Source organism: Bidens hawaiensis, unplaced genomic scaffold (genome assembly GCF_021521415.1).
Source record: "Bidens hawaiensis isolate Kalapana, Puna unplaced genomic scaffold, B.hawaiensis_p1.1 tig00013805_1, whole genome shotgun sequence".
NCBI lineage: Eukaryota > Viridiplantae > Streptophyta > Magnoliopsida > Asterales > Asteraceae > Bidens > Bidens hawaiensis.
Genome location: NW_027492179.1, coordinates 445,556 through 515,991, shown reverse-complemented (window position 1 = coordinate 515,991; position 70,436 = coordinate 445,556). Strand labels below are relative to the sequence as shown.

General features: G+C 36.8%; 8 protein-coding genes across 9 annotated transcripts; 7 read left to right on the top strand and 1 right to left on the bottom strand.

The window, feature by feature from the left end:
• Window positions 1-488: 488 nt before the first annotated feature.
• Window positions 489-2,201, top strand: LOC143544945 (uncharacterized). The gene is made up of 4 exons (XM_077036916.1): window positions 489-601; window positions 699-998; window positions 1,115-1,469; window positions 1,548-2,201. Exons 1-4 carry the CDS (start codon window positions 551-553, stop codon window positions 1,685-1,687), a joined length of 846 nt encoding a protein of 281 aa, XP_076893031.1. The 5' UTR covers window positions 489-550; the 3' UTR covers window positions 1,688-2,201.
• A 17,720-nt stretch (window positions 2,202-19,921) lies between these two features.
• LOC143544991 (uncharacterized) lies at window positions 19,922-23,455 on the top strand. Its single transcript, XM_077036955.1, has 5 exons — window positions 19,922-19,985; window positions 20,140-21,354; window positions 21,447-21,860; window positions 22,017-22,979; window positions 23,430-23,455. Exons 1-5 carry the CDS (start codon window positions 19,922-19,924, stop codon window positions 23,453-23,455), a joined length of 2,682 nt encoding a protein of 893 aa, XP_076893070.1.
• A 9,053-nt stretch (window positions 23,456-32,508) lies between these two features.
• On the top strand, window positions 32,509-33,628 carry LOC143544944 (uncharacterized). The gene has a single exon (XM_077036915.1). The coding sequence runs from the start codon at window positions 32,641-32,643 to the stop codon at window positions 33,598-33,600; it is 960 nt and encodes a 319-aa protein (XP_076893030.1). The 5' UTR covers window positions 32,509-32,640; the 3' UTR covers window positions 33,601-33,628.
• Window positions 33,629-34,761: 1,133 nt separating this feature from the next.
• On the bottom strand, window positions 34,762-37,856 carry LOC143544978 (F-box protein SKIP14-like). 2 transcript variants are annotated; one of them, XR_013137348.1, is made up of 3 exons: window positions 36,484-37,856; window positions 35,330-35,921; window positions 34,763-35,195 (listed from the first exon to the last, which is right to left on the bottom strand). XR_013137348.1 is itself a non-coding variant. In XM_077036946.1 (2 exons), exons 1-2 carry the CDS (start codon window positions 37,249-37,251, stop codon window positions 35,454-35,456), a joined length of 1,236 nt encoding a protein of 411 aa, XP_076893061.1. In that variant the 5' UTR covers window positions 37,252-37,856; the 3' UTR covers window positions 34,762-35,453. The 2 variants fall into 2 exon arrangements, 1 of the variants encoding a protein (XP_076893061.1); XM_077036946.1 differs by having other exon boundaries at window positions 34,762-35,921.
• Window positions 37,857-41,572: 3,716 nt separating this feature from the next.
• Window positions 41,573-45,824, top strand: LOC143544943 (putative thimet oligopeptidase). Its single transcript, XM_077036914.1, has 10 exons — window positions 41,573-41,785; window positions 41,906-41,975; window positions 42,589-42,696; window positions 42,870-42,958; window positions 43,324-43,369; window positions 43,478-43,574; window positions 43,825-43,898; window positions 44,079-44,183; window positions 44,381-44,461; window positions 45,211-45,824. Exons 1-10 carry the CDS (start codon window positions 41,775-41,777, stop codon window positions 45,334-45,336), a joined length of 807 nt encoding a protein of 268 aa, XP_076893029.1. The 5' UTR covers window positions 41,573-41,774; the 3' UTR covers window positions 45,337-45,824.
• Window positions 45,825-47,607: 1,783 nt separating this feature from the next.
• On the top strand, window positions 47,608-51,061 carry LOC143544977 (serine/threonine protein phosphatase 2A 59 kDa regulatory subunit B' eta isoform-like). Its single transcript, XM_077036945.1, has 2 exons — window positions 47,608-49,449; window positions 50,487-51,061. Exons 1-2 carry the CDS (start codon window positions 48,292-48,294, stop codon window positions 50,814-50,816), a joined length of 1,488 nt encoding a protein of 495 aa, XP_076893060.1. The 5' UTR covers window positions 47,608-48,291; the 3' UTR covers window positions 50,817-51,061.
• A 3,590-nt stretch (window positions 51,062-54,651) lies between these two features.
• LOC143544976 (E3 ubiquitin-protein ligase AIRP2-like) lies at window positions 54,652-57,965 on the top strand. The gene is made up of 5 exons (XM_077036944.1): window positions 54,652-54,914; window positions 56,477-56,639; window positions 56,744-56,816; window positions 57,028-57,265; window positions 57,484-57,965. Exons 1-5 carry the CDS (start codon window positions 54,826-54,828, stop codon window positions 57,692-57,694), a joined length of 774 nt encoding a protein of 257 aa, XP_076893059.1. The 5' UTR covers window positions 54,652-54,825; the 3' UTR covers window positions 57,695-57,965.
• A 3,590-nt stretch (window positions 57,966-61,555) lies between these two features.
• On the top strand, window positions 61,556-69,959 carry LOC143544975 (trans-Golgi network-localized SYP41-interacting protein 1-like). Its single transcript, XM_077036943.1, has 9 exons — window positions 61,556-61,749; window positions 61,847-61,968; window positions 63,221-63,478; window positions 63,551-66,262; window positions 66,351-67,470; window positions 67,554-68,134; window positions 68,486-68,633; window positions 68,724-68,805; window positions 69,440-69,959. The coding sequence occupies exons 2-9, from the start codon at window positions 61,849-61,851 to the stop codon at window positions 69,540-69,542; spliced, it is 5,124 nt and encodes a 1,707-aa protein (XP_076893058.1). The 5' UTR covers window positions 61,556-61,749; window positions 61,847-61,848; the 3' UTR covers window positions 69,543-69,959.
• The last annotated feature ends 477 nt before the right edge of the window (window positions 69,960-70,436 follow it).

The following is a 70,436-nucleotide window of genomic DNA, read 5'->3' as shown; positions in this document are numbered from 1 at the left end:
CTTCTTCTTCGAACTTCCAAACACTAAACAGGTAATTAACTCTTCCAAATCATGGAGATCCTTTTTTAATAATGTTTTACAATTGTTATCGTTTCCTCTTCTTTAATAATATCAACATTATTTCTGTTTTAATTATTTATAAATTAAGGTAATTTTTCAACCGGTTTGTGTTAATCCAAAAACATTAAATTTCATTTAATAGTTAGTTAGTTTTTTGTTTTCATGATATAATCTTCTTTGCTTAAGCTAACCCATAAAAATTAATTGTCATTAATCAATGTGTGTGAAACATCAGTACATATTATAATTTAAACGATTACATACCTGTTTCCCGGTAAAGTAGAGCTGTAATAACACTTTCTAGACACATTGTTCGTAACTAGGTGTTTTTGAGTTATTTAGTGTGTTAATAAAAGAAAACCACTAACACACCATAGAACACGCCTCGTGATTTGATTTTTGTTAACATGTATTTGTCATATTTGTATTTGAAGTTGCTCTATATGTTATAACAATTTGTACTAAATGTTAGTATCTTCAGATAGTGATAATGGTGTTACCCGCGGTTATTGTGTTTTACGATCCTTCGAAACCGCAGATGGTATGTATTACTAATTATAAATACATTTGGTTATTTATTAATAACAATTTTTTAGGCATATACGATTTTTATGAATTAACGATTGTTTACCATTTAGGTTATTCCTGCTGAGATATGTGAACACTTACTTCAACTTGAACCCGATGAACGTTTTATTAATTTGTTTCACAATAACGACAATGGGCAGTTTATAAATATTGACTTCATCAACAATGAATATGTTTTAGCGTTTGGATGGAATCAGTTTGTTCAGAGAAATCGATTTGATTTTGGAGATCATTTTGTTTTCGAACCTCTTAACGACCTTGAATGGCGTTTCTTTTGCATCCCTGATCACCCGACTTTTGGTTTAAAGAATTTGGAGGCTGCTGTCAAATTTCCTACTCTAAGTTATCTGGTATAACATTCATTTTAAATCATCAATTATCTTACATTAAAATATAATAATAATTTTATTATGTCATGTTTGTTCATAGTAACAAATTATATATACTGATTTACACTGTCTACTAGCCATTGCGGACTGATCAGGTTTTCCGGTTCTTTCATAACCCTGCCCATGAAGTAATCGTGCATGTTCTTACTGTTGATGGAGCCTCATGGGATTTACCGATATTTAATCTGAACAACGGTGCATCAACTTTTGGTCTTGGCGCTGCTTGGATCGAAGTTGCTAAACACGTGAATCTTATGCAAAATGACCATATTGTTCTAAGACATCTTAATGATAACACATTCAGATGTTATGTTTTTGACATAAAAGGCATTGAACGTATCAACTTTGATCCACTTCTTGTCTATTACGGTCCACCCCTGAGTGATCAAATTGATTTTATGGACATACTTTTTGGAGACGACGAACCTGAAGGTTTGAATTCAACTTATTTTTTTGTTTTTTGACACTATGCATGTATTCAACATAATATAATAATCCTATGTACATTAGTTTTTCCAGCACCTGATGAACCAGTTCAAGTTGTAGATGACGATGTTGAAGACATGGATCAAGATGAATTGGATGATGAACAAAACAACTTTCTCGAAGTCGTGGTTTCTAATAGATTGGTAAGTGATATTACCGTGTAAAATATTTAATTATTTAAACATTGGTTTTGCTTCTGGATGATTATTAATATGGTGATTGATAATTTTTCAATATGTTAATTTTTGGCGTTTGCCCGCTGACTTTGCGCGTGACAATGACTTGGATGTTGAAACACCGTTGATGCTAATCAATCCCGAGGGCATAGACGTTCCTACAGAGATACGCTTGGAGTTAAATCAGGGGACATACAGGTCGCGTGTCCATGATTGGCAACTGTTTATTGACCTCAATGGTATTGAGAATGGAGATGTGTGTGTTTTCTAGTACCACCGAAACACACATTCACTTATACTTTTGGAAATCAACTGATTCCTGTAAGCCAAATCCATATCATTTTGTCTCCGTGGGTGTTATTTAGTTTTCTTTGTTTTCTTTTGCGTATGTCGACACTTTTGGTTATGGTTTTCGATGTTTTCGTAATGACTCGGTTGAAGACTATTTAAAATGTTTAGATAATATCGTATGCTGAAGTTTGTATGTTTTATCTTTTTGATGATTGCGACATCTAATTTTCGTCATTTTGTTTACCTTACGTTAATATTCGTTTATAATTATAATTATTAAAACATATAAACTGACATAGTATTATGTAACACTAACGTATGTAATTAACTTATTCAATTTTTTTAAAAACTATTAATTAATATATATATACATATGTTAAGTAAATCAAATTTGTATACTAACCTTCTTGCTTTTTGTCTAAATTTGTTATTAATGGAATTGATATACTTTGCTTTACACATCTTAATGATCACACATTTGGCTATATGTTTTTTGACATAAAACGCATTCAACGTATAAAGTTTGATCCAGTTCTTGTCTATTAATTAATAATTTTAACCAAATTTAATCTTTCCATTTTTACATTAAATAGTTAGTTATCGTTTAGTCCCTTATAACAGGAATAAATTCATCAATGTATGTAAATTGTTATTAACTTTTTTATGTTCATATCTAATTACTTAAAATTGTACCAAACGGAATCAATAAATGAAATTTGATTAAAGTTTTTCATTCAAATGTTATACAAAGATTATGGTAATTAGATTTTTGTTATTTATTATCAAATATTTTGTGCTGAATAAATGTAATTATTAACAACATTCTCGGTCCTTCATTTTAATTGGTAATAAAGATATTTGAAATATGGCATGTATAATTATTTTTTCAAATCAATTACACAATCATAGTGATTGTTTCAAAAAAGACAAGTTAATTAACGCCAAATTATAAACAAAAACACTTTTCAAAATTTTTTCAATTAATTTTTACTTATATAGAAATAACATAATTTATTCCAACCATATATACTTTGTCTTCACTTAAAATAAGGTTACCATAAACAGTCACACCTTTACCTGAAGCCTATATATTGAATAGGTTAGCTTATAAAACATGTCACTCTAAAATTGTCACTACTAACACCTGCTCGGTTATTAACTCTGGCATTCATTCATTCGGAAGTTTTGATAGCATTTTAAGTTGAGTATTATTATAAGTTTGAAGGTATGTAAGATTTACTTTTGGAGAATACGCTATTTTACATAATCGCAATTCTTATAATTACAGCCTATGTAATTATTGTTCTCTACATCATATTAGATTTATAAATTTCACATGTTAATCATATTTTTTTAATTTTATATTTAGATGTCTTCAAGATCAAGGAGACCCACATATTCTCAATCATCCTCTTCCAATAAGAGGAATAATACAAATGGTTAGTGACTTTCACAATTTAAGGTTACTATGTAAATACTATGTTATAATAATATTAATTTTGTTTCAAATACATGCAGTGTCATCGTCTAGACAACCATTGAGTATCAAATCAAACGGTAATAATTTTTTTAGAATTCATTAATTGATTTTAATTTTTTATATTTGATGACCGTCTTTTTTTATTAGATCTTATATTTTATATGACATACGGCAACTAAAATTTTTGCTATTCGTCGTGTATTTGAGTATATTTTACAACGTAACTTACTTCGTTATTAAAACTAATTTAAAGTATCATATTTTACTTAAAAGATACATATAATAAAATGATTTTATTAATTTTTACCTATTGAAGATCAATTTTATATATGTTTTTATTATAAAAACGAAATATAAATTATATTTTTACATATATCTACCGCCATTTTTTACATAACACAGGAGTATTAATTGATACCTTCTTTACGTCAAACTAATATAGATCTCCAAAATCATTTTTTACGTTCTACAATTTAAAAATCAAAAAGGAATCAATATTCATTTGTGTTTTTAATATTTTGTTTTTTTATATAAATTACAAAGAAAATCAAAACTAATTACAATAGCGTATTACTTAACCGAGCTTTAACGTATTTAGCAAATATAACAAAACTTTTGTGTACAGACTAATTTGTCTTTCTTAGTACTTATGGTTTATTATATTCTATTTATTATGTTATTCTAACGACAAAACCAATTTAGCGTCTCATCCATTGACATCATCTAATGTTACGCGATTCTACAATGGACAAGAAAATCACCCTCCAACAACTAACGAAGGTTATATCTCCACAAGCTCCAGTAACACAGGTACATTATTTACTTTTATTTTCTTTTTCGATATATTCAAAATATATGTATTCACTACATATATTTCTTATATCCGTGCTTTTAATTAACCAAATTTTAATTTTAAAATATAATAGTTGTCACGATGAATACCAAAGAATCTATTGCTAAGGATAAGCGAAGACATAGAAAGATGGTTCTTGACGGAAGGAGAAGTAAAATATTAAACAACAATATAAACAACACATCAACCGGTAAACTTTGGTTTCTAATAATTTTGTTATAAACCACTAAATTAAATTGATCATGATGATTACTTGTATTTGTAGTTAATTGTGGTAGTAGACTGAATACAATCATTCAATCAACTAATTCCAGTACTTCAACAATGGGCCAACAACATCAGACATCACGTCCTTTATTATCAATTAACGGTACCGGTGAAACTTCCATAGGTTAGTTAATATGTATTTTTTTTATTATTATGTTTTTGTTATTTCTTTTATCTATATTAATTTTTTCTTTATTGTTTTTATTAACTGACATTGTAATTATTAATAATTATGTAGTTTCACCAACAAACACATTAAAAGATTGCTTAATGGAAAACCAAATAAATCAGAGATTGTTTTTAAACCGAAGACTCAACATTATTAGTCCTCAAACTACAAATCCGCAACAACAGTTGTTATCACCAGGTAAACCAAGTACAAATTATGTTTTTTTAACACATGTTATTTATGAATTTAAATATTTATATATGATGTTGTAGTTTCTTTGTATATTAACAACCAATTTTATATTTTAGGTGTGAATGTGACATCTACTTATCGTTTGACACCACTGTCTAATATTACCAACCACCATTTTACTTCTTCATCTAATATATTAAGGCCTGGATGTTCTTCCTCATCTACAATGTTGTTTGGTCAATCCTCATCAACGCATCGTGCGTCTCGCAGAAGCTTTAATGTTGATCATCCCATACCCATGCCAAACTTAGATCAATTTGATACGCTTAACGGTGAAAACGAGTCTATCAATCCTTGCAAATCGATATCTTCAGGTACGTGAATTCAATTACATTTGGTTTTGTTAGCTACTATATTTATAATTTAACTTTTGTAACATATTTCATTGAATTTATAATTTAACTGGAGATCATATTTCATTGAATTATATGTATTCGTGTTGTACTTTTTTGGATTCATTCTGTTATTCCCTACTGTTTAAAGTTAATGTTTTTGGAAACTATTCATATATATATATATTCATATGTTAAATAAGACATAGTGTTATTTAACAAGAACCAATCAAAATAACGTTTTCAATTTTTTGGTAAACTATTAATATATATACATATGTGAAGTAAAGAAAACATATGATATGAATAGTTTATTGGTTACTGTATAATTTTTTTATTAATGTAATTTATATACTTTGCTTTAGACTTTTATACATTATTAATAAATAATTTCAGCCATTATTAACTTTTTCATTTATATATTAAATAATTTCAACCATGTATGCGTAACTATTGATTTCTTAGGAAGGTATTTTTTTATAAGTGATGGTTTAACTAACAAAATATCTCCAACTACGTTATTCATAGTTAATATATATATATAATTCATCAAAGTTGTTTTTTATTCACGTCATATTCTATTTTCAACAGATTATTTAGATCATGGAGATCAAAATGTCATGTGTGGAGATTGCAAAGCATTATTATGGGATTTAGAGACCAACAAAGGAAAAACAAACAACGGTGTCACAAGTTACTCACTCTGTTGTAGTACCGGTGATGTGCAACTTCCGGACATCAAGCCTCCACCAATGAGTTATATGAATTTGTTCCTTGGTCATGATAGTACCAGCAAGTATTTTCTTCAAAACATTAGACAATATAATTCTATGTTTTCTTTTACGTCTCTTGGTGGGAAGATTGATAATTCTATTAATCGAGGAAACTGAAGAGGTATGTACCCGCCTCAACACCGAGCAAGGCGGGTCAACCCACAAGATAAAGACATTATGAAGGCACAAAGCCAAAACCTATGCGCATGGCGCATACAAAACATGCTCAGGCATCATATGCCCAGGCACACATATGCTCGCGCATCGCATATGCGCGCGGCGCATCAGCGCGCGGCGCATATCACATGCCCGTGCATATCACATCTGCCCAGGCACACATATGCTCGCGCATCACATATGCGCGCAACGCATCAGCGCGCGGCGCATATCACATGCTCGTGCATATCACATCTGCGCATGAAATATCTGCGCGTGAGAATAAAGAGAAGACCTCGCGCATCCTCAGGGTGGGCGCATATCATACGTGCACATAATCAACCTCGTCCTTATCCAAATCAGGATTAGGGCAACCTTGATTGTGCACATCAGACAACCTTCCAGAAGGCATCTTTTTAAGGAGAAAGAATATGCTGATGTTGACAGCTGCCAAATGAAAGGTCGACAACTCAGCATGACACATGTGTTACCACGTGATTACAACCAACGAGAAAGCGCCAGGTGTCCCAGAGGACACGTGGCGCAGTGCGATTGGAGGAGGCCAACGAGGTTGAGCCCGATCAGTGGAAACCCTAGCACTATAAATACAGCATCAACTCCACTTTGATGACACATTCATACTCAATCATTGACAATTACAAGCAGTGATATCACATTCAATCATATTGAATTATATTCACTCACAGTCAGTTACATACAAACATACAGTCTCACAATCAGAGGGTATTCAGCTATTCAGCAATACTCTAGAGATTCTCTTAAACACATTATCATCTTCTCCACAATATACTGATTCTCACGCCGGAGGGTTACCCCAAAGAGGACCCCTCTGTCCCTTTCTGAGGGGTAAGTAACGGCGCTGTTCATTTTGTAGGTGGAAGAACACAGATCCAGAAGAACCATCGGTGAAATAGTATAATCACACCCGAGGAAAGTAGATCTGCTACCAGTGAGTAGATCCACGTTTCTTCATTGGCGCCATCCGCTATTACAACAAACGGCAATCAGATCTCATCAGATCTATAAAAAAAATCAATCACCATGGTTTCTGGCGTTCGTAACGTTGATCAAGCTCTGGAGGATATTGAACGTGAGGGTGTTAACGACGGACAGCAGGTTCTGAGGGTTCCGCGTGATTCTACGCGTACCACCAGCAATCGTCCCTTCGTCACAACCCCTCACGGCCAGACTGAAACTCCTCCAGACGATCTCACGTTACAAAATATGGCCGGCGCGAAACTGAAAGGACCAATGGGTCCAGAAGAAGAAACAAATGATCCGAATGAATGGCTCATAAGCGAGCAGCGGCGTCTGATGGAAAAGTACAATGAAATGGTCAAGCAGAAGAAGCTAGCCGACCAAACACAAAGGCAAGCTTTTGATAAGCAGACTACAAAAAGGCCGCGCGCGCCGGAAGAAGGACATTCTGTCCACACTGCACACACTGAGTTCAGTGATGAAGAAGTGCATAGCATGAGGAAGACACGGGATACTCATGCAGGAGGCTCACAGCTCCGCGCGCCTGTGAACATGGCGCCTGGAGCCAGAGCAGATCTGGATCTGTACATGCCGTACAGCCCACCGGTTAGAGGGCAAGTGGACGTAACCACGCCCTACAGACCAGCCATCCTGGTAAAACACTCGAAGTTTACTGCGCGCATCGCGCAGGCTCCTATCCAGCACAAGACCAAGATGCCAAGTGGTCTGGGCAAATATGATGGCACAACAGATCCAGATGACTTTTTGCAAGGTTTCTATAACACGGGAAACCTAGAGAGCTGGACGATGCCAACATGGTGTCATATGTTTGCTCGCTGCCTCACGGGCGCAGCGCGGGTATGGTTCGAGAGCTTGCCGACAGGGCAAATTGATGGGTTCGAGGAACTATTAGAAAAGTTCCAAGCCCACTTCGTACAGCAGCGCAGGCACACGCGCGATCCTGATGACATCATGCACTGCATACGCAGGAATGATGAAACGATTGAAGATTACATCACTCGTTTCAATCAGGAATCCCTGGCAATCGGGGGTATAACTGAGCAGCTCCTGCGCGTGGCCTTTATACAAGGCGCGCGCAGTGATCAACTCCGCCGGGCTCTCGTAAGCAAAGATGGTATGCCCACCACGTGGGCCAAGTTAATGGAGGCATCGCGAGTTTTCGCGAGAAATGAGAAACAGATTGCCCAAGATAGGGCAAGAGAAAGAGCGCATCAGGCAGAATCACCGCGCAGCAAAGAGAAGAGGGCCAAACAGAACTCTGTATGGTCCAGGTTGCAGCCAACAAGTTTTTCTTCCGCGGAAAAACAAGCGCAACCAAGCTCACCCCAGCCCCAAAAAGAAGTTCGTAATCGCGGGGAGGGTGACAAGAGGGAGGGCGGCAGAGATCCTAGCAGACCTCTGCCAAGAATATGGACACCCCTCACTAAAACACCTTCACAGGTGTTAAGTACTGAGAATGTCCAATTCAAGCCCCCCAAGCAACTACACTATAAGGGACCGCAAAACAGTGGCAAATATTGTGAATTTCACAGGTCCCCGGGCCACAACACCGACGCATGCCATCATTTAAAGGATGCGATCGAGAAGGATGTAAAGTCAGGCAGGCTGGCTCACTTGGTGAAAAACCAAAGAATAGAAGATGAGCAACCGGAAGGAGCCTCTGCCAGCAAGAAATACAAAAGAATCTGTGTGGCTGAGGAGGGACGACAAGGGCAGACGTCAAAAAAGAGAAGCGCGCAAATCCACGGGGATTGGCGCGAGCAGCAAGTCATCTTCCCAAGAATCAGGGGAGGCCCTTCAATAAGCAGTCCTCTCGTCATCACCACACACATTGCTCATTACGAAGTGTCAAAAGTCCTGGTGGACACTGGAAGCGAATCTGACATTATGTATGAGCAATGTTTCAGAAAGTTAGACCCGGCAGACCAAGCGCGGCTCGAAATTGTGAACGCACCAATCTGTGGTGTTTCAAATGAAATCATCCATCCCCTAGGCCAGATTCAGTTTGAACTAACTATGGGGGATGATGAGCATAAGCGAGCAGAAGTTGTTAACTTCTTGGTCTTGCCCACCACGTCATGCCACAATATGATCCTGGGTAGGGGAACGATTGCCCAATTTAATGCTGTACCGTCGCCAGCGCACGGCGCATTGGGGTTCCCTACACCAACAGGTGTAACATTTGTTTACCGCGATCATTTGTGCGCAGTGACAAGCACGCCGCGGGAAGGGATAATGAAACTTCCAATGGCGGACAATGCGCCAGAGAAGTGGATTTTAAACCCAAAATTCCCAGAGCAAACGGTCACAATTGGCGCTACCATTTCAGACGAAACGAGATTGAGAATGAAAAGGTTGCTCATAAAATACGCGTCGGTTTTCGCGTGGCAACACTCCGATATGACGGGGGTCCCGCGAGACTTGGCGCAACATTCTCATAACACGTTTAAGTCGGTGGAGCCAATTGCTCAGAAAAAGAGAATCATGGGGGATGAAAAGGCGAAGGCCATGAATGAGCAAGTGGAGGACCTGTTGCTCGCAAACATCATCCGCCCGATCCGATACCAGACGTGGGTAGCCAATCCTGTGATGGTAAAGAAAAGCAACGGGTCATGGAGGATGTGTATTGACTTCAAGGACCTCAACAAAGCATGTCCGAAAGACTGTTACCCCCTCCCAAACATCGACGCAAAGGTGGACTCCGTGGCGCCATTCAAGCTCAAATGTTTCCTGGATGCCTACAAAGGCTATCACCAGATTCAAATGGCACCACAGGACGAAGACAAGACTGCCTTCAGAACCGACAAGGGTGTTTTTTGTTACACAAAAATGCCCTTTGGTTTAAAGAATGCAGGCGCAACCTATCAGAGACTTATGGATTCGGTTTTCAGTGAACAAATCGGAAGAAATCTAGAAGTCTACGTTGATGATTTGGTGATCAAGAGCAGGGAGGAGAGACAAATGCTCAAAGACATCGAGGAAACTCTTCAGCGCCTAACGGAAGTTAACATGAAGCTCAACCCGAGCAAATGTACTTTTGGCGCGGAAGAGGGGAAATTTCTTGGTGTAATGGTCACTAAGGATGGTTTCAAGGTGAACCCTGAAAAGGTGGAAGCCATCCTCGACATGCCTTCACCATCCACCATGAAAGAGGTTCAGAAGCTGAATGGTAGACTGGTGTCAATCAACAGGTTCCTAGCGAACCACGCCAGCAAATCTACTCCATTCGTTAACACTTTGAGGAACTGCTTGAAGAAGAGCCAATTCAAGTGGACGCCTGAGGCTGAGCAAGCTTTCACTGAGATAAAAGAATGTCTCATAAAGCTGCCCGCGCTCACAGCTCCACTTCCTGGCGAAACCCTTACATTGTACTTGTCAGCTGGAGATCGCGCCATCGGCGCAGTATTATTGGTGGATCGCAAGGGGATCCAAACGCCAATATACTATGTGAGTCGGGTGCTCACAGACCCTGAGACGCGCTATTCCGTCATGGAAAAGTTAGTTTTGTCACTAACACACGCGTCGCGCAAGCTCCATAGATACTTCAATGGTCATCCTATTGAAGTTCTGACTGGTTACAACATCCAGCAAGTCTTGCGACGCCCTGCGCTATCCGGAAGGCTGACAAAGTGGGCGCTGGAATTAGGTGAACACACGATCACTTATAAGCCCCGTCCAGCAATAAAGGGTCAAGTTTTGGCGGATTTCATCACGGAAATCCCAGAGGGAAAGATTGAAGAAGCTCAGCGCGAGGTAGACCCTCCGCGAGCAAATGATGAAGAAGATGTTTGGAGGCTATTCACTGATGGAGCCTCCAACAGCGAAGGGTCCGGCGCAGGCCTCAAACTGGTGGACCCTGATAATCATGAATATACTTATGCTATTAGATTGGACTTCAAGAGTACCAACAATGAGGCTGAGTATGAAGCCCTGCTGGCTGGTCTGCGCATTGCGCGCAAGTTTGGAGTTAAAAGGCTAGAGGCCCATGTTGATTCTTACTTGGTAGCTGCTCAGGTCAACGGCCTATATGACGCCAAGGAGAACACAATGCCTCTATATCTAGAGCAGGCAAAAAAGCTCGTTGAGCAGTTTGACTTCTTCAGAATCATACACATCTCGCGTAGCGAAAACAAGTCCGCTGACGCGTTGAGTAAAATGGCGTCAACTAATTTTGATCACTTTGGCAAAGATGTCAGGGTGGAAGTAATTAGCAGCCCATCAGTGCAAACGCAATCGGTCCTTGTAATTCATACAACCCCTTCATCCTGGATAACTCCAATAATGGAATTCCTGAAGGAGGGGAAGTTACCGGACGATCGCGCGCAGGCGAGGAAGATAAGACACAAGGCGCAGAACTATGAACTACTTGAGGGTACATTATATCGACGCTCTTATCTTGGACCGCTCATGAAATGCCTGGATGCTGAAGACGCAAGCTATGTGATTAGGGAGATTCACGAAGGAATCTGTGGAATACACGCTGGCCCGCGCATCGTGGTTGCCAAAGCAATGAGCGCAGGCTACTATTGGCCAGGCATGTACTTGGATGTGCTAAAAGAAATCCAAAAATGCAAGGCATGTCAGAGCCACGCGCCAAACACCATGCGGCCAAAGAACAACTTGATTCCAGTGACCTCCGCATGGCCTTTCCACAAATGGGCCATTGATATTGTGGGGCCCCTGCCGCAAGCGCAAGGGCGAGTGAAATTTTTAGTAGTGGCAGTAGACTATTTCACAAAATGGGTTGAAGCCAAGCCACTAGCAAAAATCACAGCTGAGGCGATGAAGCAATTTATCTGGAGCCACATCATTTGCCGTTTTGGCCTTCCTATGGAAATTGTGAGCGACAATGGCAAACAATTCACTGACAGGAAGATATCCAGCTGGCTCAAAGAATTGCACATCAACCAAATCTTCACTTCGGTCTACCACCCTCAGGGGAATGGCCAAGTGGAGCGCGCGAATCAAAGTTTGTTAAATGGGCTGAAGAAAAGGTTGGAGGGAGAATCCCATTCTTGGGTCGAAGAGTTACCTAATGTCCTGTGGGCGCACAGGACATTAAGCAAAACTAGCAATGGCGAATCTCCATTCAGCCTAACCTATGGGACAGAGGCTATGATCCCAGCAGAAATTGGATGCCCATCCCATAGGGTACTCATGATGAGCAAGACTGATAACGAGCGCGAAAGAAGATTGGACCTCAACTTGCTTGAAGGGCGCAGAGAAGCGGCTATCATTAATGAAGCCAAATACAAGAAAAAGCTGGAAAAATATTATAATCAGCGCGTTAAAGAATGCCACTTCAAGAAAAATGATTTTGTCCTTCGAAACAATGAAGCTAGCCGCGCGATACCCCCAGGAAAAATGTCCCCCAATTGGGAGGGACCTTATCAAATTTCAGAAGATTTGGGGAAAGGCGCGTACACTTTAAAAGATTTGAATGGAAAAAAGATACCGCGCGCGTGGAACGCGGCACAGCTTAGAAAATGCTTCATGTAAAAGTTCAAATATGTAATCAAGGCTTTTAAGCCATCATGAATGATGATTCGCGGTACCTTTCAATATTTGTTCTATTAACTTCGCATACATGTTTCACACTTCCTTTATTAATTTGGAGCAATATGACAACACTATATTGACTTCAAAACAAAATAAAACGAAGTAAAACATACATGCGCGAGCCTTAGCTCAAACGCGTTAACGAGTCTTAACTCTAAAACGTCAGGGCCTTAGCCCAAACCTACGAGCCTTAGCTCAAACACGTTAATGAGTCTTAACTCTAAAACGTCAGGGCCTTAGCCCAAAACAAAGAGCCTTAGCTCAAAACACTCACAAACATCCATCTTACATCCCGCGCAGCCTGATCATAAAAATCCTTAAACACAACTAAGGCAAAGTACATGCCATATCATGTTAAGGTCTCAGGTCGAGGTCGCGCGCGGAATCATAGTGGATATCTGAGTAACACACGCTGACATGTAATGGCTAAAACTCATACTTCCATATAAAGACCGCGCGACAATGACGCGCAAAAAAGGAATAGTGAAAAGTTAGTGCGCATGTCAGCATAAACAAGATACTGCGAAACCACAAACAAAATAGAACAGAGGTTAAGCGAATAATTTCCTTACAACCTTATTCTTATTTTAACGTGCAAGCATATCTTATATCTATACAAGCAAACATGAAGAGATGAATGGAAATGCGCAAGATGTGAAAAAGAGAAAACAAGTTTCATTCCATTGCATTGAAATTTACAAGTATGATGAGTTACAAATTACAAGTATAAAAAAAAATATATATATAAAATTTGGTGAAGGGCTTCTCAAGTCTCCACGTCGACGTCAGCCACTTCATCACCCTCATCATCTCCCGCAGCATCTGACGCGGCCTGCTCCTCATCTCCGAACTGACCATAGTCAAGTTCTTCCTCCTCATTGGAGTCTTCTATCACGACGGTGTCAGGAGCAGATTTTTTCGCAGCGCCAGAGCCGCTGGCAGGGGCAACATCCCCCGCGCCACCATCATCGCTACCAGCCCTCTCGCATTCATCGAGCAACTTCTTTAGCGCGCCGAGGTCGGGCTGGTCAGCAAGCGCAGCTATCTGCAAAATCAATAGAAAAGTATTGAGTACAAAACACTTGGAAAATTAATCAAGTAAAACTCATTAAGGTCAAGGTACCTGCATAAGGATGGGGATGGGAGTATTCATGTACTTCTCCCCCACCGCGGCCATGTCCGCGCAGGCCGCGTCGCTCTTGTAAGGGTACTCGGATGGGTTCTTCTTCAGCATGCCATATTCATACCCATCCGTAAACCCTTCAGCGCGACCCACCAAGCGCGCGGCAGCATTGCAGTCCATCACAAGGGCCTGAAACTCGGCGGAATATTTCATCGCCAAAGCGCAACGAGTCATGCCCTGTGACACCAGCCATTGGCGATCCTGCGCGAGGCCAGCAACAGACGTCTCGAGGGCAGGAACCTGGGAGTTTAATAACTCAACAGTTTCCTTGGTCTTTTTTAGCTCCTCCTTATCAGACGCTGCTGCCGCCAAAATTTTTTCTTTCTCCGCCTGCGCAGCACCAAGTGCTTCCTGGCTGGACGCTGCCGTCGCCAAGGCCTTATCTCTATCGGCCTGCGCGGCCGCCAACTCCCTCTTCAGGCGCGCAACCTCGCTCTCCAGTGATGATTTCTCAGTGATACTCTGGACGATAGCTTGGTCACGCGCCTCAGCCTGCTGTTCCAAGACACGCACTCTACGCGCGTACTTGGCAACTTCGGCCTCCGCCACCTGCTGCTTCTCCCGCGCAGCTTGGAGCTCATGCCCGCGCTTAATATAGGCGGTGTTGGCACTTGCTCGATTTTCGCTGAGCTCCGCCTGGAGTTTCTCAGCTCGTGCGCGAGCATCAGAAAGGTTCCAGGCAGCCACCTTAGCCTCTTGCTGGGCTGCCACAAGAGCATCGCGTACTTTAATATAATCGCGATGAAGCTCTTGGGAGGTAGCAAAGAAAGCTGACCCAGCGAAAATATGATCGTTGAGCAAGTCAGCGCGGGTGCGCTCCTCCTGATACCTCCTTTCAGTAGGAGGCACGGCATGAGCCCAGAAGTCCTCGCATACGCCCATGGATTGGAAGGAACTGTCTTCATTAATATTCCATCTCGGGCGATAAACGTGGTCACCTTCCTACAAAAAACAAGAAATGTTCTAAGTCATAAACATACTTATATGGAGGTACGCGCAGCGGAGCAACAAATTAAAACATACCTGCGGGGATGAAGCAGAAAAGTCAGCGCCAGCCCCACCAGAAGTATGCGCTGCGAAGACTTGTGGCATCGCAGGGCTGGCGCGGTCTCCCAAGGAGTCCTCAGCTTGAGCCCCCTCATCCTCCTCATCTTCTTGAATAGGCCTCTTCTCCTGCGACCTGGGGGGCTCCAAACCAGCCTCGCGGAGAGGGCTGCGCGTAGGAGGAGGCGAGGGAGGTCTCGACGCCGCCAGTTCGGCGCGCAATACGGCTTCCTGCTCCTTTGTAACCCCAATAAGGGGAGAATCAGCACTAGCAGGAGCAGGACCAAAACCAGCGGCGCCGCCAACGGTGCCAGGAGTGTCACCGGCAACTTGTACGCCAGCTACAACTCCTATGAACAAATCAACAAGGAAAAATGGTTTATGACTGAATCCAAAAGAAAAATTCAGAGGACAAGTGTGCAAAACATACCTTGGCGCAATTCTGTTCGCGCGGCGAACATCGCCATAAAGTTCATTCTACCCTTTTCAGAGGGTAGAACAGGGGACTCCGAAGCAGCCCCCGGCGCAGCCTCAGCACCTTGTGGCGCCTGCGGCTGATCTGCTACCGTCGCCGGTCCTGCAAACATTCAAAGGAGCAAAGGTTTAATAACAATTCAACCAGATGAAGACTAACAAAGTATACCTGTTGCAGGCGCGGCACTGCTTCTCTCTTCAGCCGCGCGAACGGAGGAGGTGACGCCACCATACCTCAAGTGGACAGGAGGTCTGCCCACTCTCACAGGCAGGGAAGCTAAAGAAACCTTGGTGGTAAACACCTGGGTTTCCTTAGGTCCCTTCGTTTGAGCATGGGGATGAGCAACAGGGGTGTCATTTTTCTTCTGTTTCTTACTGGCCCCTGCGCCAGATTTCCCCTTAGCTTTGCGCTTTAGTAGGGGCGCCTCCTCTTCCTCCTCCTCCTCTTCCGCGAGCTCCAGCTCGTAGTTTTCAAGCGCATCTGCAAAAACAACCAACAGAACTGTTAATAAACTTGGGTATTCAAAAGGAATGAGCATAAGAGCGAAGGCTTACCAGGCGCGTCACTGTCAAAGTCAAATTCCAGATCCACTGGGATGAACATGTCATCGAAGCGATCTGGGAAACCAACCTCCCCAGCGCCAAGCGCGACGGAGCCACCCTCCACTTGTTCATCATAAGCGGCAAGGACATAATCCTTGGTGACTGCGCAAAAACAAGTCAAGTGATATCAGCAAAAGAATTATGTCCGCGCAGAAAAAGAAATAAAGCAATGAAATAAACTTACACAAACCGTCGACTTGGATAACGGGCTCAAGCGCGCTGTCGGCCCATAGCTTACTCATGCCGACCCCCACCAGCGCCTCCTCGCGAATTTTCTTCGCGGGGGATGGTTCGGCGGTCAGTTTCTTAACCCAGGCGCCAGTTGGGTTCTTGAGGACACCCTCATCCGCAGGCGCAGAGGAGATAGAGCGCATGGTCATGCGGATGGGGATCACACCAGCCCTTATGTAAAAGAACCTCTCAGACCAGTCATGAAGGCTCTTGAATGAAACAGTGGAGCACTTCACCTTCTGACTGCGAGGAATAAAAGAGATCCAATTGTCTTGGATCTTGGGCTTGTAAAAATACTGAAAGCGCCGAGGAGTCGGCTCCTCGCGCTGGGATTTGCACATGAACTCAAAGTGAGTCATGCGCACGAGTCCAAACGGATGGACTTGGGATATATGAATCCCATAGAACTTCAGCAGTGCACCCACAAACCTTGTTATCGGGAGACGAATGTTGCAGTGGGTGAAAAAGTGGCTATATAGGGATATATAGCCGGCAGGCGGGTCAGCCGCCGTTTGCCCGGCCCCAGGCAACATGCAGCCAAACAGGGGGAGAAAGCCCTGAGAGGCGATGAGGCTGTCGAGATCGGCCTGCTTCAATTTGCAGGGGATTTCATTCCACCTTTTGGTGGCCTTGGTCCTCCCTACTTCCTCCGATGTGGTCTCAACAACCCTCTTTCCTTTCCCCTTTTGCTTCAGTGTCGACATCACCACAGATTTCACACGGCGTCTTCGAGAGGCAATAGAGGTGATTGAGGGGCTAGACGAGTCTGAACTATCAGACATACAACTGCAGCAGCAGATATTCAAAAAATCGAAAAGATGAAAACTCTCAAATCAGAATGTGAAAGGCAGAAACTCGAAAATTAGCAACAATGAAGATGAAGATAAAAAATTTCCTAAGGGCCTGCTTTTATAGGCCCAGGAGAGAGAATGTGGCAACTGATGGGATTTCACGCGCCCCCACTCGCAGGTGTAAGCCAACGAGGGCGCGGCACGTGTCCCTAACACTGTTGAGGGGACATAAAAACGTAACGGACCTGACACGAAGCAGAGACGCGCCCCCACTCGCAGGTGCTAACCAATGCGAGCGCGACACGTGTTCAAGACAGCTGTGTGAGGGGACGTGAAAGGCAACTGTAGCACCTCGAGCACACGAAACGTCTGACACGTTTACGGCGCACGTCACCACCAACTAACCACGTGTTTGGACCCTTCGTTTTCAACCCTTCGTTTTCAACCAAATGGATAGAACTTCGCGCAACGATGGAAACAACCAATAAAACGACAAAACCCCTTTAAAAGACCAAATCAGCAAGTCTAATATCTATCTTACCGCGCACGCGCGAGATAAGACACACATTAGACTGGGGGGGCTTGAAGAGGTATGTACCCGCCTCAACACCGAGCAAGGCGGGTCAACCCACAAGATAAAGACATTATGAAGGCACAAAGCCAAAACCTATGCGCATGGCGCATACAAAACATGCTCAGGCATCATATGCCCAGGCACACATATGCTCGCGCATCGCATATGCGCGCGGCGCATCAGCGCGCGGCGCATATCACATGCCCGTGCATATCACATCTGCCCAGGCACACATATGCTCGCGCATCACATATACGCGCAACGCATCAGCGCGCGGCGCATATCACATGCTCGTGCATATCACATCTGCGCATGAAATATCTGCGCGTGAGAATAAAGAGAAGACCTCGCGCATCCTCAGGGTGGGCGCATATCATACGTGCACATAATCAACCTCGTCCTTATCCAAATCAGGATTAGGGCAACCTTGATTGTGCACATCAGACAACCTTCCAGAAGGCATCTTTTTAAGGAGAAAGAATATGCTGATGTTGACAGCTGCCAAATGAAAGGTCGACAACTCAGCATGACACATGTGTTACCACGTGATTACAACCAACGAGAAAGCGCCAGGTGTCCCAGAGGACACGTGGCGCAGTGCGATTGGAGGAGGCCAACGAGGTTGAGCCCGATCAGTGGAAACCCTAGCACTATAAATACAGCATCAACTCCACTTTGATGACACATTCATACTCAATCATTGACAGTTACAAGCAGTGATATCACATTCAATCATATTGAATTATATTCACTCACAGTCAGTTACATACAAACATACAGTCTCACAATCAGAGGGTATTCAGCTATTCAGCAATACTCTAGAGATTCTCTTACACACATTATCATCTTCTCCACAATATACTGATTCTCACGCCGGAGGGTTACCCCAAAGAGGACCCCTCTGTCCCTTTCTGAGGGGTAAGTAACGGCGCTGTTCATTTTGTAGGTGGAAGAACACAGATCCAGAAGAACCATCGGTGAAATAGTATAATCACACCCGAGGAAAGTAGATCTGCTACTAGTGAGTAGATCCACGTTTCTTCATAAACGCTCCATATACTTTTAGACTTGGTGGAGAGAATTATCATTCGTTGGGAAGTCTTCTTCCAATGCCTGACGCCAAACCACGGTTCTCTCAACTATACATTTACGATACTGAAAATGAAATATCAAATAGACGAGACATATTTCGATACGTCACTTAACTCTTTTAATTGTTTTAATTATTACATTCATATTTGTATAAAAATGATATTTTTTTAATTAGACGTAATTTGATTTTTTGCCTTGTCCATGTTTTTATGTAGGGAAACAGATTCAACTGATAAATTGTTGGACAACCAAATTATTTACTTCCTCAAGGACATGTTGGATTCTCATAATCCGTTGGTTAAAAGTTATCGGATTGCAAGGGATTGTTTTCAACAAAACCCAAATTTGGATTTAAAGTTGAGAATAATTGGAACACGCAAAGGAGACGCAAGGACGTACAACCTCCCAACAACTTCTGAAGTTGCAGCATTGATCGTTGGTGATATTGGTGATGCAGTTGATAAAAGAGATATTATTGTCACAACTCAAAGTGGATCTTTGAAACGTATTAGTGAATTGCATCCGTCATATGTTCCTCTTCAGTATCCTATTTTTTTCCTACATGGTGACGATGGTTATAGTATTGACATACTGCATCGTGATGTTCGAGGTTCGACAAAAAACAAACGCAAGAAGTGCACTATGCGTGAATTTTGGGCGTACAGATTTCAAGATAGGCCAGACAGCTACCCGCTAACTTTAAATGGCGGAAGACTGACTCAGCAGCTGTTTGTAGATTCGTACACGATGATAGAGACTCAAAGGTTGCATTATGTACGCACACAACAAAAAAATCTTAGGTCTGAAACTTATGAAAACCTAAGAAATCTACATTCGGCTGGAACATCTGACGTTTCCTCTGCTGGCCAACGTATTATTTTACCTTCTTCATTTACCGGAGGTGCTCGGTATATGATGCAAAATTACCTTGATGCAAACTATATGTAGATGGTTTGGTTATCCCGATTTCTTTATAACCATAACATGCAACCCGAATTGGCCGGAAATCAAACGATTTTTACGAAATTAAAATTGAAAGTCCGAAGACAGGCCCGATATATTATGTCGGGTATTTAAAATGAAGCTTGATTCATTGATGAAAGATCTGAAGGATAAAGCTTTGTTTGGGAAGCTTCAAGCTGGTATGTTTTATTTTTGTAGTTCATAATAACATTGGTTTTTTAAGATATTGTTGATTATAATTATCAAAATTAAGCTATCAAAACAATTAATTTTAACATATGTTATCTTTTTTTTAAATAAGTTATCTAATTCACAACTACTTATATCATGCAGGTGTGTACACAATTGAATTTCAGAAACATGGATTACCCCATGCACACATTTGCCTTTTTTTGCATTCTGAGCACAAAATTCATAATCCGGAATGTATAGACAACTTTATCTCTGCAAAAATTCCAGATAAGAATGAAGATCCGGAGTTGTATTCGCTTGTAAGCGACCACATGATGCATGGTCCATGTGGTGTTACTCACCCTCAATGCACTTGCATGGTGGATAACGAATGCTCAAAAAATTTCCCAAAGAAACTTCAAAACGAAACGTCCATTGATTCTAATGGCTTTCCTGTTTATCGAAGAAGAGACTTGGGTAATGTTGTTTTTAAGTCTGGGGTAAATTTAGACAACAGACATGTTGTTCCTTATAACAAGAAACTGTTAAAAAAATATCAAGCCCATATCAACATTGAATGGTGTAATCAAGAGGGTTCGATAAAGTATTTATTTAAGTACATTAATAAAGGTCCCGATCGTGCAACTATATCCCTTGTACAAAACAATGCTGCTAATCAAGATGAAAATGTAGACGAAGTTAAGGCATTTTATGATTGCAGATTTCTGTCTGCATGTGAGGCGGCATGGAGAATATTTGCTTTTGATGTGCATTATAGATTTCCTTCAGTTACTCGACTTCCGTTTCATTTACCCGGTCAACAGACAGTTGTGTTTGCAGATGATGATGATGTTGAAGACGTTTTAAACAAACCCACTGTTGGTTCGTCAAGATTCACTGGTTGGATGGAGTGTAACCAGAAATATGATCTTGCACAAACCCTAACTTACGCAGAGTTTCCAACAAAATTTGTTTGGAAACAAGACGCAAGGGTTTGGGAGCTTCGAAAACGTGGTTTTTCCATCGGTCGAATTCATCATGTTCCACCCGCCTTTAATGAAGCATACTTTTTAAGAATTTTGTTAAATAAGGTTAAAGGTCCTAAATGCTTTGAAGATATTCGTAAGGTTGATGGTGAAGTGTGTGCTACGTATAGAGATGCATGTTATAAAAGAGGGCTTCTAGATGATGACAACGAGTATATAGAAGCTATTGAAGAAGCAAGTCATACTGCAAGTGGTTACTACTTACGCAGTTTATTTGCAACAATGTTAATCACATATAGTTTATCTCGGCCGGACGATGTTTGGGAAAAGAGTTGGAAGTTTTTAATTGATGGCATTCTATATAAACAACAAATAGAGCAGAAAAATAAAGGTATCAAATGTTTTTCTTTTATTTTTTATAGATTTATCACAAATATGTTTATAAAAAACCTAATTGTTTAACAATTTTTTTATTGCCTACAGATTTGGTACTTTCAGAAGCCCAACTAAAGAACCTCGCTCTACTTGAAATTCAAAACTTCCTGTTGCGAAACAATTGTAGTTTGCGTTGTTTTCCCACCATGCCTTTCCCTGATGATGATTCAATTTCCGCATCAACAAATCGTTTTATGAACGAAGAACTTGCGTACGATACACATCATATGACGGGTGAGTTTGAACGACTTTATAGTTCGTTAACAGAAGAGCAATGCAGTGTGTTTAACGAGATAATGGAAGCAGTAGATGCAAAAAATGGTGGTGTTTTCTTTGTTTATGGATATGGAGGCACGGGAAAAACATTTTTATGGAAGACTTTATCTGCTTCCAAACGATCGAAATCAAAAATTGTTTTAAGTGTGGCTTCAAGCGGTATAGCATCTTTGTTACTTGAAGGAGGTAGAACCGCTCACTCTAGATTTCTAATTCCTATAAATCTAACTGAGGATTCTACCTGTTCAATAACAAAAAAATCCAGATGTTTGCAACTTAATTAAGCAAACTGATCTGATTATCTGGGACGAGGCTCCTATGATACATAAGCATGCATTGAAGCTTTGGATAGGAGTCTCAAAGATGTTTTAAAAGGTGTTAACCGTGATAGTAATCGAAAGCCATTTGGGGGGAAAGTTGTTGTTTTTGGGGGTGACTTTCGTCAAATACTACCCGTAATACAAAATGGATCACGTAGTGATATTGTTAATGCGTCACTTTGTTCGTCCCATTTGTGGTCCAATTGTAAAGTTCTGAAGTTAACCAAAAACATGAGGTTAACTGTCGGGTGTAACCCATCCGATTTTGAAGAGGCCTCCCAGTTCGCAAATTGGTTGTTGGAAGTTGGTGAAGGTACACTTGGTGGTGACAATGATGGTAATTCAGTTATAGAAATACCAAATGATCTTTTGATCGGTGATTCTGCTGATCCACTTTCAGAACTTATTGATTTTGTTTATCCTGCATTATTGGATAATTTTAATGATATTTCTTATTTCCAAGAAAGGGCCATACTTGCACCCTTAAACGAGGTTGTCCAAGATATTAATGACAGATTTTTAACTTTCTTTCCGGGAGAAGAAGTTGAATATCTAAGTTCGGATAGTATTGACAACTCTGAAACTGTCGGGCCTGGTTTCGATCAAGCATTGCACTCACCGGATTTTCTAAATGGTTTGAAGCTTTCTGGTATGCCTAATCATAAATTGGTTGTAAAAGTTGGTGTCCCAGTAATGTTGCTAAGAAATATTGATCAGAAAAACGGTTTATGCAACGGAACAAGATTACAGATTATTCAATGCGGTAGGCGTTTTATCGAAGTAAAGGTCATTTCGGGTACAAACATTGGTCATCGCACTTACTTAACTCGAAGTACACTAACTCCTACAGATAAAAAATTGCCAATCAAGTTGAAAAGAAGACAGTTTCCTATAGCGGTTTGTTTTGCAATGACAATTAACAAAAGTCAAGGCCAATCCCTAGCAAGAGTTGGAATATATCTTCGACATCCGGTGTTTACACATGGTCAGTTATATGTGGCTTTATCCAGAGTGAAGAGTAGAGCCGGAGTTAAAATGCTTATTTTAGACAAGGAGGGTAAAGTTACAAATCAAACTTCAAATGTGGTTTATAAGGAACTGTTTAATAATATATGAAGTTTTTATTTTTTATCCATGGAGTGATTGTAAAGATTGTTTTATTTTTCTTGGAAAGTTATTAACAATTGTATATTCTATTATCGTGGCAATATGTATGTATGATTTTTGTTTTTGACTTTAAAATTATCGTTTTATGTTACAAGATTTAATTATTTCAACCCGTGGCGCCCACGGGTCAATAACCTAGTATTAACATTATTTTAGTAATAAGAAATAAAAGATAGTAGTAGATAATATGAAATCTAGTAAACTTAACAAGGAAGTATGGATAATGCCAGATCACATTCAAGATAAATATAACGATTTATCTTTTTAGTGAATCTTCCTGATGAAGAATCTTAGCCAGAAAGTAAACTTTTGAAGTGTGTATATATATGCGCTTTGAGTGTAGAAGTTTCACAAAAAAATCAATAGAGAAATGAAAGGAAAACAAACAATAGTTACTTCATTAAAGTCAAATAATTAGATAGAGCAAGAAACTATAAGCGTCGTATTACAATCGGGAGACGGTTTCGACGACCACAGTTAATTAGTTATCTACACTTGAGTTAGTAGTACCAAAAGGTAAGTAGACGGACCATAATCATGTTATTTTTATAAGCGTTTTATATATGTTTATTTTGATATGCATATATATGATTATTTGAGAAATGATTGTGGGTCCAAGTATGTGAATTAATGTGTGGCTTAAAAAGAGGCTATAGTTATAAAATAAATATGGTGGTATGCCTCAAATAAAAATATGGGTTATGAGTCCCGAGGGTTTTGGTAGTTGAAACTCCAAAATTTTAATACTATATATAAAGATTTCGGGAGTTGAAATCTTAAGGGGTTCGGGTGTTGAACCCTAAGGGTGAGTTAATAACCCTCATGGGTTAAAAATGAGCTCATAAGGAATTCGGGTGTTGAATTCTCAAAGAATAAAGAGGAGTAAAATTAAGGATTTCGGGTGTTGAAATCCCAAGGAATTCGGGTGTTGAATTCCCAAAAAATATTGTGGAGTAAATATATAAGGATTTCAGGTGTTGAGATCTCAAGGAATTTGGGTGTTAAATTCCAAATAAAAATAAAACATATTTTTATAAGATGGTGTACTTACTTAGCGAAAGCTAATAAAAATATGTTTTAAAATGTTTTCAGGAAAAGCACCCATAGATGGTTAAAGCTTCATGGACGGGACTGGACTGACAAGAGAACCATACTCTCGTGTTTAATAGTTTGTATAATAAAGTTTGTTTTAAAAATATATGTTTTCTTGTATATTATATATTTTTATAAAATAAAACGTCACCACAAGTGACATGTTTTGGATGTAAACTGGGACCTACTCTGATATATATTTTGTGAAAATATTAATTAAAAAAAATTAGGGTGTTTCAATTGGCGACTAGTCAATTGGGTATCGACTAGCGATTAATCGACACCAAGACGTGATTTTCACAACCATGCTCAATAGTGTTTCATTTTTTTTCACCTATGTATTATCATTCTGACGGTTTCTATAGGGAAGATAGAAGAAAACTTTGTTTTGTGTGTGGTAACCCCTCTCACCTTTCAAGACATTGCAAGAGCTGGCATAAGATGAAAAGAGAAACGAACAGTAGGTTTAATCTATTCCGTTCAAGAGCTAAACCAAGCTCAAGAACAAGAAATGACCAACCTGACAGTTCTGCCAGCGAAATGGATGTGAGATCCAAAAATAAAAAGAATGATAAACCTCCTTTTTGGATAACCAAAAAGGAGAGAGCAAAAAGGAATTCGAAGACTGAAAAGTCTAAGGATTCATTAAAAAGAAAGCAGAGAATAAATCCAAAGATTGAAAAATCCGAGGATTTCGTTTTGAAACCAACGAGAAGACAGTCTCGAAAATATTTTCAAAACGGGAAACCTGCAAGTGCATGGAGTCCTAGAGATTGCTCCTCCGATTCTGACACGTCCCATAACTTCATAAATAAAGATGAGAAAAGGACAGACAACCTTGTGGTTGACCCTCCCGAGACAACTAAGTCTCGGGAACCTGTATCTAATTAAGCTGTTAATGTGTAGGGTCAGCCAAGACGTTATGTAAATAGTATTTGGTATCTGGTATTTGGATAGTGGTTGTACTCGACACATGACAGAGACAAATCCTTGATGTTTGACATTAAACCGTTCGATGACGGATACGTTTCTTTTGCTGGAGATATGAAAAAAAATTTCACTAAACAGGGTAGAGTGTTAAATGGAGTTCTGACGTTTGACGACGTCAATCTGGTGGAACAACTGAAACACAACTTGCGTAGCATCTCTCAAATCTGAACTGAAAGCTTGTCACAATAGAACGGGTCGATACTGATGACAACTATGCAGACCTGTTTACTAAAGCCTTGATCGTGCCAGATTTTTGTTTCTCGTTGAGTCACTTGGCATGATCTCTTTTGTACAAAATTAAGTTTTATTTTTTTGTTTTATTTTTCTTTATTTTTATTTTAAAGTTATTTTAATTTTATTTTTATTTGTTTCTTAAAAGTTTATTTTATCTAAGTTCTTTTTAATTTAGTTTCCTTTTTAATTTAGCTTAATTTTTTTTTTTTTTAATTTTAAGCTTTTATTTTCAAAATTATTTTTTAAGTTTTAAAATTTGAAACGTTTGTTTTATTTTTATTTTGTTTTTAATTTTCATTTCATTTTATTTCATATTTCTTTTATCTTTTTGTATATAAATTGTAAATATTTTCGAATATGTCTCAATTTCAGAGGGAGAAAATGAGTTAACTTTAACTCACCAAAAAGATTTTACCTTTGTTAAGAAAAACAAAAATTAAGTCACTTGACTTTCCAAAGTGAGTTAACTTTAACTCACCAAAAAGATTTTACCGTTGTTAAGAAAAACAAAAATTAAGTCACTTGACTTTCCAAAATATTATATATAATTATTTTATTTTAAGAAAATCTGAAAAAGTCTTAAAAGTATATTCACTCGTTTAGAGGGAGCTCCTGTTTAGAGGGAGTCGGATAATATTAAAATATCAGTAAATTTTGAGAAATTGATCCGACCTTTGGAAAATGATAGAAAATTGTCTTAGGTGAACCCAACACATGAAAAGAGTAGATCAAAAGCCAACAAGATCATCGCTTGATGTGTAGATAGGCTTAACAATTGAGTAAGTATCATAATGATATAAACTTAAAATCTGCCTATACTAGTGGTTACACTCTTATGAAGCGGTTGCCGACTCCAGTTAAGTCATATTTATGAAGACAAAAATCTTGATAGTCAATCATACACGAGCCCGTTAGTGATTGGTCACAATGAAAATTATTTCTTGCTTTAGCTTCAAATATTAAAAATATCAAAAATTATTGAAAAATCAGAAAAACTGCAAAATACTCAAAAAGTATTCAAAAATCAACAACAAAAATGTTGATAATTTTTATCAAACAAAAAGGGGTATATTAGAACCACGTAACGTGGGGGCAAACAAGTAAGTCCTAAACACTTTATATGAAGGCATAAGTCAACAAGGCTAGTAAGTCCATGGTTCAACCTTTGCATATTGTTTGAAAGAAAAGTTTGCAAAAAGTCTATGAAGCTCAAAATGTTTTGATCAATCATTAGGAGGTCAGAGTCAATTCGGGGTGATACTAATGAACACAAAGTATGCCCGAGGTATGATGGAGTATGTAACATGTTGGATTAACAGGGGACCACACAAGTATTGTGCCTAATTATACCTTAACGTATCATGGTGAAATTAAAATACTTGTTAAGTTTAAAGTGGATCAACATATCTACAATCGTGTAACATCCCAAAATTTCGAGTAATAATAATAATGAATATTGACTCGTTATGACAGAAAGTTTACTTGCGTTAATAAATAAGTAGTAAATGGTAAAAGGGAAAGATAAGTAGGCTAATTAAATGGAGCTAATCATGGACCAAAAAGGAAAGATGGGCCTTAGGTCCATGGGCTTAAGGGAGTATAAATACCCCTTAAACCCTAATCCTTTCCATTTTCATCCATAATATTCATCTTATTCTCTCTCTAAGCCTAAAACCCTCACCCATCCTTTCCATTTCGACCGCAAGCAAGAAATAGGAGCCGAGATCAAATCCAAACCTTAAATCGATCATAACAACGTTAGATCTTCAACCATACAAGCTAGACAACGAGTCCAAGATCCTATATCAAGCTAGCCGTAACCGAGAAACATCAAAAGGTATGTTCTCTATGATTAAAGGTTACGTTTTATGATCGGTTAGCCATGAAACTTGACCCTAGAGTAGATTGGATCTAGATATCTTGTAAAAATGCAAACTTGATGATTAAAATGGATGGTATGGACTCATAGGTATAAACGGCTCAAGATGAACCCTAGATCTAGCCTAGAACGTTTTAAATTTATAAAGGTCCAAACTTTATGCCTAAAACGGGATAGATCTTGAAACCATGATAGTAATGGGTGTAATCGGGTAGGAATGATGATGAATGATGATTAAAAGTTCATAATATGAACCATAGAACATGTTACGGGGCTATTAGGAATGAAAAAGGATAGAAGGATGAACTGAGCTGGGGGTTTTCGACCAAGGAGGAGAATCCATGGTCAAACCTCGTGGTTCTCGGTCAACGCGAGAATTCGGTCAGCATGAGTTTTCGGCCTAGTAGAGTTCTCGATCAACCATCGATTTCGGTGTAAGGCCCCGAACCCGGTGACCCTACTTTCGTGTTGGATTTACTCATAAACACAGTTCTAAATATCAGAGTTAATTAAAAACTTTACGCGGAATATAAAACATTCATAAAACATTACATATCAATTCATAATCATGTCTTAAAACATTCCTCTTGTCTTTCAAAATCAAAACATAACTTATAAAACATATCAGATCTTCAGATGCCAGGCTTTAGCCTGATTAACGAATGAAGTGTGGTAAGTTAAGTTAAAACTGACAAGCACAATATATACTATTGAAAAGTAAAGAATATATAATAACCTGCGGGCATCAAGATAGAAGACATAAACGCATCTTTCTTTGAAGTTGCACAATCAACATGGACATAATATCGACATTTATCGCATCTGTAATGCCATAAGTATGGACGATTTTCTGAATTGTAAGGATCAGATCCATTCTCACAAACTCTGCAACGGGGGGAAAACTTAGCCCTTAAGTCAATATAAGGAATGATAGGAAAGGGTAAGTAAATGAGAATGGCTTAAATTCTCATTTGTGGACTGTTGAATAAGTAACTTGGCTGGAAGCAAAGCGCAACTCAAATGGATCCTGAAGCAACATGTGGTACAATGGTAGAAGGTCCCACTATGTTCATCACCACAAGCACTACAACGACATATCATTTGGTCAAAATTACGTTGTAGCTGGTGAGGGTGACTTGGGTGGTCAATCTTCTGTTGAGACATGGTTGCGCAGATTATGTCCATGGTGAATTCGCAGTCTAAACAATCGTACCTGTAGTCCTTTTTTTGCTTACAAATTAAACACATCCGTGTGTAACGTTCCCGGTTCTTCAAATTCAATTTAAGTATGTGGCCGGAATGTAGCGGGTGGTTTTGTTGGGTTTCAGGTAGTTCCGCACAGAATTTGTGTAGAGAGTAGTCGCAATCGTTGCAGGTGTAGTAACATAGATGAAATGAATAGACCTCTTCCTCACACAACTTGCATACACCAAAATGGTCCTTCTCCACCACAATACGATCTTAATCTTTATATTCATCTTCATCTCCATCATTATTATCTTCTTCGTCTGAGTTTTTATCGTCGTGGATAGGCTGCAATTGGACAAGGTGTAGCATATGCTCGTGACTGAAATGCTTAAGCTGTTCCATTGCAACTACATAATATAAAAAAAATACATTCGTTACAAAGCTCACATATCCTCACATAATAATAAGGCTTATTTATAAAAAGAAAAAAGAAACCATATATTGGAGATCAGGCCAAGAACACGAAATTTAATCTCAACCAGGATCTACTCTTTATTTTATCATAATTCTTGGCACTGGCAATCACCCCACACATATCTATAAGTAATACTAATAATGCAGAAAAAAAATCTAAACTTGTATAACAAATTATTTGATGTTCTAGCTTAACCAAAAGACATCAGGTTACTTTACACAGGGCATGTCCTACTTGTAGTCATATGCTCAATTTTTTTAGAAAATCTCTAAACTATAGAGAGATATTCATTAAAAGGTAGTGTTTACATCGATACAATAGGAAAGGAATATATTGTTTCTAACCTTTATATGATGTTTCTAACTTTTCTATGTGTGTGTGTGTATAAAAATAAAGAGGTGTATGTACAATTTGAATTCGAATCGAACTAAACTGAAAATCATGAATTCGTTAGACTCAGATTCAAATTTTAAAAACCGAATTCGAGTATTAGAAATCGACTTATGTTGAGTTTTGAATTTTTCGAATCCGAGTTGAATACTGAACACCCTGTGCTAGAACTAAAAAAGTTTAAAATAATGTAAACATTTTTTCTTATTAGTACTTATATTTCATATTCACATATTTGCTTCCGAGTATTAATCATCTGAATGAATAAAACTCTATAAAATACCTGCAGAGTAGTATTGCAGCAAAGGAGACTTCAGTTCAGCAAAACAGTGTAAAAAGAAGAGAGTGATATGATAGATGGATGTTTAGCGAATGAAGACGAGAACAGAATGCATGAATAAATAGTGGTGATGATCATTAAGAATATTGTTGATTACACGAAAGGAATTTGGGTTGAAAAGAGATACTTGGAGTAATTGAATGGAAAGCAATAACTCATTTTTCTCAACTACAAGTCTCATGCAAATGACTACAAAGTTCAAAAAAGATTAATTGACATTACTTAAAATAATGTATAAAACGCCCGAATTTAAATTAAAACAATAGCGGTTTAACTGTTAATTTAAACTTTAAAATTATAAAATTCGAACAAACTGAATCGACTAACTCAAGTAAATTGAAAATGAAATTTTTTTAATACATTTAAATAAACTTTGAGTACTAAAGTAACTTTATAATCAAAGGGAGTTAACACCACTGATAGATGTTTTAAATAGGCCAATAAGGGGACCGAGTGAACACGTATAAAAGCACATTGATGTTCGCTCATTTAACTTTAAAAGAACACGAACACTTAATTGGATAAATATCTGTGTTCATGTCCGTTCGTTTAAAAAATGAGTGTGTTAGTGTTCGTTTATGTTCATTTATTTAAAATTTAAAATATAAACGAACAGTTCACGAACATAAATGAACATTAAACAAAGATAAAAAATATATATATACGAACATAAGTAAACGAACTTCCCGTCAAACGGTTCACTAAATGTTTGGCTCGTATGCAGGCCTCGTTTTATAAATATGTGGAGTCTTAGTTGTTGGTAAGGAAAAAAAACCTTCATTAAGCTGTGTAGCTTTCCTGGTTCTTTTTCTATAATGTGGCACTTGTTCATTAAGCTGGCACTTGTTCAGGTTAATAAATTACATTAAGTTCCTATTCTACATAACCTAAAATCCAAGAAAATATATATTTAAATATAATTACATTATTGATGACTTGAAAAAAGCATAAAGAAATGAGTTCTCTATGAAGACTCCAACGAGAAAAAGAAAAGAAAAAAGAAAAGGAAAAAATAAAAGAAAAGAATAATATTGGGTTATCTAACCATCGATTAATTATTCGGTTTAGGTAATGTAGTTACGATTTGGTTAATTCGGTTAAAGAAATAAAGAAGACTGATCAGGAAGAATCCAATGTGTTCAATACAATACACACACGCTCGGTTTAGTTAATCGTTATCCCAAGCACTAAAGCCATAACCTAACCACAATTGTTTATTTGTTTGGCCTAGCTTTTATTTTCTAGCTTATGCTTATATTTTAAAGTAGCTTATAGCTTATTTTCTATTATTTAATAAGCTCTTTCTTAGTGTTTGGATTAGCTTATATTCTACAAGTTGATTATACGTCTTAATAAGTTGTTAAATCCATCATTCTTTAATTTGTTTTAGTAATAAGTTGCTTCAATATTATTAATTCATCACCATTTGAAGGCAAATGATAATTTACCCTCTTAAACAAATAATCTTCTTCAAATAAGCTAAAAAACCATCTTCAAATAAGCTTCTCAAAATTAGCTTATATAAGCATAAGCTAAAAAAGCTAAACCAAACACCAAATTAAACTTATTTTATAAAAAAAAAAGCTAAAAAAGCTAGGCCAAACACCCCCTCAGTTATAACTTAACCAAACCATCTATTAACAGCCCAATTCATTTAACTTGGTCACGGCTAATTCGATTATTTGCTCAACATAAACAGAAAACGGTGCCGCTGGTTGCCCGCTTAGCTTGGGGGCGCTACCATTGCGCCATAGATCCTCATATTATTATTGTGCTTCAAACAATCAATATCACATTATTAAGAATGCTTCAAAAACTTGTACACAATGCATTAGTGGTTGTACGTAATGAAGAAATTATTTAAGTATTCTCATTTCTCATCATCATCGTCTAATTTATCCAACGAAACCCTAGAAGTTTTGCAGCAGCTCACAAATTGATTGATATTATTATTAATATTATTTATTATTATTATTATTATTTACAGGTTAGCAGCTCAATTACGCTTTAATTTCGTATTGTTTCATGTTTTTAGGGTTTCTCATATCCGTAAATTGATTCATTATAATTGAGGAGTATTGTAGATCTGTTTATTATTATTATTATTATTATTATTATTATTATTGAAGCATTGATGTTTAATTACTGAACATTGATGCTTGAACTCACATTGAATCATAATTAGGGGTGTAAAGCTCGGCTTGTGAGTCGTTTTTTTTTTCAAACTCGAGTTCAGCTCATTTATTATTTATTTGTTAATTTACTTATATATGTTTTTTTCCTAATTTTTATATTTTTTGAGAAGAATCAGCTCATGCTCGACTCAGTAGTATGAAATTAACACATAGAAGTCTGAATTGGTCAAATTTAAATATACACAAGGCTTGATAAAGCTCGTCGAGCCTAAACGAGCTTTCCATACAAGGCTCGAGCTCGGTCTCTATAAGTAAACAAGCTTTATTGGAGGCTCGGTTCGTTTGCACCCCTATTGTATACGAACCGAGCGTTCGTGAACTGTTTGGTGGGAAGTTTGTTTGCGTTCGTTCGTTTTATAAATTAACGAACACGAACAGAGGCCGTGTTTGTTCAATTGTGTTTGTGAACATTCAATGATGTGTTCATTAATGTTTGTTTGTTTGTTCATTAAAGGTTTTAATGACTTTTCTATTAAGCAAATTATTAACTATATAGCAATAACATATTAGTATTATGTGATAATTTTGTATGTAAAAGCTTATCAAATAAAACATTGCTTATGTTTGTTCATTTGTGTTCGTGAACCATTCACGAACAAGTTCATTTTGCTTAATTAACGAACACGAACAAGAAATTTCATTCGGTTAGCTATTCGTGAAACGTTCGCTTGTTCGATAAAAACTTAAAGGACTAACATGAATGAGACCTTGCTTTATAATTCATTTCATGCAGAATACAAAAGGACCAACGCCTGCATCACCAGCATCCGTCATAAACCGCCACCAATTCACTACTCAGGAAGAAAGATTTCGCAGCTTAACGGTTTCAGACAGCTGCATAATCCTGTATTGACCTCACTAGTTTCCAAATCCCTACCGTTGACTTTTACCAGTCAACTGACCCCATCAGACACCCCGGCCCAACAGTCAGAAGAATGGTTCGCCCTTCGAAGGGACAAGTTAACCACTAGCGCGTTTAGCACCGCGCTCGGTTTTTGGAAAGGGAAAAGAAGATATGAGCTTTGGCATGAAAAAGTGTTTGTTACAGATATGGAATCCATGATCATACCAGAGGCAATACGGGCCATGGAATGGGGCGTGAATAACGAATCAAAAGCTATTGAGAATTATAAAAGCATAACCGGTCGTGAAGTTAGTTCATTAGGATTTGCTACACATTCAGAAAGTAAATTTGACTGGATCGGTGCATCACCAGACGGGCTTCTCGGGTGTTTTCCGAATCTAGGGATTCTCGAAGTGAAATGCCCGTTTAATAAAGGGAAGCCCGAGTTAGCTTTACCGTGGACCAAAATGCCATATTATTACATGCCTCAAGTTCAGGGCCAAATGGAAGTTTTGGATAGAAATTGGGTCAATTTATATTGTTGGACGTTAAACGGGAGTACGATATTTCGAGTGTGTAGAGATCGAGAATATTGGACGTTGATTCACGGGATTTTACGGGAATTTTGGTGGGAAAATGTGGTCCCCGCAAAGGAAGCTTTGGCTATGGGAAGTGAAGTGGAAGCTAAGAAATATGAACCAACGTCTACACATCAGCAAACGGGCTTAGTGATCCGTAAAAGTATGGAGTTGGCGAACGGGTCAAAGCTGTTATGTAGGGATATTGCAGGCCATATTGAGTACTTCAGGTAATGATGTATAGAAGCGGGCCAATTTTCGGATTTGTTTTATGTCTAACGGGTCAAATGGGATGAACTAAAAGATTTAACCAAAAAGAAAGCGGATCACCGATAAATTGCTTTGTACATTTTTGTAATAATATATAACTTTGCAATCTGTATTTATCAAGTTGATTATTTGTAAACTTAAAAAATTAGAAATAAAAAATGTCTGTTGGTTGACCCGACCCGACCCAGCCCATTTGATCTGCAAGGTTTTAGCCTTTGAAGTTTTATGGAGACCAGGTCAAAGTCTTAAATTTTTTTTAGCTTTGAATTTTCACATTTTTAATTTTTTATGTTATGGGATTGTAAGGCAAGGCATGAATTTAGATTTCAAAGTTTGACTTTGACCCGTGTTGACTTTAATCAAGAACAAGTCAAAACTTGTTGAACCATAAAAGCCAACAATTAAATGATTGGATTACATTTAAAGTTTTCTTAACCTGAGGTTTAGATTATAACCTAAAACTTTTGCATCAAAACACAAATCTTTTAGGTAAAAATAAATAAAAAGAGGCGTAACATGGATCTTTTCGGGTCAAAGGGAACGTCATGGGCAGATCAGTGGGACCCGGTGCAAGATCCCCCGGCTAACGAGAAGATCACGAACAATAATAAGAAGGTGAAAGATGGGTCCATGAAGGGTAAAGGTGCGATGAAGTCGATTTTCACCCTTCCTTGGATGAAGAATATTGGAAAGAAATCGGATAAATAATTTAAGTTATGGTGTTTGTAGATTGTATTTCTTGATTCATTCATATATTAACTTTGTTGTAAAGATATTAAATGACCAACAAATATTATTAATTTTAGTTTTCATTTGTGAATTGTTAAAAGATATTTAAATGTATTCTAGTTTATCAAGTTTGCAACAATTTTTTCTATAAATGTTTGTGATTTATAAATTCCTTAATCAATTACTGAAAATTTTAAAAATATAAGGCTATGTGTTATAGTCATGCGAGTGAAAAAGAAAAAAAATGCTTATCAATAATGTTTATTTTAATAAAATATTATTTACTTACAAAATTCATACATGTTATAAATACCTTTGAATGGGACCCTAGATATTTATTAAAATTTGCATATTTAAAATACACATATCTATTCTATACATAGTCATATCTTTTGGCAAAGATCACACTTTAAACAATTATAATACTACCATATGTAAAATGATGTAATAACTTGGACTCCGCACATTAAACATCATACATTGCATGTACATGCATTATTGTCTCAAACCAGAATGCATAACAAGATATAATACTTACCAAAATACAAACACTTCTGTAAAACATAAACATATAAACTCGACGGACTCGATGTAATAACCGAACATAGTGAACCAACATAAGTCTCCAAACACCTTCAAATGTGGTCAACGACCACTAATCGCCAACCAGGCCAGCTCAATCTTGTTGTAGACTCGAACCTGGATCTCTGGACCCACATGAGCACTAGACCTCGGACCAAACCATATCACTGTAGCCATTTAAGAAGACGGTTTGAACCGTCATGACACACGGCTAGTGCATCCTATGGTCATGGAACCCTAACCATGACCTCAATTAGCAAGCACTCCTCTTTTTATCCGACATTCGTGTATTTGTGTTGCTTTTCCGTCTTTCAATCAACAAACCGACACGGGCTTCTTGAGTTTTTTCTCCATTATATGGTCATGGAACCCTAACCATGACCTCCATTAGCAATCACTCCTCTTTCTATCCGGCATTCGTGTATTTGTGTTGCCTTTTTCGTCTTTCAACCAACTAACCGACACGGGCTTTTTTCCTCCTCGGATTAAGCGTTGACATGGTCAACCTAGCCATGTGGCTCTTGGCACCTAGGCAACTGTTTCAAACATTCTGAACAAAGATACTCCAACGAAAACGTTTCTTCATATTCACTATTATGCACACACCGCCCACATTCAGCACACCTCGGAATGCAGATGATGCAAGCCCTGCATTGATCTTTCGGTTGGCACCCGCCAGCTGGACAGTCGTATACAAGTCTCAAATTCTGGCATCTAGGGCATATTTCAACATCTATAGATCGATCATCATCACATTGTGTGTACATTTTTGCACGGTGATAATGATGTGGAATGCTCTTGTTTTTATCAGCTCCCAACAAGTTATTCAACTGTTGAAAATGATCAAGTGTAATGCCGTAAAATCCACCTGTTCTTATATGTTTTATACCACCGGTTTCCGCACTTGAGTTGAAAGCCTTCAAACTGTTCAAAATACCCTCTATACTGAGTCTTGTGCATCCAGGAATAAATAACTGCATTAAAAAACAATAGCACTATTAAGAAAAATTACAAGAAATTAAACAGATATAAGCTATGGTATTTTAGAATGTAAATACTGAGTGCAACTTGACCAGTCTCAGAAACAAATCTTTTTTAGAAAACATTTTTAACATAAATACGTTGACACGATTAAAGCGTTTAAACGGAGGGTCGGCGCCTAAGACTTATATAAATTCTTGTCAGCATAGCAGCATTTGTTCATGTATTTGTGATGATCAAAGTGATATAAAATATTATTCATTTAACCCAACTCAATTGGCATAAATCCAACACTTTGCATTTTGAAAAAATATTAAAGAAAAAAAAGAAAGAAATCAAGAATACACATGTAGTGTCTGCTGTCTTCTTCTAATCAAATATCATATTATCCAAAACAGGTATACTATTCATGCATTGAATTCAAAATGACAGAAAGAATGTAATTCAAGATGACTAAATTTAGGCATTCTATTTAAAGACAGATTTTTATTAACAGTAATAGCCTGTAAACAATAATAAATATGACAAAAATATACCAATATAGAAATTGCATACCTTTGTCAATTTTGGATTTGTTTCCAATACGCGCCTCAAACCATCATCCGTGATCTTCGGGCATTTAATTAGGCTTAGAAACCGAAGATTACCTTCAGCACGGTTAGTTAACCGGATAAGAGCATCATCAGTAATTCTCTCATTCAATGGCTGATCAATGTACAGATTTCTCCATAAAAGAGAATCGTTACGGACAGTATGACACAAAGATCTACAAACACGCTCCACCGTAAGAAGATCTTTAGTTCCCAGATAACCAAGTGCTAGAACAAAAGCATCATGAGGCTCTCCTCCATTAACATCAGAACAAGTAGCAAACTCATTAACAGATTCTTCAGATTTCGTAACAAGAACACCTTCACCTTCACTTACACTATCAAAACCCTTATTTTGTTGATCATGAAACGTCATCATCGGATACGACTGAAACTTCATAGCACTGTTCCAAAAAAAATTAAAACCCGCAAACAGCTCGTAATCCTCTTTATGATTCACCATGGTGTTCCTCATAAAATCCCCATACTCAAGCTCTAAGTCACCAAGCCATCCCGTGATGGCGGTAAACGTCGTGCTAATATCAATATCCATCCCAAACGGATCCGACGGCAACAAATCAACAATATCTTTCGAAACAGAATCCGGCGAACCACCCTTATCACCACCTATCTCTCTCCGGTGACCAAACCGATCATGCGCTTCCTCATGAACCATATTATCTTCCAACGTACGCGCCGGGAAAATCGGACGTTGCGAAAAATTCAACGTCATTCTCTACAACCCTAACAGAAATTCCAAACAAAACCAAACCCTAACTTTTTTCTTCTTTTTACTAATTTTCGACTTTTTTATTCGCTTTTCCGACAATCACCTTATTCACCTAACCCCTAAACATAACCGAAACGCATTCGCACCGAGTTTTCACCATCGAAACCCTAATTTTTGGAGCAAAACTTAAAAAAAACGCGCCAAAAATCTCACAAAAGCTTCTTGTATACCAGATACACTGTACAGATCAACGAATCAACTAATCATAACGCCTTAAAATTTAACCTAATTAACCTAAAATCACCAAATCAATCAATCCGACCGAATATTCCGGCGGAATATTCCGGCGAAACAAAATGACCTAAATCACCGGTAACGTGAATCAATCGATTACCGAATAACGTAACGTAATAACCTAATAAACGTTTAACCTAATTAACCTAATTATGAACACAACACGTCAAATTAACCTTCAAAGGAACCAAATCCAATCAATTACCGGCGATTCATGAATGCAGATGACGTAATTGAACGAATCGGTGAAATTTTGGGGGTGAATTTTAGAGAGAGAAACTGGAGGATTGTAGAGAGAGAAAGTGGTGGAATGTAATGTTTAATGTAAATGTAAAGAGATGAATATTATTAATTATTATTATATTGTTATTGTTATTGTTATTATTATGATGAGAAGAGGTGGAAACCGACACGTGTGGGGTAAATGGTGAATTACTAGTTGTATGTGGCGGGAGTATGAGAGCATCTAATTTTGCGCTTCACCGTTTGTGATAAGTGAAGGTGTTGTTGTTTATCGGGTGAAGGTGAATAGTAATACGGTAATTATTACTTTATTAGTGGTCAAAATGTCAAATACTTCCTAGTATTTTGTTTCTTCTATTTTTGTTCTCATCCACCAATTTCTCATAAACTTTCTAAACAATATGCTAATGGGGTATGTTTAATATGGGGTAATGGAATGGACGATGGAATGGAATGGAATGGAATGGAATGGAATGGACGTGGTAATGGAATGGATAGAGGAATGGAATGGGTTATTACCATTCCAGTGAAATGTTTGGTTACCATATGGGAATGAAATGAATCATTACTTTATATTGTTAGTAGGTAAAAAAAAATAAAATTAAAATTGTAGTGAGTGGTGGTGGTGGGAGCGATGACGGTAACGGTGGAGGGCAGTAACAGTGGAGGTGGTGGTGGGCAGCGGTAACAGTGGGCGGCGTGTGTGATGGTGGGGCGATGAATGATAGATGCGGTGGGCGGCTAGAGGTGGTGGCTTGCTGGCACAGATGGCGATGGTTTGTAAAGGTGGATGGTGGCGGCGGTGGACGCCGATGGTGGTGATTGGTGGCAGTGGTCGTGGTGGTGAGCAGCGGTGACGGTGGGCGGCATGTGTGATGGTGGGGCGATGGTTGATATATACGGCAGGCGGCTGGCGGTGCTGGGTGGTTGGCACCGATGGCGATGGTTGGTGGAGGTGGGTGGTGGCGGAGGTGGACGGCGATGGTGGTGGCCGGTGGCAGTGGCGGCGGTGGTTGGTGGTGGTGGTGGGTGTTGATGTTGGGTAGTGGTGGTGTTGGGAGTGTAGTGGAGGTGATGTAGGGTGAATGAGGGAATAGAATGGAAAAAAAACATGGGGTATGGATGGAATGAAATTGGGGTATTTTAGAGGGAATGAAATGAACTAGGTAATGAGTCATTCCATTCCTTTGGCCAACCAAACACACTATTTTCCATTCCCTCACAATGGGTCATTCAATTTCGTCCTCCATTACTGCATACCAAACGCTACCCTAAGGTGCACAAACCGGGTTTAAGACTCAAAACTGGTTTGGATTAAAACCAGTTCGGTTCACTTTGATTAATAAAAGTTGAATTTGGTTTATTATTGGTATCGGTTCGGGCTAAACATGGTTTCTTGACAGGTAATGATCGGTTTTGGTACGGGTTTTACCGTGTTTTGGCCGGTTTCGGTTCGGTTAATTTTGGTGGAGAAAATTACAAACTAGTTCCGAACATTCGGTTTCTACATAATTGGTTTCAAACCTGTTCAGTTGCGGTTGTTTTTCGGGTCGGTTTGGTTAACTGATTCTTTTGCCCACCTGTACGATATAGCAATGTTTAAAAATGAGTTAATCGGATGTCATGCAAGTGGCCAGTACGTTTTAACCCTCGTAAATTGGGCAAATGGTAGCGGTTTATAAGTTGAATCGCCGGTAAAAGTGGTAATAATAAAGGTGAGCATGATTCGAGTAAGACCCACAATATCTAAAACGACCAGATATGGTTATATTAATAGGGTCGTTTTCCATATCCTGTGAATACCATTAATCGGGTCTAGGTTTAGGTCGGGTATGGCGGGCAAGACATGTTTTCTCGTATAGGAGTGATTACGAACCATGTAAGTAGGGTCGGGTCGTCTATGAGAATCCCTTCAACGTATGGGGTTCGGGACGAGTATAAAAAAGGACATCTTAAATTACGTTTTTAATTATATGATTAATAATTCGACAACTTTGCCAATTAGGTTTTATTTCCAAAAGCCAATGCGGACCAAGGCCAAATAATAATAATGATAATAAGTTGCTAAAATAGCCATTTAAAACACAAAATTAAGTTTTTTTATATAAAAATAAAAATATCATCAATGGAATTGACCGCGTGACCTTTTATTATGTAGACTACCACTATTTTCATTGCACCAAAGAATCATTTTGCATATTTATGTTTTAATACAAAGATATATAAAAGATATATATAATTTTTAACGATTATGGGCCTCTTGGGAGAATGGGTTTGGCCCCTCCTTGACCCCCTTTGGGCCCATCCTATTCATGCAAGATTTGAACCGATCAGACCCGATTACTTAAAATATGATTAGTTCATGGGTCTTGAGAATACCAATAACCAGATGCGGGTCGATATTGGGGATAAGACCATTTGCTCACCCTTGGGTAATACGATTCATACCGGGTATCGTTTTGATTCCAAAGTAAAAAAGTTTTGTTCTGGCCAATCTTTTAAACTGTTTTAGCAGTTCAACCAATAGCGATTTACCTCCGAATAAAAATTATTAACCTAGTGGCCTTTATTTGAAAAACTTGTATATAATAAAACTTATTATAGACTTTTATTTAAAAACATTATTGGAAACTTGTTTTTATTATGTAATCGTGTACTTTTGAAAAAAAAATTATATTTAAAGTTGTATTTCTATGCAATTATAATGTTAACTAGTCAACCCGATTAAACAGTATGATACAATCCTTTTAGCCGTTAAACCTTTTCTAAGCCCAATACGTTACTGTTGAAAAACCAATTTTTCAAAACACTGCAATATAGTGGATATTCACGTGTCCATTAATAATGTTTGAACTTAATATTGCTTTTGACTAAATGATATGTTCATGTTAGATCTAGCTAGTGATATTTGGTCATGGCCATTTATTTTTAACAAGCTTTATATACACCGACCGCACATTTGTTTTTACTATGTATAACGAACAAAGTTCATGTGGCCAATCAAATAAATAAAAATGAAAGCAAGGAATATTTTGTATGATTGATATGAATATATATAGAGTGAGTTTGTAACTAAAACTTAGTAAATTGTTTGCAAGCCTTTTTTTTCTATTAATAACAAGGCTATAGGTTATAGACTGTGTAAACTGTAAATACAGAATTTGAATAATATAAAATGAAATGATTTATAAATTTGTAAATTATTTTTTATAAAATGATATAATTCATATTACACGGGTTAAATAATAAAATAAATATTCAATATATAAAAAAGTTTTATGAACAAACTTAATTTTCTTTAAATAAAAAAAACATTATATAAAATTATTTTTAAAAATCATTATTATTTATAGAAGAAGTAGACCAAACATTATATAATTAACCTTTTCATTATAGTAACACAATTTTAATATTTATTTTATTTTTTGTTTTTTCTTTCAAGTTCATTGATTACCCTTTTATCTTTATAAAAGAAGATAATGTAAATCTTGAGATTCAAACAAGTGAAACAACAAACCTTTTATTGTCGATATATATACTCTTTGAATTTGAAGCTATAACGTTGTTGACTATAATTTATAAAATATCATCAATAGTGTGACTAGTTGTCTTGTGGGTATTTAGTTGCCTTTTCATGAAACACGTAGCCTCTTACTAGGTTCATTCTATCACCAATACCAAGAAAGACATTATGAGGAATGCGTAATAGGCTAATTTGTTTGAATAGTATGATTTTGGCGGTTGTATAAAAAAACCTATACTTTTGGCAACTTTAATTACCCATGTGTCCTATTCAGAAGTAAATGGGCCAAAACTGCCACCTGTAAATTTGTCTGAATGATCTAGATAATAAACAACTTGCACCTTTAATTACTGCAGGCTTAAGATTTGAAAAAGTTTCTGACGCAGAGGTCTGGCACACTGATGTTGAGCTTCATTCAGTTTTTGACTTGAACTCTACTGATTTAATTGGTCACTTCTACCTTGATATGTATACCAGGTTCATATTTCAAATACTTTTCTGTTATATATGTTCATCATTTTATTAGTAGAATGCTAACATAAGATAAATGGCACGTGACTTGTGATATATTAATGGGTTGTTTCTTTTCATTGACAGGGAAGGAAAGTATGGTCATACTTGTGTAGTCCCTCTCCAAAACGGTTCTTTAACCGGTGGTTCAAGACAGGTATATGTAACTGTTGAGTTTTAGGTTTCAAGTGTTTTGAGTTCATCATTATCTTGTTTTTAGGTGATTGTTAGCGTTAGTTTATAATTAATTTGTTTAGTTTAGAATAAAACAGGGATTAGACTGCAATTAGGATATGATTTATGTGTCTATATATTGTTACTTATTTAAATATGTTATCAGTGTATAACAGCATAGTATTTTTGATTTTCTCAAGTTTCCTCGACAACGTAATATACAAAGATCCCAATTTTACCCATTAAATCTATCAAGATTTCCAAGTCCCTTTGTTATATTCTGGTGGGTCAACATAGTTGGCTCTGGTGGAATTTTCCAAGAATAAAATTGACATTTTGCAATATAAAATCTGTGTTAATTGTATGTATTTTAAAGTTTTGTTATTTTTTGTTTTGGGATGGAAGGAGTACGAAAATATACATGAATGTATTTATATCCACATACATGTGCGTGCACGTGCATTAAAGTGAACTTATAGTGGGCTAATTGATGAGCCACATTATTCTGGTTTGGCTGAGCAGGATAGCTTAGCCACTTCCATTTTTTATATGATAATGCATGCTTAATGAGATTCCACCTGTAATTTCTGTTTCAGATTCCTGTAGCCTTGCTAGTAACTCAAATTAAAAAGGAAGTTGGTGACGCTCCTGTGTTATTACGGTTCTCTGAAGTCCTTAAACTTTTTCACGAGTTTGGCCATGTGGTATGTGAACTTTCATTCCTGAACTTTGACCAAAAAATGCATAATTGATTACATTAACTTTGCGCAATGGTTTTAGAAAATACATAATTAGTTACATGGTTTTGAACTTTTGAATTCTCTTTTTATTCCACTGCATTAACCTTTTCATTTTCATTTCTTAATGATGGTTTTAGGTTCACTACATGTGCAATCGTGCATCATATGCAAAATTTAGTGGATTGCGTCACTTTGTGGAGATACCTGCCCAGGTTTTAGAAAATTGGTATGTTTGTGTTTATAAATTCTTGGGGATAATGTATGTGGATGCCACCCGTGTATTCTACTTATTTTATACCAAATCTGAAAAAAACACGACTAATGGCCAAAATATCTTTATATTTTTGGAAATACAATGACACCATTGTATCGGGCTATCAATAAACAGCGATTCTGCGTGTAAAAAGGACTAGTTTGTTTTTCCAATTTACAATATTCTTGAATATATTTAGCTGGATTTGGTATAAGTGAAAGTGAACAGTTACTTTAGTCCCAAAGAAAGTTGAATAACTGAATGACCTCTACATATATCATCTCTAAATTGTTTTACCTGTGAACTATGCATTTAGTAAATTTAATTCATTTTCATAGGTGTTATGAAGCCTCTTCCATGAAACTGATATCTGGTTTTCATCAGGTGACCTATTTCTGTATTCTGGCATGTGTACTACTAATTTGCTACTAAATATTCTAAGTCAAGTTTTACTTCTATCATTTAAACTTAAGATCACTCAATTTCTTGTAGGACATCACTAAGCCTTTAGGTGATGATGTGTGCAAGTCACTTAAGAGATGGCGGTGTTCCTTTTCAGCACTTAAGTTAAAGCAAGAAATTTTATACTGTAAGTTATTTTACAAGAGTTTTTTTCTATTATTTAATTTCATAAGATACTATTTGTCTAACATAGGGTAAATATATAGAAGTGAGAAACAAGTTAGTAAACAATGCTCCTTGAGAATCATCATGTTAGTTGTTATGTAGTATATGTGATCATGTGTTGTATGGTGCATAGATTTTCACCTTTATTACAATTTTTTACATTAATAATATCTTCTATTCCATAATGACTAAAAAGAAGAGTTATCTTTCAGGTCTTTTTGATCAGATTATTCATTCGACTGAAAACGTTGACATCGTTGGTTTATTTAAACATCTTCATCCAAAGGTAATAGTGTGATTTATTTAGTAGTTAATTCTGTAGAGATCTAGCCAACATGTTAACTGGTTTTATATTTATATACTATGAATGGGTAAAAATGAGAATTTGCGGTTTAAAAGGGTAAAAGCGTTATCATAACATTTGGAGTAAATAAACATTATTTTTTTAACCTTTTCTTCTTTTCAGGTAATGTTAGGTTTACCAATGTTGGAAGGAATCAATCCAGCTTCTTCTTTCCCAAGTAGTGCAATTGGCTGTGAAGCTGCTTGCTATAGTCATATTTGGAGTCAGGTATTTAACTAGTTTTATAATTTTACAAAGCAATTAATAATATTATTTTTTGGTGGCATGAAAATCAATTTTTCGGTTCGAATGCATACAACGATATGACCAGTTACGCTTTACTGTTGCTTTGACTTGATTAATAAATATGTAGACTGCAAGTATGCTGGCATTTTATATTTGTAACATAAAGTATATCGCTACAGGTTTTTGCAGCTGATATATACGCATCAAAGTTTCGTGATAATATTTTCAATCAGCATACAGGCATGCAGTTCAGGAATAAGGTAATCAAATTATACTCCCTAATTAAAAACTAAAAGAAAAATAGAAATTCAATGAGATGAATATAACTTATGTATGCCTTCATGGTCCTTTAATATTCCAGAATACATTCTTTGCAAGTTGATGTAAAAGTATTCTGTTACAGTTCTAGTGGCCATGAGGGGCGGTTGGGGAAAATTGTTCCCGCAGCATTAACCACATGTACCTAGGGGTTCAAACGAGCCGAGCCCGAGCTCGGTTCGTTTAACTTACACGGAGCTCGGCTCGTTTACTATTTTTTAATTGTTAATATAATAATTTTTTCATATGCATTTTTTTAAATTAGAATTTTATGTATAAAATAATATATATTATTTAGTTCTTTTTATTTATTTTCTCATAGCATTAACTATATTGATTAATAATGATTAAATATACATTTTAAAAAATTATATGAATGACAGGCTCATTGCGGCTCGTGAGCGGCTCAAGCTCGATAACTGAAGCTCGGGCTCGTTTATTAACCGAGGTTACTTTTAGGCTCGATTAGGCTCGGTTCGTTCGAGCTTTTTAACAAGCCGATCTCGAGTGGCTCGCGAGCGGCTCGGCTCGTTTGCCTCTATAGTATTTCTAAGGGGGTGTTTGGGGAACAACTTATTTCACTCTGGAATAATCATATGAACTGTTTAGATAATCAAAACCCCAAACACCGCCTAATCTTTATTTAAAAAAAAGCTGTTGACTTCATTAAAAACTGAGCATTGGTCAACAGGTATTGGAACCCGGAGGATCAAAGGAACCTATCGAACTCCTATCAGATTTCCTTGGAAGAGAACCCTCAATCCAAGCTTTCGTTTACAGCAAAGCCCAAGCATATGATAATTCATCTTTCAGATGAAAACGTCACATGCTAGTCTCGCGCAGCCTTCTTCTCTTGTCAGGTCCAACAAATTTTAGTTCGCAACCAATAGATTTTAAGTTAAATGTTTCTGTGAATGTAATTTAAGTTTTTTCACTTGTTTTACGTTAGGCGTGTAAACGAGCTGAGCTTCTTGTGAGATACATGAGCCTCGGCTTAACACGCCGAACTCAACTAGAATTGCGTGCCTAAATGAGTTTATTTATTATATTAATGTAACAATAGTAATAGTTTATTATTTCATATAGTTGATATATAAGTACAAAATAATTAATATATATGTATAAATTATAATAATAGTTATATATGTATGGTAAGGTTGTTACAAAAGATTATGATCTATAGCAGAGTAGATTTTGCCCATGGTTGGTCATGATGGTGTCTACCACCAATTTTATCTGGTTTTTGCTTGAAGATTTGCCAATTATTTGTTTTGTGGGCCATCTTCATTCAACTTGCAAAAAAGGTTCTTGGATATGTTAGGATCTCCGGGTGGGGCCAGGGCGGCATTCTAGTGGGTGAGAAATGCGGGTTTGGTTTTGAGGCGGTTTGGTCGACTTTTTTCTTGATATTTTATAGATTTTGGTTGCATTTTGTGCGTAATGAGTTAAATTATAAATAGACAATCTTGGAGCGGAAGTTAGAGCGGGTGAAAATCATATCATTAAGAAGATAATTAACTACACTGTTAGAAGGATTAAGCGTTTCTTTATTATTTATCGAGGAAGATTAAATTGAAGCTTAATAGGATTTTTCTAATAATGATTACAATGTTAACCTTGTATAGATAAGATGCTTTGCATAATTGCATATGGGTGAATAGTGAGATTTGCTTATCCTTTTGTCTTTTAAGGGTTGTATCTTTTGCTTAAAAAGCAATGCATATATTCATGTTGGCATTATTGGATCTTTAATATTTGTATACATGCATGCAGCCAACTAGCCAAGTAAACTTGTACCTTGTCCTTGATGACACTTTAGAATATAAATTGTGATGGCCAATTAAATGCATTTCACTAGTTTTATCTTTTTAATTATTTATAAAGATGTAAAATATCCAAGATAAGCAATTTTAAATTAGCAGTTTTCAAGTTACCTTTATATGACTAAGTGTAACAAATCTCAAACAGGGCTGGCTATACAAGTATTTTGGGGCCTCAACAAGACTTATTCTGGCCTTTTTTTATACAAATTGCAATCTATACATTCTCATCTAACATTGATAAATAAAAAAAATCTAAACTTTTAAGAATTTCTAAAAAAATATTTCTCAACATTGGTGAGGAATGAAAATGACGTAAAAACACTTAAAAAAGAAAGTGTTTCATCCATATTTTTAAGGCTGACTGTAACACTACAAGTCATGTAGCATAACTAGTCAGCAATTCAGCATACATATCATTCTCACATGCAACCTACTTTTTAATATATTATTAGTCTGTAAGACAAAAACAAATAAGAAATAAGCTACGAATGATGGGCATGCCTAAGAATAGAGCTTCAAGGGTGCTTAGAGAACAACGATGCATGCCACCGATTGCCACTTGACAGACATTGTATCACCACACACATGGTGGGACCCCACCGAAAACTCGCGTCAGCTCGAAATTCAAACTGACAATCTGACAATACTTAGTGGGTGTTTGGGAGTGCATTTCTTTTTTGCTTTTTGGAGCGGTAAAATGTCCAAAATGCCCCTCTAAAAGCAACTAAAAGCAACTAATTGAAGCTTTTAGGTGCTTTTGGAGAGAATATTTTGGACATTTTGCCTCTTCAAAAATCAAAAAACAAAAAAAAAGCACTCCCAAACATGCCCTAAGCTCAAATTCTTATTATATGTTAACAAAAACTCCCTAGTAAATTCCAAAACTTGAAAAAAAAGAAAATGACAAGAAAAAAAATAAAAAACAATCTGGAGTCAACACCACACACATGACATAACAAATCTGAAGGTTGGCTTGGTCTTTCTTGTTAGGTTGGTTTCAAGTTATTGTTATTTCAACCCCAACCCACCAACTCAATTTTCTTCATTTCATTTCAGATTCCCTATTTGTTCTCTTCTCATTTTTATTCTTCACTATCAAGTTTCAAGGCTTTAACTAGTTTACTACAACAAAGTGTGAACAAAAGTAAAGCATCATACCTTTTTACCCATCACACAAAAAAGCTCATTCCTTTATCATAAAAAAAGATAAAAAAAACCCATCTTTTTTTTCAAGATTTGTTCTTTATCTTCACTTTCAAGTTCCAAGATTGTTGAACCCCAAGTGGGTTTTAATGGGTTCAAATCAAGAATCAGAATCTTTCACTCTTTTTAGGGTTTTGATCTAAAGAAAATTGATGTGGGGGGTTTTGAAAAAAAGGGTATTAATAATATTTGGGGGTGTTTGTTTGGGTTTGATTCAGATTGGTGGGTTTGTGATGTATAATTCAGATTTGTTTTTGTGTATTTGGTGTGCTTTGTAATAGGATTTAATTGGATTGTAAAGGCTCTTGCTTTCTTGATAAGAATTGGAAGGTTTTTAGGAAACAATCCAAAATTTCAAGAAATCAAGAATCTTTAGGTGTTTATTTTATCATAGGATTGTAAAGGCTTTTGCTTTCTTGATGATTTTGGTTAGAATTTAGGGCTTCCTTAGTTTCTTGTAAAGTTTTCAAGAAAAAGTTTAAATTTTCACAAAAATCAAGAATCTTTAGTAAAGGCTTGTGCTTTCTTGATGGGGTTGTAGGATCTTGATGTTTTAGGTTTCCATAGTTTCTTGTAAAGTTTTCAGAAAAAGTTTAAATTTTTACAAAAATCAAGAATCTTTAGCTGTTTTTTTAGTCATAGGATTGTAAAGGCATTTGCTTTCTTAATAGGTTTGGATTAGAATTGAAGTTGAGAATTTAGGGTTTCCGCTGTTTACAAGAAATCGGTTCTTTGAAATCTAAGATATGATCAAGCAAATTCTCAGTAAAGTTTCCAGGAAACAGTCCAAGTATTCAAAAAATCAAGAATCTTTCGGTACCCAAAACAGTAATTTAGCAAGTGGGAATTCAAGAAAGCTCACAAGTTCCGACATTTCCGCCCCTTTAAATCCTAGATGTAATCCAAACGACACAAATTCCCGTAATGGTGGTCGTGTAAGTGTTTCTTATGAATCTTTACCGAGTTTTAGAGACGTCCCAAGCAGTGAAAAACATATATTATTCGTAAAGAAAGTAATTATGTGTTCTGTAGTTTTCGATTTCACCGACTCAGCAAAACACCTCAAAGAAAAAGAAATGAAGCGCCAGATGTTATTAGACTTAGTCGATTATATTGCTTCTAGTAACGTTAAGTTCACAGAATCCGTTATGCAAGAGTTTGTGAAAATGGTATCTGCGAATTTGTTCAGAGAGCTCAAGCCTCAACCGCGTGACTGCAAAATCTTGGACTCTTATGATGTAGAAGAAGAAGAACCATCAATGGATCCATCATGGCCTCATTTGCAAATAGTTTATGAACTTTTACTTAGGTTTATCGCATCACCCGAAGCCGATGCGAAGATTGCAAAAAAGTTCATTGATCCTTACTTTGTTCTCAGGTTATTAGACTTGTTCGACTCGGAAGACCCTCGAGAACGCGACTACTTAAAGACGATTCTTCATCGTGTTTATGGTAAATTCATGGTTCATCGTCCGTTTGTTAGAAAATCTATAAACAATATCTTTTACAGATTTGTTTTAGAGACCGAAAAACATAACGGGATTGCTGAACTTTTGGAGATTTTAGGAAGTATAGTTAACGGGTTTGCTTTGCCTTTGAAGGAAGAACACAAGCTGTTTCTTTCAAGGGCTTTAATCCCATTGCATAAACCGAAATGTTTGGCGATGTATCATCAGCAATTATCATATTGTATTACACAGTATGTTGAAAAAGATTGCAAATTGGCTGATATGGTAATAAGAGGTTTGTTGAAGTATTGGCCCGTTACGAATAGTTCGAAGGAACTTATGTTTTTAGGTGAGTTGGAAGAGGTTCTAGAAGCAACGCAACAACCACAGTTTCATCGGTGTATGGTGCCTTTATTTAAGCAAATCGCTCGTTGCTTAAACAGTTCACACTTTCAGGTAATTTGTCATTTTTTTTGTATCTTATTTTTCGTAAGCGTAATAGTTGATTAGTTGTTGCTAGAATTCCAATTTTTAACCCAAACCGAAACCAATCAAAACCAGAAATGGTTAAGTAACCGGTTTTAACCCAAAACGAAACCGGTTTCTAGTTTTAAACTGGTTTGTGCACCTCTAGTTCACACTTCATTCTAGTTACAACAGTCACTTTACTAGCACATAAGTAGGAATTTATACCGAGTTACTGACCCGTTTTGTGGGTCCCATTTTTAACCTTTTTGCATGTCAAGGAAACCGGGCCTACCAAGTGAGCGGATATAGTTAAAACCTAATAGGCTAATATAGTAATATGTCTTGCTTTAAATTATGTTCTGTAACACAAACATGGAAAGTTAGGTTTGTAAAAGTCGAGCTGCTTATGAGCTACTTGAAATCTTCCAGCTAAAAGCTCGTATTGAGCCGAGCTTAAATTTTTTATGTCGAGCTGAGCTCAAGTCTCAAAATAAGCTCTTTTTACTAAAACTGATGGGCCTTTAGAGTTTAAGATATAACCAAAACCTCTTTATCTTTTATCCATTTTTTCTTCGAGCCTTGAGGGTATTTTTTGTAAAAAACTCGAAGCTTTTTGATTAATGTTGTCGCTTTGAGGGGTGTAAACGAGTCAAGCCCGACTAGGCTCGAGCTCGGCTCATTTTGACTTATTAGAGCTCGAGCTCGGCTCATGAATTGTTTTCTCAAGCTTTTTATTTATTTATTTATTAAACTATATATGTTTTTAATTAATTTTATATATTTTGAGAAAAACATTAAACGAGCCTAAGCGAGCCTGAAAGTGCTTCCTTTACATGGATCAAGCTCGGGCTCGATAACTAATCGAGCTTAATCGAGGCTCGTCTCGTTTCGAGCTTTTTATCAATCCGAGCTCAAGCAGCTCAGCTCGTTTGCACCCTAGGTAGTTTAGGTATTTCTCATCATCATGCATAAATTCATTAGCATAATTAGTAATGATTTTTTCATTTTTTTTTGTAATTTTCCAGGTGGCAGAAAGAGCTCTTTTCTTTTGGAACAATGATCACATCGAGAGTTTGATTCGACAAAACCGCAAAGTAATATTACCAATAATGTTTCCCGCACTTGAACGAAACGGGAGGCACCATTGGAATCAAGCCGTGCATAGTTTGACTTTAAACGTTCGGAAACTCTTCTTTGACCTCGACCCTGAACTGTTCAACGAGTGTCTACTCAATTTTCAAGAAGAAGAGGCGAAGGAAGAAAAGATCCAAGCTAGACGCGAGTCCACGTGGAAACATTTAGAAGAAATCGGCGCAGATAAAGCTTCAAGTAATGAAGCTGTTCTTGTGAATTAAGACCCGGGTTTGTTCAGAAGGTGTTTAAAGATTCAAGCTTTAGGTTTTCTTGTTTGGAAAAATAACAATTTTATTGTAAATTTAGTATCATAAACCAGCTTAAAGAAAATGCAATTTTCATCAAGTTTCTGTTTTTTTTTTCTATATGCAAACCGGTTCCGGACCCGACCCGATGATAATACCCGGGTAGGAACCGGTTATTACTGTTTGAATTCCCAAAACCGATTTATAGCCATTGGTACTGACTAAAGGTGCAAAAACCAGTTTAAAATTCAAAACCGATTTGGGTTGAAACTTGAAACCGGTTCGGGTTGGTTAACAAAAGTCAAAACCGGTTAATGATCGGTTTTGGTTCGGGTTAAAACCCGTTTCTTGACCAGTTCTGATCGGTTTCGGTTTAGGTTTTGACCGGTTATTGCCGGTTTCGGTTCGGTTAACTTGTTCGGAACCGGTTTTGGTGGCGAAATTACAAACCGGTTCCAAACCTCCGGTTTCATTTGGTTCCAAACCGGTTTTTACATAATCGGTTTCAAACCGGTTCGGTTTCGGGTCGGGTCGGTTTACCGGTCTATTTGCCCAACTCTAGTACTGACTACGTAGCCATTTTCTTCAATTTTTGGACCGTTGGAACTGGTTTTTGTTTCACAAATTTGTATAAATAGTTGCGGGATGGATCGGTTGGGTACCCAACTTGGTTCACGGAATGTTTTGGAATTGGAATTTGAATGGAATGGAATTTGTTTGAATTGGAATCTCAATTTTGTCTGACGTGTTCGGTTAGCCAATGAATCTGAAACAATCACTTCAACCCCCACCAACCATTCCCCCGCACTACCGGTGACCCACAACGTTTATGGCCAACCCGACCCGCCGATGACCCGAACCATTTCCACCCGACCCGGTTTCGGCTATTTTGTTCCATTTTGTTGTATTTTTCGGTTTCATTGTTTTCGGGATGGAAGTTGCTCTTGTGAAGATTATTGGTAACTTGTAACAAGTTTGATTGATGTAGCTGTATTTTTATGTGTATTTTTAGAATAATCAGTTGTAACAAGTTTTAGAAGCTCACCCAAACACCCACTTATACGTTCAAAAACAAAACCGGTCTGCCCGTACAACTTATACGGTCGTTATTCCAAAAGATGGTGAATCTCAGAAACCTTGACGTGGGCTGTCCGTCTGTGCTGCCGGCCAAGACGCACAGGTGCCGGTGAGAGGCGGCTTAAGCTAAAAGGTTGAGAATAAAGAAGTAATACACTTAATGTTAAGAATGGTGGATAACCACAATTGTTCATTTCGTATCCCTTAAGGGTAGTTATTCTTCATTAGGAGGTAAATATCTATCTTGAATCCAAAGACAAATATCCATCAAGTTAAACCTTTTTAATGTTTATAATCCCATTTAATAATATTGTACTTGTAAAGATTACAGTTCTTTACATGTAATTATCTTACACGTGATTATTTTATGTGTTAAAGATATATAAATATATATGTTTATACAGTTTGTATAATTCTCTATGTAAAATTAGTCATATATAAATAAGGCGTGTCACATTATATTATACATGATAAAAAAGTATAGATTCAGAAAATAAGCATAGGTTTATGTTTCAACATGTTTCTAAACTAGAACCAATCATTTAATGTAAAAAATGAACCCTAATTTATTATATTATATATAAAATAATTGTAGTCCAGAAAGATATGCCATTCATAGTCCCATTTGTGTTCACAGCATGCCAAATGTGATTGCATTATTTGAAATTTGGTCGTTTGGATAATATGGTGACCTGTACATTTAAAGTTGAATGATTTATTCCATATAATAATAATAAGTGATTTTTATTTACAATTATTTCTTTATTAAAAAGATTTATTACTGGGCTGATAAGATTATATAATCAATTAATTGAATCAAAGTGTTACAACTTATAAGTGTATAAACATTAAAGTAAAGTACACGCATCGTGTACTTGCCTACTTGGAGTAGATATATGTTTTAAGGTCTAGGGGTATAACTTAACGTCTATGACGTTAAAGCTGAGTTAGCAAGGGTTAACAAGTGATATACCACTATTTTTATGGGTTAAGAGGCGTTAAATGCAACGTATGTTAAAATATTAACGGGCTTAAAATCATCTATACACACAATAATATTAATAATTTAACAATCAATTTAACATTAAATAAATAGAGGTAAATGGGGGTTAAACAAATTTTTTAGGGTGATATGATATGAAATGAAATGAGATAAAATAGGTGATGTGGTGTATATGTGAAGCTAAGGAGTGTTAATGTACACCTTTAGTCCTAATACAATAATTAACATAATCGATAAAATGTCATAACAAAAGTTCATATAAATAATATATCTATGAAAAGAATATACATTAATTACATTCTTTATACAACATACATAGATAATGATATTAACATCTCAATTTGTGATTCCTTCCATTATTATTGTATAGTTGGTCTAATTAATGTTGGATTAGGATAATGTAATCAACGTAATTAAAAAATAATTTCTAAAGTCAATAAGTTGTAGTAGTCACCAAGTTGAAGTACACGAGTTGTATTAATAAACTATAAAAAACTTGTTTAGTAAATCTAAAGTTTCAAAATCACCTGAAGTTTATTAAAGCATTACTGCTTTGTTGAATAACATAAGAAACTGATTAACTATTTAAATAATATAACTATGTAACCATTATATTTATAAACTTGGAAATTTTAAATAGGTTTAGTATCATAAAAATCAATATAATTTTCTCTACTAATATGCAAACCAACTTGATCTTGATAAATCAAAATCTGTCAACTTGTAAAAAGTACACCAAAAGGTCATCAAAACTAATTTATATATATAAAGATTTTAATGTTTGTTTTGTTAAACCAGTTAATAGAATGGTAAAATTTTCATAATCAAAATGTTGAGTGTCACTTTATCCGAATTTGATAAATAAGAGTTAACAAGTTATTATTTATACAAAATACAAAAATTCGTAGTTACATGCATTTTATACAATTATAATATATTAAATTGGGCTAAAATTTAATTTATTAGAAATAAAAAAAGTATATTGGTTCTTATGTATTTAACTTTTTAAATACAACACACAAGGTGCTATTTAATCTAAGTTAATGCAAAAATCACTAGCTTAATTTAATCACATTATTTAAGTTAAGCCTAAAAATCACAAAAGGTGAATGAATTTTTATTTTCGTTTCTATTATATAATTTTTAGTATAAACATAATTTATTTACAAAAAGTTTTAATTTTCTGTTATATATAATCTTATTGAGGACAACATTTTTGAACTAATCAATACACAATCAATTTTATCCAAAGAAGTACGAAAACCGTATTTTTTTTATCTTATTCTCCTTTCATCACTAAAATACTATATTTATCATATGTGTTTATCATTCTATACTTGAACCAACTGTATATTAAAGAGTCCCAAATAAATAATGCCTAAATTAGACTACCCGTACTCACAATCTTATCTATAAAGACGTTTTTCACTTGATCTCAATCACCTTGTCACGTCCTTAACACCTGTCTCTTTACCACATCAGCTAAAAATTACAACATCAGATACCGCATTAAAAATGTTTCTAACTTAACAAAAATGCAAAGATTAAGAAGCACCAAACCATCTTTATTATCTTCTTAAAGAAAACCCACGTACCCAACTAAACACCATCTCAATTTGGAGTCTTTTAATGTCTCTTGACTCCCAAATATTTGCATTATCTAGAAAGTAAAGGATAAGACCCCTTCTTTGCCTTTTCCTCCAAGCTTTTTCCCATAAAGACATCTTATAATTATTATTATTATAAAAGGCTCAATAATCCACACACACACACACCCTTCATTTCTTCAATCTTTCAACCATCAAACCAAGAACACAAACTTCATTTCTCTTCTTCTTCTTCTTCTTCTTCTTCTTCTTATTATTATTCCAAGTTTTGATTTTTATTTTAAAGAAATTAAAGAAAATGGATATGGTGTATTACCCATTTGGAAGGTCTTCTTATGAAGACTCTTTGAAGGTTATTGAGGCTGATATACAACATGCTAATGCTTTGTAAGTTCATTTTCATATGGGTTGTAACATTTAGTTCTTAAAGGTGGAGTCTTTGATCAAAATTTGACAAATCTTTTGCTGAATAAAATTGAAATTTAGGGATATTTTGCGTGTGTTTTGGGTTATTAAAGATGGCAAATTTTGATAGTTTGATTGAATTAAAGCATCAAAGTCTTTCATGGGTTGTATGTAGCATTAGGTTCATAAAGGTGGAGTCTTTGATCAAAGTTTGATAAATCTTGCTGAATAAGATGATCAAAGTTTGTGTGAGTTTTGGGTTATTAAAGACTGGTTTATCACTTTATCATATTGGTTATAAACATTGAAGGATTGGGAATTTTGATAATTTGGAGCTTTAGTGGGATTAAAAAGCACCAATCTTTTAAAGGTGGAGTCTTAGGTCAATCTTGCTGAATAAGATTATCAAAGTTAAGTTTTTTTTTTCTTCTTAAAATGCTGATCAAAATCAAGTTATTTTATTTTTAGGGTTTTTCAGTGTGCTTTAGGTTATTAGACCACATGTATTAGGCGACAAAACCACAAAAAATGGGGCGATTTTTTGGTTGGACACCGCCCCCCCCCCCCACCAAGCGATAAATGGGGTGATAGGGGGGGGGTGTCGCCTGCTATTGTTTGATTAATATTGTTATTAAATTTTTGTGTGTGTGGTATATGTATATATATGTATGTATACTATTGTTTGATGTTTTTCTACGACACCACTACACGCCTAAAACAAAAACCCACCATTTGCTGACTGGGCGCCACATGGCACAAAACACCCCATTTTGTAGCCCCTCCACTACACATAGCCTTAAAGACTGGTTTGAACTTGGTTTTAAACATTTAAATATGTAGAATATTGATGGTTTGAAGGTTTTAGTTGAATTTAAGCACCAATTCTTTCATGGGTTGTAACATTTATTTCTTAAAAGTAGAGTCTTTGATGAATCTTGCTGAATAAGATGATCAATACAAGCAATTTGATTTTTAGGGCTTTCGTTGCGTTTTAGCCTTTTAGGTTATTAAGGACTGGTTTATCAACCTGGTTTCAAACATTTAAAGATTGGAAATTTTGCTAGTTTAATAAATAATAAAGTTGTAACATATAGTTCTTAAAGATGGAGTCTTTGATGAATCTTGCAGAACAAGATGATCAAAATCTAGAATTTGATTTTTCTGGATGTTCTCAAGAAGATGCTACTGTTTTATTAAGTGGCAATTTGGGGAATTTTGGTCAAATTTGGTCCAGTTTGTTTGCTTGCTGAAAATATTGTTTTTTTTTATAAAGAGTTGGATTTGAATTCAAACTGTAAAATTCTTTATCTTGTTCCTTTTTGACTTTTGGATTCTCATATAATGACTGCAAATCCAAAAAGAAGTTAGAAACAGTCAAAACACTACAGTCTGCTAATTATAGTATAAGTTTTTTTTTTTACAAAGTATAGTGTTTTTTTTCGCTTTTCTTGGAGAACAATGGTTAATATAATGGGTTGACTAGTCAATAGCTCAAGTTTTACTCATTTATTAATTTATTTATATTTTAATTATTGAATTTGCAGGGCTGCTGCAATTCCTCGAGCCAAAGACGGAGCTCGGTTTCAAATGAAATTAGTTCACGATCAATTAACGCCTCTCATTATGTTCTTGTTACAATGGATAGATTCTTCTTGCGCATGTCTCTTGCCTAGATACTTGAATCTTTTTCATATCACCATCTATAAGGTTAGTTCTTTAATTTTTCTCGTCATAGATACTTATAAAAAATTAAATAATATAGTATCTACAAATAAAATGTAACGTATAAATAATAAAAATATGTTTTTTAGGTTTATAATTATACCGACGGGAGACCGAAGATTTCTAGACATGGAAGGAAGGCAACTGTTAGTGACTTTTATGGTTAGTTATTCTTTCTGTAATGCACTAACGCTTTAATAAGGTTGAAGTTTTGACCCGTTTAACAAAAGGTTTATTTCGGTTGTGGGTTTTGTCTAACGAGTCAAACGGACCAAGTAGTCAATAATTAGCTATGAATGGGTCAAATGGGTTGACCGGGTCAAAATAGTCAAACATGTATTGATCCTTTATCGGTTGATATAAATCTATGCAGCCATCATACTTCCATCTCTTAGAAGGCTACATTACGACTTGGTGGAGAGTGATAACGGGCCTAAAGAACCGAGCCTGGAATTGGAGATATCGGGCCCAAAGAAGCTAGAAAAAGACAAAAAGCTCACTAATATCGATTTGGAACGAGAAGACGAATGTGGGATCTGCTTAGAACCTTGCACCAAGATAGTCTTGCCTAATTGCTGCCATGCAATGTGCATCAACTGTTACCGCAACTGGTAATATACATAACCTTATCCATCAATGAGTTATATGCATGTGTCGGTTTTGGGCTCAAGCCGAACAAAACCGGAAATTCTTTTTTTGGGTTTTCAAAAATTTTTAATTTTCACAATGGGTTTAGTTTGGTTTTGGTTTTTCGGTCCAAAAATGAATATGGGCTTAAATGTAGTATGCATAGACATTAATCTCTGTACATATGTTTTCAAATTTGCAGGAACTCAAGATCCGCATCATGCCCGTTTTGTCGGGGCAATATAAAGCGAGTACAGTCACGCGACTTGTGGGTCCTCACTTGCGACGATGAAGTGATAGACGCGAATCTTGTTTCGCAAGAAGATTTGGTTCGTTTTTATCTATACATCAATAATCTCCCTAAAGATTCTCCAGATGTGATTTTCTTCATGTTTTATGAGTATCTAATATAATTATATCATAATTTATAATAATATCAAGAATCTAGAGAATCTGTTGTATAGCGAACAAAATAGCCGACCCGACGGACCCGTGAAATGTAAATAGCGGTCCGTCGGTCGGTCGGTTGTAAACTTGTAAGCGTAATCTGTAACCGTAAATATTCTTTCTTCAAATTGTTAACATGAAAAGAAATACAAACTTGTTTATTTCTATCTTAATCTATATCTTTGTAAACTTTACAATTCTTGTCAGTTTTTATTTTAAGCTATACGGTTGACCAGGTCGGACCGGGTTGGACCGAGTTAACCGGGTCGGGTCACTTAGGAGCGGCTTTCTAAGCAGGTTTCTTATCTTTCTTCTTCATGAGTTCATCAAAAGGCGGTTGACAACACCCGTGATCTATGTATTGCTCGGTTATACGATAATTCATAGTTTCGGTTGGATGAATCCCGTCCCAGCTGACATACTGGCTCGGGTCACTGCAAACGGTAGCACCCTCCGACCCGCAGAATGATTGCATATTAAAGTTCATGTCTTCCGGTTTCATGGTTGACCCGCAACAGGTTTTACGGACTTCTTGAATCTTGTATTTTTGCGGGTTGTTGACGATCTCGTAGTACGCTTTCCAAGAATCCGCGTATATGATTGTAACATCCGGGTACAGTTTCCTGTATAGTTCTAGTTTAGCTTGCAGGATTTGGTTGTGGATTATTACTGCTGAGTTTATAATCAGCGAACAGCCCGATCGGTCCCGTAGGCTTATCGGGGTTAACGAGATGTCCATCGGAAGACACCCGAGTGGCGGTAAACCTTGAACCACTATGTTCTTTGCACCGTTTCGTATTAACGTCTGTATAATAATATTATGTTAGTAATAGAATATTATGTAAATGTTATGCAAATGTTATTTGTAAAACACACGTACCCGAATGAGTTCGGACGTGTATGTAACCGATGACCTTGCGATGGTCTGAAGCGGAATCTTGGATCCGACCGCACGCGTGAAGTCATTGAGACCGATCTCACCGACCCAAAATAACACGGTTTTTATTTTCTCTTCGCACTGCTTTTTATCCAACCCTTTACATAAGTGTTCTGTTTGATACTTTTTGTACCAATCCATCTCGGTCATGATGCTTAACGGCGTGCCTTTCCATAGAAAGATTCGAGCCAGTTTCGAAAAGATGTCGTTGGCTACAGTCGTGGCTCCGGCTATGGCTAAGTTTACACCGGTGGTGAAGTTAGCCTTGGTTGATTGATATGGTGGTATGTTCGGTAACCCAAAGGAGTCGGTTATGAAATCGATGACTAGACGCCCGTTGCTTAACCTTCTGGTGTATGGTGACTCCGGAGTATCCTTGAATGTTATAGTGAGAGAACCCATCTCTTGAGCGTTTCCGGTGTCGGTATATGAATCTCCGAAAGCTATGACGGCGGAGAAATGGCCTTCGAAACGGTTATGGAATGGAGTCGGTTTTTGTGGTTCTTCTGGTGGTAGGTCTATTTCCGGTTTTGGTGTTTTCGGTTCCTCTGTCGGCGGAGGGTCTTGCTTCGGCTCCTCTGGTGGCGGAGGGTCTTGTTTCGGTTCCTCTGGGGGCGGAGGGTCTTGTTTCGGCTCCTCTGGCGGCGGAGGGTCTTGTTTTGGTTCCTCTGGTGGTGGAGGGTCTTGCTTCGGTTCTTCTGGAGGCGGAGGGTCTTGTTTCGGCTCCTCTGGTGGCGGTGGGTCTTGCTTCGGTTCCTCAGGTGGCGGTGGGTCTTGCTTCGGTTCCTCTGGTGGCGGTGGGTCTAGTTTCGGTGGTGACAATTCTTTTCTAGGGCCTCTGGGTGTTGGTGGTGGACAATCTTTTCTCGGGGTCTTTGGTGTTGGTGGGGGACAGTCTTTTCTCGGGGTCTTTGGTGTTGGTGGGGGACAGTCTTTTCTCGGGGTCTTTGGTGTTGGTGGGGGACAGTCTTTTCTCGGTTGTGGATGTGAAAATGCAGGATAAATGGTTAACGACAGAAGTACAACCATGAGAGGGAGACATGTGTATTTGAATTTTGTCATTGTTGAGTTTGTGTAAATGGAACCTAAATCTTTGGTATAATATTTAAGAGGTTACTTCCTTTTTATAGTACTTAGTTTCTTGATTGTAGGAACAATAAAAGGTCAAAAATGGTTTGAAAATGGTTGATTATGAAGCTTTTGTTGAAATGGTGGTGTGCAATATATGGTAATAATCTAAAATCCTAGATTCTTGTTTATGAAAAATGGGTGATTCTCACTAGTTTGAGTAGAAATTGTGAGGTTTATTAATATTTTTAACTTTTTGTTGATACTTCAACTTAGTTTCATTTATTAAGGTAGGTGTTACTATTGTTATATTTTTTCTTTCTTTTTGGTACCAAAACACAATGTTTTCAGACCTGGCCCAAATATCGATCAAGATCGATGTTTTACCGGGTCAAAGGTCGGACCGACTGAGAGGGCGGAACGATGTTTGACCCGGATGACGTCATAATGTAAATAGTAGATTATGTTTATTAGGAATTTGATGAAGAAAATCTGAGAGTACGATGGAGTAATTAAGGGTTTATCAATTTTTATTGAAATTATGATGTCACAAAAGTTTATTACTATTGCTCAAATAAATATGTTTCTATCTTATAAGATGGAGAGAAAGGGTGCCCCATCCTACATATTGTTGTCATTAACTTAGTTATGAGTGGAATTTTGTTGGTGTGTTTGTTTTGTTTGTTTACATGCAAAATAATATATTGAAGATCTAAAGCGGTTGACGCTCATTCACATTCCTATAGTTTAATTAAAAAACCCAATTCTTTAAATTTTGATTAAGCTGTGGTTTTCGTCTCTCGTTTGTCCAAATCTACGATTTTAGTTCAATAGTTTCAAATGTGCGATTTTCGTCCCTATGCAGATGTGATATAAGGATGGAAAATGAGATGAAGTAGTGTTTTCAGCTGATTTCCTTTAAATTAAAAAATAAGGAGACAAATAGGGAGTAAATTCTGTTGTCAGTTTGAACCCATAGCCCACCCAGGTTTGCGTCCCACCGAGTATTACGTCAGAGAGTTCTGCTTTTGTGGTGGCATAACTGCTGTCAAGAGGCAGTCGACGGTATGGTTTCTAGGAGGAACGCCCAAGCCAAACTCTGAAGCCAGCGTGAGCCCGGTTAAGATAACATAGTCTGGCCAGAGTGGGGGCATTGGGGCTCTCCAAATTTGGAGAGTGCGGCAGTCTAGATATAAGAAAGTCGCCGTTCTAAAATAATTCTCTTAGCACTAACTAATTAAATTAAATTTAATTTAATTAAATGAAAAACACCATTAAAATGGAAACAAACACCATGAAAAAATCTTATTAAGTCAGATTTTAAACCGAGAGTCCGAGACCATGAAGATCTCATGGCTCAACCATCACCTTCCTAACCACTCTAAATAATTAACGTCCCATTGAGTACACGTCTATCTTTTCTCTTTTTTTAACAACCAACAAACAGAGAAATTTCCTAGTTACTTCGTACATGACGACTCAACCCAGCTGTACGAAGCCCTTAAGCGTCTCCAAGTTATCAATAGTTCCGGAAAACCCATCCGCCCGAAAGCCCATTGATGGTAAAACCCAAACACCCTTAAGATCGAACTGGAGATCACAAAATTCTCAGTCCTCTTTCATCAAACCATCCATATCCCCACAAATATATTATCCGTAAGAACTATACATGAGTCTCCATTAAAAACCCAAACCCGTGAAACATATTAAAAACACGAGCAGACTTGTTTCTACATTTGACTTTGATATTGAGTTCGTTAAATGCTTTTAGACTTGATTAAATAAATAACTAACAAAAAAAGAAAAATAAAAAAAAAACTCTGAGACGACGTCGTATCAATCAAGTTATCATCACTTGCAGGTAAACAAACAAACAAACAAACAAACTATATGTTACACGCACACTACAAAACGTCACCGTTAAACAAACAGATCACCAACAACAAACCCCCAAATCTCACCACCATTTTTATTTAGATCCTAATAATAATAATCGTATGCTTCATCAAATCTAAGGTAACCGAATTACTTCAGCTTCGTCTAATTCAACGCGTTAGGTCAACAATTTACAGATCTGATTGTTATTATAATATGATTTGGTTTTATTATACAGAAATGGAAGAGGATAACGATATGGAGCAGGTGACGGGTAGTCCGACAGCTGGAGAGAACGAGTTTGTGCATGTGGAGTCAGTTGATTCTGCTCCAACCGACGATTCTACTTCCATTCATCAGGTAGTAGTAGTTTAGTGCTTACCTAGGGTTTTATTGGTTCAATTTAGCTATTAGTTGTGTTAACTGATAGTTTAGGAAGGTGAATTAGAGTGAATTGTTGGAACCTTGCTTGTTCGAGTTAGTTGTGAAGTGGAATTAGGTTGAATGTTGTTCGGTTATTTTATCTGTAGCATACGAGGTGTAGGGAGTTGTCAGGAGGCGAGAGTAGCTTCGTTTGCTTTGTAATTACGCACGAAGCTAAATAATCATACAATCTGTATGAAGATACACATTTGCATACGTAATTGTGCAACTTGTATATATAGTTACGCCATGCGGTTAATGATGAAAAGTATCGGATATTTGAGGTATCAGTTATCGATATTGGTGATTTTTATATCATGCAAATTTGTATATATATATAGCAATTTAACAGTAACAATTCAGTATACTCTTCTATCATTAACAAATTAACCTTTTGCAACTTACAAAACACTAACAATTACTTAAAACACTAACATTAAGCACTAAAAATTGACAATTAAGACTTGAAAAAATGATATCGGGAAAATCGGTGATATATCTGTTAAATATCGGTCAATGTCGCAGAAATATCAGGACTGAGATTATGACCGATATTTTGCACCGATATTTTACCAATGGACTAATAACCGATATATAGGCGATATCGACTGCATAGTAGTTACGCACCTTACATGATAATTAAGCAACCTTTTTTCATAATCACGCATGTACATAATCGCACAATCTGTATGAAAGTTACTCTCGTACATATGTAATTACACAACTTACATGATAATTAAGCAATGTTTTTTCATAATCACGCATGTTATACAAACAACAAATCTGGTTTTTATAAAAAATATTGGATTTTTCTTAAAGTGTATCAATAAGGCAGGTACTCAAGTTAAAGAGAAGAAGATGCTTAATTTTATTGTGTAGTTTTTATTTTTATATTTAAGTAGGGTAGTATAAAAAAGCTATAGACGTTTTAAAAATTGGGGGAACTTGAAAAAAGTCAACAATGGTAGGCTGTACCAATTTTATCCGTCCAGTCCTTTTTCACGCTTGAAAAATGGTGATGTGGCGTTCTTCATCTATCTCTTCCAATTGTTTCTTAAACTAAGGGTCCAAAATTGCTCTTACACTTTGTATGATAAGGAGACTTTGTATGATAAGGAGACTTTACTTATATCTGTAATGCACTTTTACTATTTGTGATGATAAGTTAATATTAGGAAGCTGTTTTCAGGTTGAGCATCTTGAGCAGGATGACGGGGTAGTGATAACAGGAGTAGATGCTGTACAAGATGAGCCACATGATGTAAGAACACATGAGGATGCAGGTCCTGATGAGTTTGTAGATTGTCCAGATGACTTGGTTTCTAATGAAGCAAGGTCCCCTGGTTCTGCAATTATGCCCCACCAACAACCGTTTAGGGATGATACAGTGGATATTATTAAAAGAGTGTTTGATAATGAAAAGGAAATCATTCCACTTGACTATGAGGTGGGTTGTCGGTTGTCACATTTTCTGTACCATTAATATGTTGCAGTTATGCCAATTAAGCTTTTATTGCAGGAAGAAAGAAGGGTATTGATGAAAAAGGTTAGCAATCTTCATCATCAACTTAAGGCTCTAAGCAATCAACAGTCACTGGTGGATGAAAACAATGCTGGTGATTCTACATTAGGAATAGCAGAAGTTGGCGAAAAGTCCAATTTGCCTTTGCTTGAGATGGTAAATGAGTGCTCCAAGTTTGTAGAGTTTTCTGCGAATGAGCGGTTACAGTCTGAGGGCACGATCAGAGAACTCTATGCCACCTTGAATATGAAGGATAAAGAGATTGAAGATCTTATGATTAGGGCCAATGACCAGTCAAAGTTACAAGATTTATCATCTTTTGAGGTTGTTGTAGATAGAATTTTATCTTCTATTGTAATTGCTTTTGGTGGTACAGAATTGCCCGATACATCTGTTAGTGGGAAGCTATCTTATCTTGAAGAAAACACAGATTATTTACTCAAGAACTACAATTTTTTTCTTTGTGAAGTTCAAATGCTTGCCCAATGTTTGGTACATGTTAAGCCAGATTTCCAGATGGAGACTTACATGCAGACGATTTTTCCTACTGTAAGGGAGGAGTTGGTTGAGCTAAAAAGGAAGGAACTTGAGTTTAATGAAAAGAATACCGCTTTAGAATATAAACACGGACAGTTAATGGAACAACTTGAAAAAAACAGAGAAACAATCGAGTTGCTAAACGCAGAACTCGAGAAACTTAAAGGTGAAGTTGAACAGGAGAAAACAAGGTATACTAATACAAAAGAAAAGCTTAGCATGGCTGTAACAAAAGGGAAAGCATTGGTCCAACAACGTGACTCACTGAAGCAGCTGGTGGCTGAGAAAACCAGTGAATTAGAAAGATGTTTAGTTGAATTACAAGAAAAGTCAACTGCTCTAGAAGCTGCTGAGTTGAGGATAGGCGAGTTGACTCAAACTGAAATTTTGACTAACTCATTGCAAGAAGCTCTTACACAACGAGACGTGGTCCTTGAAAAATTTTCACAACTTTTTCAAGGGTTACCAGAAGTTGCACAATTTCCCAACTTAGAATACCAGCTTAACTGGCTATTGGAATCATATAATCTTGCAAAAGATCAATCTATTAAGCTACATGATGAAAATAATGCAATGAAAGAGTCTGCTAGTGCACAAATTGATCATTTAACTGCATCATTGCTAGCAGAAACACAAGAGAAATACAATCTTAAAGAGCAGTTAGAAGAATTTGCACGCAAGTATGAAGAAATTGTTGAGGAAAAGAAGCAGATGGCTGCTACTCCTGAGTTATCACCAATGGACATTGAAGTATTTGAAAAGATTCAAAGTTTGTTGTATGTGAGTAATCTGGAATCCAAGATATATGAGCATGAGATAGTAAAGGTTTCCGAAGAACTTCATGCATCAAAAGATGAGCTCAACTCTTTGCAGATAAATCTTCAACGATCCGAGGAGAAATCATCTTTATTGAGGGAGAAGCTGTCAATGGCAGTCAAGAAAGGAAAGGGTCTTGTTCAAGAACGTGAGAACATGAAACAACAAATGGCTGAAAAGAATGCTCAGATCGAGGCATTAACGGTTGACTTTCAGAAACAAGAGTCAGCATTGAGTGACTACAAGGATCAAGTTGCTAAGTTGGACTCTGAAAGGAATCAAATTGGGCAGTTTTTGGCTCAAAGCAATATGATGCTACAGAATATAGTTGAGATAATCGATGGCATTGATATTACTTTTCCTTTGGAGTTGAAAGAACCAGTTGAGAAGCTGAAGTGGCTTGCAACATATTTAAGTGAATGCCAAGTTGCCAAGGCTCAAGCAGAGCATGAGCTAGGAGATGTAAAAGATGAAGCCGGTCAACTCGCAAGCAAGTTGACTGAAGTTCTGGTCAACGTGAAATCCCTTGAAGATGCGTTATCTGTTTCAGAGAAAAATGTTTATCAATTATCTGAAATGAAAAGAGAACTAGAAGATTCAAAGGTTCAAGCAGAACAAGAAGTGGAAATTCTGAAAGTGGAAATCGATACATTGAATAACAAATTGGTAGAAACCCTAAAAACCTTGAAATCACTAGAAGATAAACTTGCAGGTACAGAGAAAACTATCAGTTTACTAACTGAAGAGAAGAGTGAATTAGAGAGTGCCAAGTGTCATGCTGAAGAGGAATTACATAAAGCAAGGGATGAAATTACTTCTCAAACCAGCAAGTTTCAGGAGGCATTGTCAAATGCAGAAAACAACATATCTAAGCTCACGGCTGAAAAGGAAGCAGCTCAAATGGAGGTACAGAAGGTTAAGGAGGATGTTTCTTTCCATGCAAGTAATCTTGGTGATGCTAAAAAGACTATAAAGTCCCTCGAAGATGCAATCTTTCAGTTAAATACAAATGTATCTCAGTTTTCACAGGAAAATGAGAAGGCCGTAGATAACAGAACCGTATTAGAGAGTGAGATAAAGAAACTCAGAGAAGAAGCTGAACATGAGATTTCAACCCTGAAAACAGAGCTGACTACATGTAGGCATGAATTGGCAGTCGTGAATGATAAATGGGGCCCACAGCTCTTGGGTTTCCTTGGAAAGTTTCAAGTGCTGTTGAAAGATGAATCTTTATTCTCATTGTTCAAGAAAAGTTTTGAGACAAAAATCGAAAGCTTAAAAGAAATAGATCAGCTTTTAAAAGACATGAAGGATAGTTTTGATAAAGAGCAGCTGCAAGATCATCCTGCTATTGAGGTAAAATAAACATAACCCCCTTTTCATTTTTTATGTCATATTGAATTTAATTTCATATTTGCCTCCTTACCTAACTTATAATTTACAGAAAAATTTTCAATCACCAACGTTCTTCCCTGATGACTTAAACTATGATTGGACCACTGGGATGGTTGATGATGACTTTAATGCAGAAGATACCGAGGGTATTGGTGCATATGTTGGCAAAACGTTTGATAACTTAAATACTAAAAACCAAATGCTTGCTAATCAATTTGGTAATTTCTCGGCACTCATCGATGACATAATTGCATCTTTGTTGAAAAAACTAGAAGCAATAAGGAATACTATTCCATTTGTGGTTCAACAAGCGACATCCTTGCAACAAAAAGTGGAAAATATGCAGATGGACAAAGAAATGCAAGATAATAAAGTGGTAACACTGGAAAATGCCATGAAAGTTCTAGTGTCTGCATGTACTGATGTCACCAAAGATTTGAATATGCTGCAAGCAGACCCCACCATTGGGCTGGAAAAATCGTATCCTGGTTTGTCAGTAGTTGATGATGTGGTGGTAGCAGACGCTAAGGTTGCTGCTGATGAGCTGTTATCTGCTGCTAGAAATGTTCAAACTGTAATGGAACAACTTGTTGGTGTAAAGGAGAACATGTCCAGCACAATTGAATCTTTGCAGGCTGAATTAAAGAAAACCAGTTCAATGTATGACAAGTCAAAAGAAGTTATTGAAGAATTAAAGGTTGAATTAGAGAAAACCAGTTCAATGCATGACAAATCAAAAGAAGTTATTGAAGAATTAAAGATTGAGTTAGAAAAAACCCACTCAATGCATGACAAATCAAAAGAAGTTATTGAAGAATTAAAGATTGAGTTAGAGAAAAACAGTTCAATGTATGCTAATTCAAAAGGAGTAATTGAAGAACTACAAGTTAAATTAGAGAAAACCAGCTCAATGTATGATAAGTCAAAAGGAGTAATTGAAGAATTACAGGGTGAATTGGAGAAAACCGGATCAATGTATGAAAAAGTCAAAGACGAAAATGATGCATTCCAAAAAAGAGTTTTCAAATTGGAGACTGAACTAGAAGCATCTAGAGAAAGTTGTAATGAAATGAGCTCCAGATTAGAAGATTATCGGGCAAAAGAGGACAAGTGGAATGAAAGAGAACGCGAGTTGTCGGTTCAAAGTATTTCATCTGTTAAAGATCATGGTAAGCTTTTGTTACCATTCCCCTTATACCACTGAATTTGTTCTGATTTATATCTCTATAATCTAATATTCGTTATTTTGCAGAGGACGATGCTGTAAAAGCTCTTTTATCAGCTTCACAAATAAAAATGCTGTTCGAAAAAGTTGATGACATCGCAATTCCTTTCCCAAGCCTTCTTGCAGTTGGAGACAAACAGGCCCAAGATTTAAACCCTGTTGAAAAACTCTTTTATATAATTGATAGTGTAAATGATTTGCTAGATCAGTTGACCTTGTTGACTCACACCAAAGATGACCTGCAGTCAACTCTTTCAAAACAAACCCTTGAAGTTGACCATTTGAAGGGGGAGTTTAGAGATGGGTTGCAGAATATTATTCAAAAGTTAGGAGGTGATGAATCTATTGGAGTCAAGAAGCCTGCTGACGTGGCGGGACTACTTCTTGTGCTAGAAAGGCTTGTTCAGGGCATAGTTTTGGATGGTCAAAGTTCAAGATCCAAATTGGTGGAGACCCAGAAAATAGCAGAAGAACTATCAAACAAAGTTAAGTTAATGGAAGATTCTATTCAAAATAGGACGAGTAGACCCGACACGATACAAGAAAGAGGTGTCATAGGATCACCTTCCTTTTCTCCCGGGTCAGAAATATCAGAGATTGATGATCAGGCATGTATTATTATTGCATCTAGAATTCTTTATACCAATTTCATTGTTTTCTTGATCTGATGACGTGGCATTAAGTTAGAGGTGGTATTATCGACCCATTTACTTACAAATGGGTTGATTTGGGTCGTGTTTAGTCTGTAATGGTTCAGACGGTAAAACATAAAGTGTTAGCTAAAGGAAACGGGTAGGCTTGTTTGTAAACCAAACAAAAATTAGTAATCTGTTCATGTTCGTTCGTTTTTTAGGCATAAACCTTCTAAATCATTTTATTCAAGAAGTTAGATCACTATTAAAATAATATAAAATTTGAATCATACTTGTAACTAAAATTATTATAATGTTTTCTCACAGGTTACAGTCGGGAAAGCGGGTTTGCCTTTGGTGCCCTCTGCTGCTCAAATGAGGTCTTTAAGAAAGGGATCAAATGAGCAGCTTGCAATTACCATTGACTCAGAGTCTGACCGTTTGCTTAACAAAGCTGAAACCGTTGAAGATAAAGGTTTTGCTTTAAGAGTTTTTTTTAATAATTCATTTACTCTATATTAAGCCGCGTTATCTGGGAACATTTATTTAAATTTTATGTTTTTAGGTCATCTATTCAAGTCACTCCATACAACGGGTCTTGTACCAGTTCAAGGGAAGATGATTGCAGATCGAATCGATGGAATATGGTAAGTGCTTCAACTGAATTTAATTTCCCTTTTCTCTCATTAAAATTGGAATGAAACAATGTTTTACCAGCTAGATTGTTCATTGTTCGGTTACTTCCTAGAGGCGGTGGTGTACATGGGTTGGTTTTGGGCTAAAATTGAACCAAAAAGTGAAAAGTCGGTTTTTGAGTTTTTTAATACGTTTGGTTTACGCTTTGGGCTGGGTTCGGTTTCGGTTTTATCATTTGTGCTTGAAATTTTTGGGCAGAAAAAATGGCCAAAAATAATGAATTTGGACCTATGTATGTTTGTAAATTAATAATGATGAAATGGTTTGGGCTGAGTTTGGTTTCGGTCTTTACGGTTTTATGCACACCCCTAGGTGGGAATATAGGTGGGTTGGGTGATGGGTCAACCCACAAACACTTTAGTCTGTTACATTTACAAAAAAACAATATTATTACACTAATAATCTGAAATTTTGAATAAAACAAGTTATGAGGGCAACTTTCAGCTCGTTACCATTTTAGCTATTTTTCTTATTAGACTCGTTTAAGATAAAACACGGCCCAAAACAACCCATTTATAAGTAAGCAGGTCGTAATGACTCCTCAAATCTGAGTTCTTAACGGTTCTACTTATTGCTTGTGAACAGGGTCTCGGGTGTTCAAGCCTTGATGCGCCGACCAAGGGCACGGTTAGGGCTTATAGCTTATTGGCTCGTATTGCACCTATGGCTTCTTGGCACCATTTTGTAACCATGACAAGTTGTGCCATAAATAAGTAGCTTCAATGTTTCACATAGGTTTTTAAATTTTATGAATTTATACAGATGTACAAATTGACAATCATGGTGTTCTTTTAATTCTCTGCAACCAGATTTTGTGGATTCAGAGAATACAAAACCATAAGCATCCATGTTCATGGAGAATATTTAGTGATGATAAATTATTGGACTATTGGTTGTTTGGTTGGCTAAGAAGTGGGACCCGCGTATGTGATAATAGTTGCTATGTTTGGATGCATGCTGATCTACACACGACTATTATACTATACGACTCGTATGATACATTGAAAAGTATATAAAGGCCGTATATAAATATAAAAAGGTGTTATACTAGTGGCTATACAACGCTATATAACTTTAATGAAAACGACTGATGTGACAATGGTATGTTATGTTAGAAGTTATACAACTCATATGTAGGGGCGGACCCACTATCTCTAGGTTGTTCGCACCACATGAATTCCTTTTTCACTTTTACTATATTGGAATGTAATCGTGAGTGCACAACATGAATTTTGTGGCGTACGAAATCTGAGTGATGATTGTAGAAGTTATATTTAAATAAATGGAAAACAAATGTACAAGTATTGTCTTTCTATTATTCACTTTAATGTTGTTAATTAATGTTTGTTATTCATTTCTAGTTGAATATGTTTTTTTCCCTATAACATGATCTAAACTGGAAGGGAAAAGTTTAATATTTATGTGTCTGTCACCAGTCCCATTAAAAATTTTTAACCCCATTAAAAAACATGGGTCCGGCACTAGCCATTTGATGTAAGTGTTTACTTATATAGTTTATATGACATGTATGACGTGTCGCTTTTGTGTTATGCAAAATTTATGGGTAAATCCCCAAAATGTC

What these genes read in the sequence shown, in the direction of transcription:
- LOC143544945 (XM_077036916.1), top strand. Translation starts at nt 551, where the DNA reads ATGGTGTTACCCGCGGTTATTGTGTTTTACGATCCTTCGAAACCGCAG. An exon ending in ATCCTTCGAAACCGCAGATG is followed by an intron (nt 602 to 698) that starts GTATGTATTACT and finishes TTTACCATTTAG; the next exon opens with GTTATTCCTGCTGAGATATG. An exon ending in TTCCTACTCTAAGTTATCTG is followed by an intron (nt 999 to 1,114) that starts GTATAACATTCA and finishes ACTGTCTACTAG; the next exon opens with CCATTGCGGACTGATCAGGT.
- LOC143544991 (XM_077036955.1), top strand. Translation starts at nt 19,922, where the DNA reads ATGAAGCTTGATTCATTGATGAAAGATCTGAAGGATAAAGCTTTGTTT. An exon ending in ATCTTTGTTACTTGAAGGAG is followed by an intron (nt 21,861 to 22,016) that starts GTAGAACCGCTC and finishes CATGCATTGAAG; the next exon opens with CTTTGGATAGGAGTCTCAAA. An exon ending in ACATCCGGTGTTTACACATG is followed by an intron (nt 22,980 to 23,429) that starts GTCAGTTATATG and finishes TTATCTTTTTAG; the next exon opens with TGAATCTTCCTGATGAAGAA.
- LOC143544944 (XM_077036915.1), top strand. Translation starts at nt 32,641, where the DNA reads ATGAATGAGACCTTGCTTTATAATTCATTTCATGCAGAATACAAAAGG.
- LOC143544978 (XM_077036946.1), bottom strand. Translation starts at nt 37,251, where the DNA reads ATGACGTTGAATTTTTCGCAACGTCCGATTTTCCCGGCGCGTACGTTG. An exon ending in CAAATCCAAAATTGACAAAG is followed by an intron (nt 35,922 to 36,483) that starts GTATGCAATTTC and finishes TTTTTAATGCAG; the next exon opens with TTATTTATTCCTGGATGCAC.
- LOC143544943 (XM_077036914.1), top strand. An exon ending in TTAAACATCTTCATCCAAAG is followed by an intron (nt 43,899 to 44,078) that starts GTAATAGTGTGA and finishes TCTTCTTTTCAG; the next exon opens with GTAATGTTAGGTTTACCAAT. An exon ending in GCATGCAGTTCAGGAATAAG is followed by an intron (nt 44,462 to 45,210) that starts GTAATCAAATTA and finishes ATTGGTCAACAG; the next exon opens with GTATTGGAACCCGGAGGATC.
- LOC143544977 (XM_077036945.1), top strand. Translation starts at nt 48,292, where the DNA reads ATGATCAAGCAAATTCTCAGTAAAGTTTCCAGGAAACAGTCCAAGTAT. An exon ending in TAAACAGTTCACACTTTCAG is followed by an intron (nt 49,450 to 50,486) that starts GTAATTTGTCAT and finishes GTAATTTTCCAG; the next exon opens with GTGGCAGAAAGAGCTCTTTT.
- LOC143544976 (XM_077036944.1), top strand. Translation starts at nt 54,826, where the DNA reads ATGGATATGGTGTATTACCCATTTGGAAGGTCTTCTTATGAAGACTCT. An exon ending in TTCATATCACCATCTATAAG is followed by an intron (nt 56,640 to 56,743) that starts GTTAGTTCTTTA and finishes TATGTTTTTTAG; the next exon opens with GTTTATAATTATACCGACGG. An exon ending in AACTGTTAGTGACTTTTATG is followed by an intron (nt 56,817 to 57,027) that starts GTTAGTTATTCT and finishes AAATCTATGCAG; the next exon opens with CCATCATACTTCCATCTCTT.
- LOC143544975 (XM_077036943.1), top strand. Translation starts at nt 61,849, where the DNA reads ATGGAAGAGGATAACGATATGGAGCAGGTGACGGGTAGTCCGACAGCT. An exon ending in TATCAGAGATTGATGATCAG is followed by an intron (nt 68,135 to 68,485) that starts GCATGTATTATT and finishes GTTTTCTCACAG; the next exon opens with GTTACAGTCGGGAAAGCGGG. An exon ending in TGAAACCGTTGAAGATAAAG is followed by an intron (nt 68,634 to 68,723) that starts GTTTTGCTTTAA and finishes TTATGTTTTTAG; the next exon opens with GTCATCTATTCAAGTCACTC.